The sequence below is a fragment of the Drosophila mojavensis genome, unplaced genomic scaffold (assembly GCF_018153725.1).
Source record: "Drosophila mojavensis isolate 15081-1352.22 unplaced genomic scaffold, ASM1815372v1 contig_16, whole genome shotgun sequence".
Classification (NCBI taxonomy): domain Eukaryota; kingdom Metazoa; phylum Arthropoda; class Insecta; order Diptera; family Drosophilidae; genus Drosophila; species Drosophila mojavensis.
In genome coordinates, this window is record NW_025318693.1 from 4,689,119 (window position 1) to 4,756,890 (window position 67,772).

Here is a 67,772-nt window from a genome sequence, read left to right on the forward strand (position 1 = left end):
TCATTTAAATTGAGAAGCATTCAAATAAATATATTATTTATTTCTTTCTTTTATATTTCATTTATGTGGCATGTGCTAAAAGTAATATATCAACAATTTTCCCTTCAAAATTGTGTCATCAAAATAAATTCTTTAATAATGACAGCCCTTGCAGCAGTTTCCGTGCAATATCAAAGATATTTTAGTCTAGACCGAAATTGCTATTTTGATACACACGACCAGCTGATAGATTATAAAACAAGTAAGAAAGCTATAGTCGAGATTGCTCGACTACGAGATCCCCTGAACCCTTGGAGCAATAGATAATTCAATAATTTTTCGCGTCTTTCAACTTACACAAGAAACACGCACGCACACACACACACGCATACACACACACACACGCATACACACACAAACGTATACACACACACATACACAAACACACACACATACACAAACACATACACACACAAGCACCCACGCATAAACACGCATGGGCTACAGTTTGAGAACTTAATTGTTTAATAACTTTTTTTGTGGACATACGATCCTCATGAAACTTTCAGATTATGATAACAACATGGATATACATGTATTTGCCAAAGCAGAAGTCTCTAGTATTTGAAATACGCTTTTTACAAATGTGAGGGTAAGGGGGTGGATATAGGGGTGGGGGTAAATCTTAACAAAAACCGAAATTGCATAAGTTGCATATAAGCATACATAACAAATTTGGAGACTCTAGCAATAAAGGTGCAGGAGATATCTTTTAATACCTGGTTTTCGATAAGGTTTTTTCTCGATAAAAAAAATATCGGAATGAGTTATCGTTTTTTAATGATAAACTTGATATTCGCGCTGTAATTACGGACATTTAAAAAAAAATGAAGTCTCTAGCTCTTATATCTTCTGAAATCGACGCGTTCATACATACGGACAGACGGACAGACGGACGGACAGACAGACGGACAGGGCCAAATCAACTTAGCTCGTCGCCCTGATCAAGAATATATATACTTTGTGGGGTCTGCCACGCCTCCTTCTGCCTGTTACATACATTTCAACAAAACCATTATACCCTGATTTCCCATTGAAAATGGGTTCAGGGTATAAAAATAAAAAGCATTTTCATATATTAAATACTTGGTCTACTGAAGCTAAACGAAATAAAGAGCCTAAACGTTATGGCTGAACTCTGACTCGCAGAGCTAAGCTTAAAGATGCAAATTTGCTTGCCTTCCGTGCGCTTTTTGAATATTATGAAATCTATAAATAAATTCACCTTCAAAGGGGGCTCAGCTCAGGTATTTGCTGGAGCAGCTGCGCCAGTTGATTGAAATCGTTTAAAGAGCAGCTGCGAAATGCTCGACATTAAAGTCATAGGCCTCCTGTCTGTCGTCCGTTAGACGTATTGACACCCAGCGGCACAATATAAATTAACTTTTAATTAAAAAACTTTTTCTGATTAATAATTTACATAATGCCATCATTGGCCTGTTATTAATTTAATTATTTCAATGTTGGCGATTAGTCAGAATATAATAAAGCCGCAAAAAAGGCGAATGTTTTCAGAATATGAATGGTAATTATTCTAATAATTTTAATTCTGAATCGTAAAGCGTAATTGTATTTAGTAAGTCTTATTGTTATATATACTCTCAATTAGAGCAGAGTGAATTTTATTCTATTTACCTGTTCAATTCATTTGTTCTAGAGGTACCATATGCACCTAAATCATAACATTAATATGTGATGTGATTTATTAAACTTTGCTTAAAAGTTGATCAGCTGGCATTTCAGATGAAGCGACGATAAGTATAAAGCGACGATAACTAGAGAAAAGCCCAACCCAACGGAAGTAAATCTTCTGTGTAAGACTTCTGTCTAATTCTACATATATGACCACAAGAGTGTATAATCTTCAGAGAATAAAAAAGTATAACTCTCCCAGCTTGATTATGTTGTTTGTCAAATGATGTACACTTATTGATGTCTCAAGTGATGCATTCGGTCGCTTTCATCTGTGCTGCCTGGACGCGCTGATAAGAGAGCGTTTGTTGTAATCGCTTTAAATGCCATTTAGCCCATTCAAATTGCCATCAAAGTGACGCCAACAAGTTGGAATCAGCCCCAGAGAGGTATTATTTGTTAATTTCATTACACCAAAAGCAAAACTCACTTAAATGTACGTACACACACCCAGAGAGAAAGAGAGACACACACACCAATGCACAGGCAAACAACCACAAAGAGCGACGAAATTGCTTATCAAAAACATGGGCAGGCGCTGGGAGTTGTGGTTGGGGTTTGAGGTCGGAGTCGTAACCGAAGCTGGTATAAGTGTCAAACACACACACACACACACACACATAGACGTTGTACATAAATTTGCATGTCTTTATTGCAGATCAAAGCCAGAGACAAGCAAACAAACATCGACACACACACACACACACACACATTGTATGGGATATGGGATGCTGGAGTTATGCAACCACTGAAGCTTTCTGTTTGCACACTTATAAAACACCTATGGAGACGATGGAGCCCAACGCCTCCAGTTATTTGAGGTAATGACTTAATTGCCACGCTACTGCTGCTTAGCCCCTTACTTAAGCCACCCCTCGAAGCAAGCCTCTTCAGTTCAGTTTAGCGCAGCCAACGACACATCATCAGCTCTACCGCCTGCCTGGCTGCCTGGCTGCCTGCCTGCAATTGGGCTCATAATTTGTGCAGGTGTCGAGAGCGCTTTGTCTTTGATTGCGCGACTGGCGCGTCTCTAATCTCTGTCAGCCACAACGCAATCATCAACAGCAACAGCCGGATCTGTATTATCCTTTGTGCCAATACTGGGCCACTTAAAGTACAGCAAACATCTGGCGTGGCAGTTGGCCCAGGACGGTGGCCCCTCGGTTAAATTGAAGCAATTGTGTGGCGTTGATTTGTATAATTTTGTAATTTGTATACCAAAACGTAGCCACACATGTGTATTTCCATTAGCCGTGGAGCAATTCCACTTTCCCTAGACCGCGGCATATACATATGTATGTATAAATAAATTAACGCATACACATATTGCTATAACCTATTGGATATCTAGGGGAGTTACACAAATTTCAATGCATCTAACTCAGTAAGGCAAAAATATAAAAAATATAATTGATTAATGTAATTTTAAGCAATAAAATTCATTGAAGTTAGAAATGTATCAGCTAAATATATATTTAAAAATACATTATATTTTAATTATTTTGTGCATTTACATTTAGAGCGTATATCAACAAATCTTTCTATGAAATGAACATCAATAATAATTTTATTTAAAAATTATATTAAAATTTTTATAAATTTCATACATTATATTTATAAATGTAATTCTAACTTTATTCGCTTGTATAGGCACGTTTCTTGCTTGTCATAAATTAAATATAAGTATAATAAATAAAATAAAATAAAATAAATGTCATTACTTAAATTTTCAAAACATTTTTAATAAATGTAATTTATTTAAATTTTAAATTACATAATTGAAAGCCTTCATTAAGAGATTTCAATATATGTATTTATATTCTTTAAATTTATTTATTATTATTTATTATTTATATACATATTTTTTTATATATTTTATATATATATATATATATATATATATATATAAATATTTTTTTTTTTAAGATATAGTAAATGCTTTTTTAATTTTTCTATATTTCTCTTTGGTTCTTTTGCCTTATTAATATATAATTGAAAATGTAAAATTTAATTTTGCCGTTTCAATATTTCCTTTTAATTCCATTGACTTATTAATTTATAATTGAAATTATAAAATTGGATTTTGTTAGTTTTTACTGCACTCAACAATTTCTTGACTCAACTATGCATACAAATAGAATAGAAATATTTGTGTGTTAAATAAATTTGAGGAATTCTACGAAATATATTTGGCTCAACTGTATAAGTTTAACACTTAGCATTTCAAGTAAGGCAAAAATATTTGATATACATTTGGTATAGAAGTTGTGCAAGTTATTTGATTTATTTGAGTTATTTTCATAACTTCCCTCGCACTTGTTGCCCCACTCCCATGACTCGTGCAGTAAAGGAAACAATTTTTCCAAATGTAATTATCGGCATATTTGGCACAAGTATTCTACATACTCGCACTCGCACTCACACTCACACCCCCACTCACACCCATAGGTGTGTGCGTGTGCGTCTGCTTGTATCCTTGTGCCAGTGAGTGTGCTGCACGTGCCTACTGAAATGCCAACATGCTGACTTTGGGGTCTCACTGTGGCGTTTGTAGTTCAAAGAGAGTGCCCGCCGCCCCAACTGGTTTTTGTGGCTTCGCTTTGTATAGCCAATTCGCCTGCTCCTGACGGAATATGAGCCAGAGATCTTTGGCACATCTGCTTATATGACACGTTGAACTTGCCCAAGTGTTGTGTGTGTGTGTGCGAGAGTGTGAGTGTGCTTTGCGTAAGTCATTATATATTATCTGATTTTAATTTGCAGCAATTTACCTTCTTGCACCTGTTGACCTATGTATGTAAATCTCCAGGACCCCCAGCCGGCTGGCTGGCTGGCATTACAAATATGCAAATGCGTAATGCGAAAATGTAAATATGGTAATTTCGGTGAAAATTGATTTTGCAATTTAATTGAAAACTCAACAGAGGTTTTTGTTGCGGCGCACACAACGACAACGAGTCGCATTCATGTGCGTTTGCCGTTAGCGTTATTGTTGTTGCCCTGATTGTTCAAGCAGCTGCCACAAATTGCATAAATACTTGAACATTCCCACTTCCACATCTTTCGCACATCGTTTGCGACTTTTTCCTAGATTGTTTTTAATGACATTTAAATTGCCAAAATTACAACAGCATCCCACACATGCACACTGATGTGCTGGAAATCAATAATCAGAGAGTTCAATTGGAGTCATTGGCAGATCCAGATCCAGTCAAAAAAGAAAACGAAAAGCGACCAACTGCGGGAGCTGACAACTGCGCCTGATATATGTTCTAGTCTGGCTCGATAAATTTCATGTGACGCCACGTGTGTGTGTGTGTGTGTGTGTGTGTGTGTGTGTGTGTATGTCTGTTGACTTGCAAAAATGCCAGGGGGCGTGGCCAGGATGTGATATATGTATGTGCGGCATGTGGATAGCAATGCAAACATGGCACCTTAATCCACAATAAAAATTAATTGCATTTTTTTCAAACACATAATTATGAAGCGGGGGAAAGCGACGCGACGTGAAAAGCGACTCCAAAGTCACGTTAGTTCACACTGGGACAGACAATTGCAAAAAGTCAGGTGGCAGCACTGACAGCACACACACACACACACACACACACACACACACAGATACATAGATATATGTATATGTATAAGATCTCAGCATTTTGTTACAAACTTCGATAACATCATTTATCTTCACTGGCCACAGGCAGCCAACGGCAGGACGAGGCGGGGCGAGATGAGGCGTTGCCCAAGTCAAAGACTCGGCGCGCCGTTGCTAGATTGTTGTGGGGCATTCCGAGGAGGGGGCATGGCACAAAAATATTCCTTCTTTAGCTATTTATTGGCAATTTCGTTGTGCGCTGCGATATATTTCACATGGAAGCATCCTTAGCTCTATATTTCAAACTAATTGGCAAGGTTAAGCGAAGGGCTAACTGCGCAAGTTTCGCATGTGAAAAGTTGTCACTCGTTCGAAATCAACTTTAATTCACTTGATATTCGAGAAGGCGCTTTATTATCTCTGCTGCCAGTTGCCAGCAAGGTCACTGGCATAATAAAAGTAAGACCATTTTTATATCACTCCATATAGACAGCAGCAGCAACAACAACAACAGACTTGAGTCAACGCAGTTCGCCTTGGTGTTGTTTTTCTTTCTTTTGGGTGGCTGACGCCGCAATTAGGCCGCTCTAATGTGGCGCAAATTTCATGCAGCCAGACCAGATAAAGCGTATATTTTTTTAAGCCCAGGGAGTTCACAAAAAAAAAAAAAAAAAAAAAAAAAAAGAAAAACAACTCTCAAATATGCGCATACAATGTATACTATACTCTCAGTCAAACGAACAATAAACTCGGAATATCAAGAAGGCGTGCATAACTATGCCATACTTTTGCCACAAATCTCAATAGAAGCTTTGACAGCGCAGACAAAGGAAAGACATTCTGTACGAGCACATTATTATATTTTATTTGTTTATTAACCCGTAGGTGATAATCTGTGCCCAGCAGTGGGTTGCCTCACATACATATACAGCAGACATATAAATACATTTATATCCAACAAAATTCCATAAAAAGCAAGTTTATTCTTTGGCCATATATTATGCCAATGAAAATGAAGTGAAACCATTTTGAGAATGAACAGGAGAAAGATAAATTTCAAGTGAAAATTTATTCAATTCTCAAAACAAACTGTTAATGTAATAATTTGAAAGCATGAAAACCTATAAGACTTACACGAATTCAAGGAATTCGCAAAACAAATAAAAATTAAAGAAAGTCAATTGAACAAATTATATATACACACACACACACACATTCATGATTGTTTAAGAAAAAAATTTTTAATTAACAGAGAGCTTATAAAAGAATAAATCTCAAGAGCAGCTGCTAGTGAGCCTTGGCCCTAAACTCTGCCGTATACGTGGCGCACTTCTTCTTCACTTATTATGCAGAATAAGTAGAGCAATTTGCGCTGACAGCATTTGCCGTGCTGCCAGTTATCTGCTCTTCGTTGTCAGCTCTGTCTGAGGCTGACATCTTCATGGGAGTCTGGTAGAGAGATAAATACCACAATTGACCGCAAGAGCTCGTATTCATACCTTGTCCACTTGCAATTGAAAATAAAGAAGAGCTCGGTTACATATTTATGAACTTCTTCAGGAAGTGTTTGGTTACGCAAGAAGCCAAGTGTGGAGTTAACTAACCATCTGCTGGCCTTTCCATCTTCCGTCTTCCATTCTCCCTCTTCCATCCGTTTCGTCTTCATTTGGTGGTATTTCCATTGGAGGTTCTACTTATTGCTATTTACCATATTTCTGCTTATTTGTTTGCCTTCTATGATAAATATTTGAATTTAAATTCAAACGTGCTTGACACATAATACAGTGCCTGCAGCCAGTACTCGACGTAGCCCATTTCGCTGTGCAAATATTTTATGAATTTCAATGAGCCCCCGGCGTCGTTCGCCGCCTCCAGTGCTCGGCAAAAAGGGAAGCGAGACGTTGCCTGCGCAAATGCGGCAAAGTGTAAAAGGTAACAAAATGCGAAATTAGTTTGACACGTGTAGAAAAGTAAGAGACAGAAAGCTGCTCAGCTCAGGCCAGGCCAGGCCAACCAGGACCAGGACCAGAACCAGGCGTGGCTGCCAGGCCAGACCGCAAATGTCGCAGATTTGGCTGGAAATGATTTCTAGGGGATTTGCATCCTGTCGCCACGCCCAACAACGAACGTATGTATGTTTGCTTTCCATATTTGTGCTGGATTTATAGATTTATGTTGCCCAACGCTTCGTCTTCAAGGCCTCTAATTTATTCACACTTTTGATCCTTAAAGTAAAAAGTCATGTTGCTTTTAATTGAATTAAATTTATAATTAAATATAATCCATGGCCATGCAATTTACATAAAAGTGTTTTGACTTTTCAAGGCTTGCCGAACGACATGCTAAGTAAAACCACTAATTAAATTTGAAGTTTGCTTCCTTTGTTCGCCAACTACAACATAGGCTGGAGTCAGCTGACATTTTTACACAATCCCAAGCCAATGGGCCATGCCGATTGCTGGCGTAGTTGGCTGTACGAATAGAAGCTTTCAGGGACAACCAGGCCAGCAATAGTCGTGAACAATATACATATGCAAACAAATGGGCGAATGTGTACCCACATATGTGTGGGTGGGTGTGTGCGTGTGTTGTATGTGTGTGTGGACATGTCACCGCAAATCTACTTAAAACGCAATTAAGTTGAATGCAAATACAGTCGACGACAGCGCCTGACAGTGCAGCGCACACAATGGCAGACAGCGCGAAGGTGGATGCAGCTCTAATTGTCCCCCCTCCCCCCCCTTGGCCCACACACCTGTCAGCTCACCTATCGCTGGCTGTTTGTGATAATAATTCTGGATGGAATAAGAGATATATGGATATAAGAAACTGTAGCGGTGTATGGAAATATGCCACGAAGACCTCAACGAACAAAAGATACCCTGTAAAAGTGAACTATGCGAGACTGCCAGACTAACTCCATACAAAGTCGATGGAATCTAATTTATTTAATAATATAAGAGCATAATTTTCTTAAAATCTAATTAGATTTTCAGCCTTTGCTAAGATTTCATTTCATTCAAATATATAAACGCTTTATTTGATTAATTTCCATGGAAGACGACTTCACTAGAGTCGCATAAGTCGCCCAGCATATGGAGCAGGCAAGTCGACATCTATAGAGAGTTGAGTCGTGGGTGTTTAGCTCTAGCTCGAGCACTAAGGCAGTGTAGGATTTGCACATATGGTGGCGATGTCCTGAATTAGGCATCCTTTCAACCTGATGCTGCTGCTGCTGATGCTGCTGCTGATGCAGTGCATCATGCCGCACTCAGCTGGGTTTGTTCCTGATGCCTTAAAAGTTAAATTTGTTTTTGAATAAACTTTAATCAACTTTATTTGAAGGGGGAAAAATAAGACACGAAACAGAAGTCGTCGCATTGTATAACAGCGAAACGTTGACGGCTGCAACTTTTCCATTCAGCTTGACGGCATTCTTGAAGGTTCTTTGAAACTTTGCTGAAGAAATAACCATGTAATTGATGCTGCCGGCACAAGGGAAGCCCCGCCAGCACATTGTCTATTGTCTACCCATATGCGGCAGCTGCGGCCCGTGTGCGAGGAATTCGTTTGTGAATAATTCACAAATTAATAGCGCGCTCGTTATGAAACCTTTCAACAGTTTGGCATTCAATTAGGCAGCCCTGTATCGGTGTGGTGTGGGAGCTCGTATGCAATTGGCTGAGCACGAGTGCATTAGGTTCCGCACCTTCCGCACTTCCGAGACTAAGACATAAACAAACGGCCAGTGCCAGGCAGGCCATTCCAGCTGCAGTTGCAGTTCGAGCTGGGGAAATTTCTTGCCATAAATTTACTAAAAGCTTTCGCAACGAAAATTTGTTGCTGCCTTCCGCTGACAACATGGCTCACCTGGCAGAAGCCACACACTATATATATATATCTCTCTCTCTTGGCCTCTCTCTCTCTATTTCTCTTTCTAGCGCTTTCTCGCTTGGCAGGCTGCAGCCAAAGCAAAATTTACGCCTCTCCCTTCATTATTATTGCACTCTGCCCCAGCAACGTTGTTGTTCTACACGTGCTTGTTGTTGTTGTTGCTGTTGCTGGTGCAGCGGTTGCTGGCGGCTGCTGTGGCTGGCTTTGCGCTACCGCAGACAATTTGGCAGACGTGCAAACCAAGTTTCTAAATAAAAGTGCAAACTAAATGAGCATTTAGTGTGCGCGCATCGTAAATTCCTGTTGAAATATTTCTGTCGTCTTACAATTTAGCTGGCATTCCAGCGACTTGACTTCCACTTCGAGATGCGCACGAATTTAAAGCGTTAAATGTGGGCTCCGCCAAACGATGTAGGCGGCATGTGTTCAGTTTACACTTGTGTCGATTTGTATAGGTGTGGTGTGTGTGTGTGTGAGTGGGAATCTTTGACAAAGTTAAGTCCGCCCCATGGCGTTGGCCATAATAAAATGGTTTAATGAGGCGTCGCTGCTGCCAGCGCCCGTCATGCACCTTTTATATGTCTGGCAATGGTCGTTTGCCTGGACCTGGACAAGACAGACACACACACACACACACCTACATCACACTCGCACACATAGACACACGAGCTGCCACAGTTGCTGTCAACACACAGTCGTACATGACTTCATTAGTGTAATGAAAAAAGGCAAAACAGAACAAGAAGAAGAAGCAGAAGCAGAAAATGTCAAGGTTGCTCTCGGGCCGCTGCGTGCGAATTGTCGCCGTCAATGTTGGCCCATTTGCGAGAGCTTAGCGCCGACTGCCAAAAGGTTAACACTTGCAAAATGGCTGACGTGGACGTGCCGCATTTTCGTTTTGAATAACAAATTTAATTAGAATTAATATATGAGAACTAGAGCCGGGCAAATCTAAACATTACCCCAGCCGCCTCTTGGCAAAACTTGTACCAATATAAATGCATATATACATACGTATATGGTCATGTATGAGAAAGCCATTCACATATACGAGTGTATTATACACATCAGGCAATTACTATTTCTATGGCTCCACTTCCTTGGCTCGTGCAGTGTTCCAAGCAAGTCGACCTTTTATAAGACTAAAGGTCCTTCGCAAGTAGATCTAATAACAAATTTAATCTACAATTTACTAATTGAAAAAATTGAGGGTAATTGTTTTTCTTACAGCTCTGAAATACTTGAGAAGCCAATTAGAAGGAATGCTATACATTGTGAACTTTTTCCAGGATATGCTAATCATTCCTGTTGGCCTAAACTTGAATGCAAATTGTAGGTAAAATTAAAGGAAATTAGGCAATGACTTTATGATTAACATCAGCCATAGAGTTCATCTTTTCATCTGTTTGATGTTGAGTTGAGCTCATTCACCTCAAGAATAGAAAACCTGAAACATTTAAGTTGATCAACATCAAGCAACTTTGTTTAGTATAATTAAAAATTGAGTCTCATAAAACTACTCGAAATATAGATTATGGTATTAAATATCAAAGTCGGAGAATCAAGGAAGAAAAATTTTAAATTTGTTTACAAACATATCAGTAATATATAGAAATGTAGAAACGACATCGTATATGTAACAGGGCAGAACAGAGAGAGAGAGAGAGAGAGAGAGAGAGAGAGAGAGGGAGAGAGAGAAGGTAAGAGTGAACGAGGGAGAGAGATAAATTGATTGCAATTCTTGAGTGTAATTCGAAAGATTAGACAAACAAGCTTTAATAAGAGACTTACTAAAATTAATAATAAGAATAATATACTTGTAATAAATGCATATGAAATATAACTGAAATATTGTAAAATAGTTCAATGGTGAATCACATAATCTTTTTAAGTTTTTCAAATTATAAATTTAAATTTCGCCATAAAAAAGTTTTTTCGTTTAAGCTCACCATTATTAATTAGTCGAATAGGCCGGGTCTTAAAGAGCCTTTCCAGGTAAATGGCATGTTGGAAATTAATTAAATTAAATTAAACGCTGCATAATTTTTGTTAATTTATGCGTTAATTCAATTGGACGTGAGAGCTGCATTTCGAATATAAGCCCAGAAAGGCATATTAAAGTTAACTATGTACATATATGTTTGTATTTCATATAGTCAATATAGTTGTATGTATAGGTTTATTTACAGAAACATAATACACATGCACAGGGCGCACGGCACGTGGCGGATCCTCTCTGGGGAGGCGAGGGTGTGGGGTCCATTGCAATTTAACGCGCAATGGCCACGGATATCCGTTTAATGGCCATGAATACATAAATAATAAAAATGTATTTGTTTATTATACACAGACATCACAGAGACACGCGCTCACACCCACACACACACACACACACACCACACACACACACACTTGTGCAGAAACGCATGCAGAAGTCAGCTTACATGCTTTTATGCCAATTTATTTACCTTCGCAAATAAAATATATGGACAGTCTTTTTTAACGGAAAGCAATTTAAACAATACCCAAGAGTATTTATAATAAGCGCAATAAAAGGCAATGCAAAAACTATCTGCGCAAACTGTGAAGAGATTGCCTTTCGTGACAGTGTGTGTGTGTGTGCCTTTGTTACTGTGCGTGTGTGTATTGGTGAGCACTTCCGTTTCCTGTGGCTTTGTTGAAAATAATTTAATTTTATTGCATTTCAATTATTGTTTGCTGCTTGAATGGGCGAAACAACAACTAAAGCTATATATATATATTTTTTTTTTTTTTTGGCATTTTAGAAAAGAATTCGCATTCAAATAAAAAAAGAAAATAAGAAAGAAAAAAAGTGACAATGGTAAAATCAGACGCTTTAGCACAAAGACTCTTCACTTTTACACTTAGATATTCCGAGCGGAGTAAATTAAAAATGCCATTGGCCAGTTGGGATATGTGCAAGGGGGAATATCTGCATGTGCTCCACTTACACAAAGTGCTTAATCAAGCTGAAAAATAGACGACTTGAAAAAGAAATAACACACACACGTACACCAACACCCACACACACACACAACACACACTGGTACTGGCACTGGAATGGCTCACTCATTGAGTGGACAAAGTAAAGTGAAGTAGTTTAAAATTAACAAGTAACACGACTCAAAAAAAGAAAAAGAGCTGACTGGCAGATACCCTAAGTTGCTGGCCTAAAGATCTGTGAAATATACTTAAATATCAATTGCTATTAATTGGCGCTATAGCAATCGTACGGCCAGAGAAAAGTCCCTTACGGCTTGTAGCACAAAAAAATTGCACTAAGCTAATAAGCTCGTTTTACCCATTGTAAATGGACTCAGGGTATAAAAAGGACACGTGATCCTGCAGCGCGGACGGTCGCCTAAGTGAAATTCAAGCGAGCAGACAAGCGAACATTGGGATTAGGAGCTGCTCCGGAGGGTGCTTTCATTTGATTTGGCTGCCTCCAGTTCGCCTGCATGCCGCATACATTCGAATCAACGATTCTCTGCTTGTGTCTATTCTGCTAAATGTTTGCACATTGCAACGCACAAGAAGTGCAATTACGTTCACCAAATGGAAAATGAAGCAAGAAACTGGAACAGTTGCAGGCAACGTATACATCTATATGTATATGTGTATGGAAAAAGAAAAAAGTAACCATAGAGCACGGCTAGAGAGAAGGAACGAGTGCGGCTCAGAGAGAAACAGGACCTTACTAATTACTTTACATGGTTAGTTAATAAGTGTTGGCTAGATAAGCTTGTTATACAAAAACTAAAGAACCTTTTACAAATCGTGTAGACTATAAAATCAAAGGATTAAAAATATACTTACATATATATAAGTTAAGACTTTCGACAATCTAAGGAGGCTGGAGAGTCCAGTCAGACATTCAAGGGGAGAACCTAACGAGTAGAACAGATTTAGTTCAGTTCATATTCGGACTAGAGAGAGTTTAGACCTATTGTTTAAAATTATATAAAATATATTATTTCATTGAACACAAAGTTGTTATATATTCACAAGAACCCAACACAGCGTCCCCAATCACTAGTACTCTAGTGTGGGAGCGCTTAACTTATATTTGAGGCCTGCGAAGAGTTCACACATATCTGTTCATATAAAGTGTAATCTTGAAAACGATTTTTAAATAAATATTAAAGCAAAGTATATGTAAAATGTTTTTATATATATAAAGTAAGCTTAGAATAATATCGTTATATAAAATGGGTTTAAAATAAAAGAATAAATGTATAAAAAAATATTTTTTTAAATATGAATATATGAAAAAATGTATTAAAAAATAATAATAATAGAAATAAAAATATATAAACTAATCATAATAATATACATAAATATGTATAAAATAATAAATAAAAAAAAAAATACAAAACAAAACCATTATACCCTAATTTCCCATTTCCCATTTTCATTAAAAAACAAGTAAGAAAGCTCTAGTCGAGACTGCTCGACTACGAGATCCCCTGAACCCTTGGAGTAATAGCTATTTCAATCATTTTTCGCGTCTTTCAGCTTAAACACGCACACACACACACACACATGCACGCAACTTGCAATTTGTTATAATTTTGTCAATAAATGAATAAAAAAAAAAAAAAAAAAAAAACACACATGCACGCACACACAGGCATACACACACACACACACACACACACACACACACACACGCATAAACACGCATGAGCGGCAGTGATCGCTTACTATGAGAAATTAATTGTTTAATAACTTTTTTTGTGGACGTACGATCTTCATGAAACTTTCAGATTATGATTATAACATGAATATGCATGTAATTGCCAAAGCACAAGTCTCTAGTATTTGAAATACGTTTTTTACAAAAGTGAGGGTGAGGGGGTGAATCTAAGGGTGGGGGTAAATTTTAACAAAAACCGAAATTGTATAAATTGCATATAAAAATACATTTAAAATTTGGAGACTCTAGCTATAAAGGTGTAGAAGATATAATTTTATAACTGGTATTCGATAAGGTTTTTTATCGATAAAAAAAGATCGGGATGAGTTATCGATTTTTAATGATAAACTTGATATGCGCGCTGTAATTACGGACATTTTAAAAAAAATTGAAGTCTCTAGCTCTTATATCTTCGGAAATCGACGCGTTCAAACATACGGACAGACGGACAGACGGACAGGGCCAAATCGACTCAGCTCGTCGCCCTGATCAAGAATATATATACTTTGTGGGGTCTGCCACGCCTCCTTCTGCCTGTTACATACATTTCAACAAAACCATTATACCCTGATTTCCCATTGAAAATGGGTTCAGGGTATAAAAAATGAAATATCGAGTTCATATAAGTACTCTTTTCCGTAAGCTACGTTTTAATTAATGACTAATACTCTAACTAATGACTATAATACTATTACTAAAAATAAAAAATTATAAAGAAAAGTATTTACATATGTATATAGCACCTATGTAAAACTACATGTACATACATATTACCTTGACCTTTTCTTAACTGATTCGATGTGCTCATATTTGTTTTACCTTATGCAAATATTCAACTGTTTTATCAATGTAATTAATCGCATTGTTCAAATGGCCTGGAGCTCAACTAATTAGTCGAACTCAACTAGTCAGTCACTCGAATAGCTCGCTCAGTCATGGAGGGCAATATGCTGACTGCAGCACGGCCCTATCTGCAGTTGCTCGCGCTGCTGACGCTGACGCCGCCGCCCAGCTTCTATGAGGGAGCTCTGCGTGGCTGCGATTGGCGGCTCTGGATGCTCGGCTTCGGCTGCTACTGTTTCTGCATACTGCTGCTGGGCATTGATGTGACCTATGTAAACATCAGAATACTCAACTTTCAAATTCTAATGTTGGAGGTCGAAGACTTCACAAGTGCCCAGGGCAAGGTACAAAAGCTCTGCTACCCGCTGCTCTTGATCGTCATTCATGGCAATATGCTGATATATTTTCGCAAACTGGGAAGTATTTACACGGAGATTGCAGCCCTGGAGAGGGATATCGATGCCGCCTCGCAATCTTTGGGTGGGCTGGGGAGACGTCTCAAGTTTCGCCAACGTTTGGCTAAGCTGATTGGATTGTGGCTTCTTATTCTATCGGTTGCATTTCCATTGGTTTCAGTACCCTCAATGACGGAATATATGGACTGGTACTACAAGATTTTCACCGAATTATTATTAGTCATGTTTCAAATGAAAATCGTGGAATACGGCTTGTTCGTGCTCTTCGTGGAGGAACTGCTGCTGCGTCTGCGCCACACGCTCATCCAACTGCAGCAGGAGTTTACCAACTGCGAGCACCACGCCCTGCTCCAAGCCTTGTGTGTGGCACTCCAGCGCAATAAGCAGCTGGTGGCCCGTGTCTGGAAGCTCGTCGGGGAGCTAGAGATATACTACACTCTGCCGATGATGTCCTTGTTCGTGAATAACGGCTTTGCCATGCTGCACATCGTCAATTGGGCCTATATACAAACTCTGAATCCAAACGATTGTACCAACTGCCGCTTTAGTAAGTGCTTCAGATTGGAGTAATATATCAACTTGGAAATCTTTTTATTTTAATTGCAGCGCGTTTTGGCAATGTTTTGATTCTGCTACTAAATCTCTTGATACCCTGCTGGCTCAGTCAAAGGTGCATCAATACGGTAAGTTGTACACCTGTTGAACTTAATACGAGTATAATGATATACAGATATTCATTTGTACTTCTACAGTACGCCAGTATTAATCGTATTATTCACAACGTTCGCTGCGGCGCTGGAAATAGCAATCCGGAATGGCTCAGCAATATTCTGCGAGAATATGTACTGCAAATGGAGCATTTAAAGCTGCGCTTTAGTTGTAGGAATTTCTTCGATATAAATCTGAAGAGCTTTGGTGGAGTAAGTTGAATCGGTGAGAAGAAATTCAGATTATATATTCATATAAGATAATATTTTCCTGCCAGATGGTGCTCACAATAGTTAGTTACAGCATTATTCTGATACAGTTCAAGCTAAACGACTTGGTCGAGGCAAAGCCAAAAAGCTTGACGAAAGCTCAATGAAAGCTCTGCCCTGCTCTATGTTAACTTAACAGACCTTCAGCTTAACATTGCAGACATGGCAGCAAATGCGATTTTTTAAAATACATATTAAATTGTTTTATTGAAACATTTATGCTATTATTGTTTCTGCAAGTGCATCGGAGCAACTTTAACATTCAATTCTCATTAGGCTATATCTTAGTAGCTAACATTTAATGTTTTTCCAATAAATTGTACTCATAATTAGTGTAATATAATTGCGACAGTCAGCTTATGATTACTTACGAACTAAATATTGCTTATCACCTACTGCTAAACATCTGCCTACCTGTGACCCATCAGTGTTGAATTATTTCTATAATTAGCTTACATTTAATAAATATATATGCCTTGATTGTTTTTCTCTTTAACAAACTTGTGAAATGTTCAGTTACGTACTTTTGTTTGGATTTAGATTTGACATATAACTTTCATTAGATAATCACAGATTGAATAACTGGAATAACTTTTGGAAGTTCCCCGTACAAACAAGACATTGAAGAATATTTAACTAGAGCAAAAATTATCTATTTTAAAATACGCCCAGCGACATTATCCGGCGCAAGCTAACCAACAAATCTCAAACATGCACGTATTTAAATACAACACACACAATAATGCCTTCAGTAGCAACATTTACAATTACGGTTTAAGGTAAAGCTCCATACAGTGATTGTTAATGACTATGTAGCTATGTATGTATATAATTGCAGTTACATCTATAAAAGTAATAACAAAGTGGAAGGACACTGGTGGTCAATTATACATACATAGAACATACAAGGTGTTATCGTAGATACACAATTAAATTTACATCCAATACTCGGTCTAGCTAACTAAAACAGGCCCAAGTTTTCGTTCATATAGCTAAGCAGATAGTACAAATAAATAAATAGACACACTGTAGGCAGGAGATAATTCAGCAGTAGGCTAACTATTATCCCGTCCCGTGCTTTCCGTTCTCGAACAGGCCCTTCTTGAAAAAAGACGACAGCTGAACGAGGGAGGCACGCGTGAGGCCCGGTCCCCCGGGTCCGTCATAAATTGGACATTGCGGTATTTTCGAGCAAACGACGAAAAGACGACGCAAGTACAGTTCCAGCAAGCGACGACGATGCTTCGCTACCGGTTCACTGTTCGACGCAAAAAACTCCCGGCGAGGAAAAGGCAGTGCAGAGATCTGTATAAATCCGAATCAATAAAATTATTAAAATACAAAATATGTAAACTTAACGCATTTGTTTTACCTTGGCACCATAGCAGTGCTTCATGCACAAGTGCAGCTCTCGGAAGCGACTATAACGACGCAAGATGTTTAATTTGCCATCGGGAAGAGCAATTCGTACCTCGTATTCGTAGTGGGTCTGCTTGCCAGCTCCGCGCATCACGAAACTTGGTATGGTAATGAAGTGTTCGCCTTCAGCTGAGCACGTAAAAAAAAAATTCAAATTAATTTCGGTGAATTTTGGGTATTTCAGCAAACACATACGAAATTCTCTCATGGAGGGGCAAGATCTCGTCATGCTGGGCGAATATATCTGTGAGGTAGACTCCTCCATACTGGTTGGACTCATCACACTGGAACGCATTATGGAACTTTCCAAATCGTATTGTCTCTCCATGCCAGTACGCTCCTCTCTGCAGCAATCTGCGTGGGACTCCAGGTCCTGCACTGTTTGCAGCAATTCCTGTTCCATCTGCATGTAGCTTCGTTGAAGTTCCTGCAGAACCGCAATCTGCTCGTCCAGCTGCGCTTTGTTCACATCCGTTTCAAGACTTTTCATAATTTGAGCCTTCTGAGCAGCGATCTTGCGGCGTTGCACATGAAGCGGGCAATAGGCGCGCGTCACGTTTGAGTTTCGACCCAGCTCACAAGAAGAACAGGAGCCCGTTTCATCGTCGCTGGTGCGTGTGGTCTGTCTGTAATTGCCACCCGATCCGTTTTGGACGACCGCCTGATTGCGGCTCTCAAGGCACACTCCACTGTCGCTCATAATGGCCTGCAAGCTGGGCGCATTTGAAGTGCTGCCACTGCCACTGCTTGGGCCGGCAGTGCATGTGCGTGAAGCATCCTCGCTGCTGCCGGAGAAGTCATCCTTGCGCGTGTCCTCTGCGTCGTCGTCTCTATCGCACGAGCAATTGCTCAGCGGCGACTGCTGGCCCTCTGTGATGGTAGGTGACGACAACAGCGAGAAATCCGATTGAGCCGTATGGAAGGTATCACAGGTTTCATATGTGTCCGATTTCGAAACTTCGTCCGTATCATTTGCAGCTGGCACCGGCAGTTGCATGCTCTGCTTCTTAGCCCTCATTGCCTGGGTCTCCTTCTCGCTTTCGGCACGCTCCTGCCGCAGTCGCTCCAATTGCGTCTGTATTTCCAGCATGGTCTCATCCACCTTGGCGATTTTGCTTGTGCTAGCGTTCAGTATGCGTTCCTTCTCAGCAATTTGCTCGTCCAGCCTGCGTATCTCCTCATTCTGATCGAATAGATTGATTTTAATAAAATAAAATGTAAATATAAAAGACTTGGACTTACATTTCTTCGTACCGTATCCTTGATAAATTGTGCTGCAAACAAATCTAGCGAATCGGAGACATGCAGCAGCAGCTCGTCATTTAGGGGGGTGCCGTTCTCAATCTTTACTCCCATCTGCAAAGGACAATTATAGGTTGGAGCTTAGTTAAGCATACAATCTAATTAATAGTCTAAGTGCAAAGCAAAGTAAAATGTTAAAAATAATAAACAAACCTCGTCAAGTTTGCCACAATCATGCAGCTCCTGCAATTCTTTCGCTACATACTCAGAGAAATCGCGTTTCTTAGAGTCGAGCTGCGTTTGAAATGCTGAAATTTGTCTACACACAATGTCGATCTAAAATGAAAATGTATCGAACAGAAAAAAAAAACCATAAACAAATGAAACGAAAATAATAAATCAAATTGGACAAGCACATGCGAAACAAAAGAATCGTAGCATTACATGCAGTTCGTTTCATCGGAAGCACATACCTGAACTTTTTCATTGTTCTTTTCCCACAGCAGCATATCCTTGCGTGCAAGCAGCTCTTGTTCACGGCAATTCAATATCTGCATGTTATCCATTTTTTCCAGCTCCAGACGCTTCAGTTCCTCCGTTAGCTTTCGCACCTTCGTCTTGTATTGATCATGCATCTGAACTCGCTCCTGTTGATAACACAATAAAATATTAATAAATGGCGAAGGAAATTTACTTGTATACCACATACCACATTCAGTTGCTTCAGTGCATTCTCAATGGTATCCAGAATTTTTCGATTTTCATCCTGCAACTCGGGATCGTCGCGAGACGTGGGCCGTTGCGGATAATATTGGCGGTCAGATCGTTTATAAGGCGATGATGTGCTGCCTGTCATGGCATCTTCTTCCACATAGGTGCTGCATGTGAGCAGGTTTTCCCGTGACGATGTTATTAGCGATAGGCGCGACATATCCAGCTGAGAGCGGTTCAAGTCCTTGCGTAATTTTTCTGCCTCGGTGGGATTGTTAAAGCGAAAAATGTTGGTGCGACCGAGCAGTATGATATCGCCCTGAGAAATCTGTTTGGGTTCATCGATGAGATGCGCATTTACCCAGCACTGAGCTTGCGGACAGGGATGCAGCGTAGCCACACCCCCTTTGAGAATAATGCTGCAGTGCTGCGGCCGTATGCCATCGCCCATAAGCTCAATGTGCTGCGGCACCTCTGCATCCTCAGTGCCGATGCGAGTTTCGCCCTCCTTCAGACTGTACAGAGTGACGCCTGTGGTGACATCATTGTGTATGCCGATTAAATGCGGAATCTCCGAATCGAGGACAACGCCCACGCCGGACTTGCGCAGCCCGAGACTCTTTTGCTCCTGCAATATGGACTGAGCCACCTTCCATTTCTCGGTCCACTCTTCGGTAAGGACTTTCTCCTGCGCCTCCTTCTTCTGTAGATCGGCCAGCATCTTGAGCGAGGGCTGCAGCGATTGCTAATTGGGCGTAACAATTTATTAATTACATTACTCAAAAGATTGAATTAAGCAACTACTTACAACATCGCCAGTCAGCATGGACTTGAGCTTGTTGATTTCCTCACGCAGCTCGCGTATTAGCTTCACATTCGCATCCTCATTAACCGTGGGCTTGTTGATGATGTTCTTGGCGCGATTCGCGTAGCGCAGTGTGCTCAGCGTTTCGCTGTAGTTGCAGTCCGCCGGAGACAGAGCTGCAATCATGATGGTCTTGCTGTTCCCGCCCAGACTGTCCTTGAGCAACCAGGTGAGTATGGAGTCACGATAGGGAATGTAGAGCACGCGCTTCGTGCCCCCGTTCGGTGTGGTGGCCAACGTGGAAGTATTATGGGCGCTCGTCTGTTCCGCTAATGCTGAAATGACGCTGCCCAACGTGACCAGGGATTTATTGATGTGGGCACCCTCCTTTAGCCGCTGTCCCGTTGCACCCGTTGCATTGGCCCGTTCGCTGCAACAACAATTGGTTAATGACATAACTCTATGCTCTATGCACTAACTAACTCACCTGCCCGCCAAGTCGACCAAATGGATTTTGGAGACGGTCTCGCTTGGCATGTCATTCATGAAGACAGCCTGCACAAACGTAATCGTAAAGATGGCATGACTGCGACTGCTCGTGTCATTCATGTTGGTGCTGGCCGTGGTGCGATGGGCATTGCCCCGCGCAATGCACTCCTGAGAAGAGACAGAGACAGAGAGAGAGAGAGAGAGAGAGAGATAGCATTAGTCTCGTATGCTACGCAAATCAAGTACCAGCACTCACCTGTATCTCTTCAAAGTCGGAGACCGCATGCTGCGACAAGTTCTCCACGTAGGGGCCCAGGCTGCGATGCTCACGCACGCGCAGCGCATGGCCTGTGCTCTGCGCGGCGAGCAGATCCTTCACCCGCTCGTTATATATCTCCAGGTAGCTGGCGTGTGTGCGATATCCCGTGCCCGACTCCTGGCCTACGCGCATGCGCGCGAACAGCTCCTCGCAAATGCGCGGTATCAAACCCGGATTGCTCGGTGTGCCCATCATGGTAAACGTCTTGCCCGATCCCGTCTGGCCATAGGCAAAGACGCAGGCATTGTAACCTGTCAAGTTAAACAAAGACCATGTGAATGCCAACTCCTATTGCCAATTTGAAAAAGGTGAGAGGCTGTTGCATCGCGAATTGTTGCATGCAATTGCGCCACTTGACAAGCGTTGGCCAACACACGAGTGGCACTGCGAGCCGTGACTAATGTCTGGCATTTCGATTACGTCAAGTCTATTTCAAGTATACTCTTTAAACAACACATCATAAATATTATCTTCAATAGAGGTGAAAGTGGCGGAAGGATGCAAAAGAAAGACATCTGTGCTTATAGATCCTAAATGTGAGATATATTTGTAGCTGCTTCTAATGATTGATTGTCATTGTATATCATATTATATCATCTCAATAAATCATAATATTTCCTGGATTACTAAATATTATTGGTAGGAATATATTTTTTTAAATGACTGAACTATAAAATTTTATAATAATATAATAAAATAACATAATATTTTATTAATTAATTATTGCCACTCAATTAACACAAGAAACTTGTGTTAACAAACTGAAATGCTTATAATCCACATAGTTTATATTAAAATTCCATAGACCATTATACAAATACTCATACTATATAATATAATGCATAAATATACATACATATAATATAATACTACACAATATAGTGCAGACTCATGTGGCTCAGATTAAGGTAAATTGCTCTTTGTGCATATTTATACGAGGTGCAATCCGCTTGGCCATTGCACATCCGTAGACGGAAGAGTAGACAGTGAAAAAAAGGAAAAAAGTAAAACACTTTTACTGCAATTGCAGCTCAAGTGTCTGTCGGTCACCCGGCGGTCGGTGGCGACAGTTGGCCCCACCCACTGGGCGGGCTGTGACGCGTTTAAAGCATTTCAACGGCTTGTTTGGCCGCTGGCTAGCACTGAGACTGCTTGAATGGGACTCGCCGACGACATCTTCGTCTTCATGGACCGCACAAGTGTCGCAACAACAACGCAAACAATTACACTGCCAAGTCACTGGCTCATTTGGCCAGTCAGCCCCACGACAGACACTAGGCAAAGGCAAGCCCCAGCACCTCGCTAGGCAAATGGACTTCACTTGCAGTTTTTATTTACTCTTTTGTAGCCTACCCTAACAGGGAGCATGACGCCTTTGTCTTTAGCTGTGTTCAGTTAGTAATCTAAATAGTATATCGCTGATTACATAAGATATGAAAGCTATTGAATGCTTGTTCTGTATATACTGAGTAAATCCATTTGTTTAGAATAGATGTTGAATTGAAATGAGAATTTGAATTGAATACTAGGTACAAAAATATATTTGAGAAGAGAATAGAATATTTGAATAATTGAAATAAGAATTTGAATTGTATATAAATTTTGCTGGAAAGAAGCACATGCATACAGAGGTATATCTATTATTCTATTTCATCACATATGACCTGACTTTAATTGATTTGTATAATATATATAAATACAGGTTTAAGCAAGTATTGTATGTATGTGTGTAGAATAAAATTGTTTATGTGAAAATATATTTGCAAAAAAGCAGCATTAGCTTCTTATTATTTTTTATTTTTATAAAATAATTTTATTTTATATAAATTTATAAGCGCAGGCAGACGCCCATTGATTCAGTTATTCATATATATTTTGACTAAAATTTCAATTCCCATATATGTATGTCAGTTTATGAGAAATTAATTTTATGCTAAACAGATCCAAATAGTCTGATTTGTTGTCTGTACTAGAACTCTATTAATCGTTACTAAATATGATAAATATTTTAGCCGAATTAACTTCTCGAACAGCCAAAGTGTCTCAATTGGTTCGCAAGGGTATCTGAACTTCGGACAACGCAACTTTGTATCCGCGTTTAGGTTTATCCAAGTTTTTTATTTGCTTTTGCAGCACATGGTTGACTCGTGTTCATGCAGCTTTTGCCATTCCCACTTGGCCAATCTTGGACGGGTAATTTGATATTGAGAGCGTGCCAAGCAGCAGAAACGGCAGCAGCCGCAGCAGCAGCAAAAGTCAACAACAAACAATAACAATAACAAAATCAACTAGATGCAGCAAACAGCTGTTCCATTTCGATTGGCATTTTCTGCAGTTGTGGGCGAAAGTTTTTTGTTTGTTGTATTTTTTGGCTTTTGTTTTTTATATATTTCGCCAGCAATAAAAGAAATTAGCCTTGTACTATAGTTAATGTCGAGTGAAAGCGCATAAAATATTACGCACTGATGGAAACGATATCCCAGCACGTGCGACTCGTGTCAACAATCTATCAGCGCACTAAGGCGGTGCCAGTGCCAGGGCCGGTCCCAGTGGGGCACCCACTTAGGGTATGATGGGCTGGAGCCGAACGTCAGCCGGAAATTTGCATGTCTGTGGGGGCGAACCGCAAAGCGAGTCGACTATTTTTAGACACACGCATTGGGTTAACCACAGCGAAACCCAGCAAAATCGAAAATAAACTACAAAGCAAACTAGAAATTGTAAACAAAGCAGAGCGAGTGCCAGCAAATGAACTGCCAAATATGTGCGTCTGACTGGCTGCCAATATGCGAAGCCAAATCAGTTAAAGTCGTGGCAGGCCGGCAGCCGAGTCGACAGCAATTAGCTGTCGACTAATGTGCACCACCCCTTGCCCCTGAGGACCAGCGGACTGGCGACCCACAGCAGTTCTGATGTCATCGCAGCGTTTGTTTGCCTCTCGGCTCGCGGTTATGCAAATGAGAACTCACCTTCGTAGGCACAGTCGACCACATCGTTGCCCAGATCGCTGTACACCTGCTCCTGGGTGGCGAAATGCGAGTCCTCCGGGTCGAATGACCAGTACGAATAGTCAAAGGTGAAGTCGTGGAAGGCCTCCCGACCGGCGTCGCGTATCGACTGCAAGCGTGGCTTCAGCAGGCGCGTCTTCTTGCCCTCCATCTCCACAATTAGCTGCGCGTCCATATCATTCTCGCTGTAATGAAGAGCAGAAGAGTGACATTTCAATACGCCGTAAATGACCTTGGCCCCATCACAATAAAATCAACTGACGTCACGCAAATGATTCGATTTGCCATTGTCATTAGATTGTCCCATTAGTGAGCACGCCCCCCGTTCGTTGGCAACCCGAGCTGACCCATCCATAACTATTGCTATTCATAAGCGCAGTGCATGATCCCCAAGTGGGGTATGACGCGATAGCAGCTGAGCTTAGAGCCCTGCCACATGCAGCGTTGAAGCGAATGTCACATGATTTCTTAGTCGACCAATTACGAAAACCGATTCCGGTTTTTGTTAACTGCAATTTAAAAAAAAACTTGAATCACTAAAAAGAAAAGACGTTGACCAGCGGCCACATAGTAGAACGTTTGCTGCAGGAACCGGTTCACAACGACATCGTCATTGTCATCATGATCATCATCATCGCCATGCCGATGGAGGCTACACCCACCGCAGTTGCATGTGCCAACGGCATCAGCAAACAAATGCCACCAATTTCAAAGACTTGCCACTATGACTCAGTCAATGGCCCCGCATAAAGACAGACGCTGATGCCGCTGCCGCTGCTGCTGCTACGAGCATTTTATTATTCTATACGCTTCTATAGGGCATTTCAATCATGTCATTGGATGTGTGAAATCAATAAAAGGGAATTACTGAGCACAATTCAGTAGTGACTGCTATATTATATTTAGAGTCTTTATAAGAGGCTAAACAAAAAATTAATAATAATAAAAAATAAATACAATTTGAAAATATGATATTCAAGAAAAAACCTAATTATAACAAATTAAAAAAAAATAATAATAATAATAATAACAAAAAAATAAAAAATAACAAAAAATAAAATAAAAAAAATACTGTTTAAGTTAAAAATATATATAAAATAAATATAATAACACAAATATTTAAAGTAATAATAATATAAAAAAGGAAAACAGTTTTTAAATACAGTTTCAGTGTTATAGTAAAGGCTTTAGATATTGAAATATTTATAAATTTAAGCTACATATATGAATAAGAATTATTGGATTTTTCTTAATGTAAAAAAAAAAAAATTAAGTTAAAAGAAAAATTAAAATTAGAGATAGTTGTTTCAATAAAGATAAATTTACAAACAAAATTATAATATTTAAAAGTTCATTTTAAAATAAAAATTTCTTGAATTAATAAAAATTGCATCTGCATAGATAGTATATTATCTTGGTGCGTATGCAATGCAATAGTCGGCCTTACGAACCTAACTGTTCCATGCCGCTTCATATACATATATTCTATCTATTTTATTTATTTATTTCATTTTTTTATCTACATGCGTCTTGTCCCCATTTAAAGCTCAATTTTAGGTCGTTCCTCTTTTTCTTATGGGCGCATTGCTCATTGCTCATTGCTCGTGCCGCTTTGTCTGTGGCATGTTTACGCTCCACATTCACATTCAGCTGCAGCCTGCCTGAATGTGAGTGGTTCTCTGCTCAATGCAGTCGAGTGGTTTTAATTCTTTAATCTGTTCGTTGTTTTGTTGTCGAGTGCTTTGAGTCGGTTTATTGCGCATTCCCCTGCGCTTTATCTCAATCTGTGGCGCTGATTTTATTCCATAAACTAGAGACTTCAGTTCTGCAGTTCTCTTGATTATGACCAAATTTCTGACTCATGACACACAAAAAAAATATATGTATTTATATACAAAAATATATATACATATGCACGAGCAAATCGCTAATAAGCTTTATAATGAATGTGGAAGTTGTTTGATTTGCACTTGCGTGTAAAGTGCATTCAAAATTTATGCATAATGCATAATGCATAATAAAGCCTGTCTGTGTGGGTTTGTCTGTGTGTGTCAGTTGTAATACTCTGTCAGTATTACTCACGAAATTTGGATACAATTTAAGTGCTGCATACCAACACATAGACAAACACAAACACACACCCATACACCCATCTATATGTATTCACATACAAACATATTTACTTAATAAACAATTACATTTGGCTTGTTTCATTTTTCGCCCAAGCGAAGCGCTCTTCCATGACTGCTGCAGTGAGCGAAAAAACCGGGTCAAAACCACTTAGCACTTAGATAAAAAAAAAAAAAATATTTTACAATTTCACGCAAATAGGCAACCATATAAGATTGCCCAACTTTATATTCTTTATTGGTAAATAAACTTTGCCTGTAAATAGACTACAGTGGTCTCTCTTAAATTAACTATTTACATTTAATGGATCATATAATTAAACTAGTATACTTACAATGTTTATTACATTTTTATTCATTAAAAATTGTATATAATCAATGAATGATTCCATTAAAACATCGACCCCACATATACATCGTTCTATATATCGAAAAAATATACAACAAATGTTATCAACACTACTCATTATCTGTGTGGTTTGAAAGATACTTGAAAAAGCACTTTTATTTACTTATACCCTCAGTCAATGGAAAAGGGAAATGCCATGCTAAAATGCTATATCACTTTTGTAGTACATATTTTCCTAATCAGTCTTAAGAACGGAGTTCATCGATCATGCAGCTGTTTCTATAGTATTTTTAAAATTGATCTGTATCGAATTTTCTAGTTTCCAAGTAATCTATTAAAGATCTCATGAGAACTTTAGCTTTTCAGATCAATTATTTATTTGTTAGTACATAGATAGATTCCTCCAAATTGGACACAAATTAAGCTAAGAATGTTAAAACTCTGATAGTTCAGGGTACTACGCAGTCGACTTAAGCATTATTGCTTATTTGCTTTTATATTTCTATTTCATTTCAGTTTTTTTTTTTGCGTTTTCTTACCCACAAATAAGTACTAAAAATTATAGATTTATAAATAAATCAATGTCTGATAAGATAGTTAAAAGTTATCAGAAATGTTTGATTGTTATTTGTTTTGGCTGACATAAAGTATTGAGATTTTTTCGTTATCTTTCGTGGCGGAAGTGATGAAGTTAATTTAATCGATGCAAAAAATAAATAATTAGTTATTATTAATTATTTGTTAAGTTTTCACACAAGTGAGCAAACATTTCTCTCTGTGTACAATCAGGTAAAATTTGCAAAACAATTTTGTTTTCACGCTAAACAAATCATCAAATATGCATATTTCTTCAAGCTGTGCGAGTGTGTGTGCAGGTGTATGTGTGTGTGTGCAGTTATGTGTGTAGCCGGCAGCAATTGTTTTACATATGCCGGATGACGTCACTTGATATACAAATTAGGAACTCCAAAGAGCAAAAGTGAACTCTAAAGCGCACCAAATCTAAGTTGAATCTCAACATTTTGCGTACAATGAAAGTCATGAAAAAGAAATTAACTCATTTATTTTGCTTCTTTTTTCGGGTTTTCTTAATCGAAGCGAAGCCTATGAGATGAATGACATCATTAGGGTTTTCGGCTTTGTTGCTTTGTTCGCTGCCTCGTAGCCAAAAGAGTTTTGCGCTTTATGAACGTCTAAGCCAACTAAATGTGCCACAAGTAATGAACGCGTCAAGATAGACAAGATAATCACACACACACACACGCATAGTAAATATGTTTAATGTGGTTTTAAGTAGCCGCTGGCCAAGTTTGGGCCAATGTACTTTGAGAGCGCTGGCTTAACTTGGTCAAAAACACAAACAGTAGCAAAAAATAATAATAAAAAAATTTTTCTAGAAAATCACAATCTGGCAACGTCAGCAACGCAAATGTTTTTTTCGTCGCAGCTTTTAAATATTTAACGGGATGCGCAACAGGCCAATCGAGGGGCGTTCACAAATGGTCGCTTTATCAGTTCTAGTTGGAACTAGTATGCGAATTCCAATTCGAATGCAAATCACACTGGCTGCATACACTTACCGCGAGTTGAAGGGGCGAACCCTTACGGCAACCTTGAGCGACGACATTTCGGTGGTTGCTTTGGCAGCAGCTCTTTTTATTTCCTGTTGCTGTTGTTGCTGTTGTTATTCCTTGGCTATGCGCGGCGGCAGCACAGTTATGTTAAATATGTGGGTGCGAGGGGGATGTACAGTTTGGTTCGGCTGGCGTGTTTGGGCATTCAACGGAATAGCAACAGCGACGTAACTTTGATTGTATTAGTTTTGCCGCACGATTGTTCACAGTGTATTTTGTTACGATATTTCTTGTTTTCTTCTTTTCGCTTCTTGTCCATGCACATGTATATATGTTTGTATATATTTGCGTGTTACTATTGCTCTGGTTGCTGTTGTGCTTGTTGTTGCTGACCTTGTTATTTTGTTTTTGTTTTCGTTGTCGTGTGCAGCGTTTCATCTTGCGCGCGACATTCGGAAACAAGCACTGCACATAATAGTAATTGAAACAATAATTGTGCACAATTTGATTCACTTGCACCTTTCATTGTTTATCTCCTGTCCAGAGCAGCAGCAGCAAGAGCAGCAGCAATAACCAGCAGCAAAGCCTCTGGCAATGCGCTTCATTTGTGTGCGTGTGTGTTGGTGTCAATTTGAGTGGTTTGCTTTGTTTCAAATGCAAATGTTTTTGTCACGATTTAAGCACTGATGAGTAAATTGCATATATTGCACATCCGAGCGTGAAAACGCACGACACAAAAATATTGGTTATTTTATTCGACTTGTTTTTCGTGTGTATTGTGCGCGTTCCGATGTTGTTGCTTATGACGTCTTCTTCTTACTGTAGAAATGTTACAGTGTTGCACAATGTTAATGTTAGCACAAGTCGCTGTTGTACTCAAAATGGGCACTGTTAAAAAGCAGTATTTTTCAAACTTGCTGCACAGTAAAAAATTTCATAAAAATACTAAAATCAATACAAATTATATTGCCCAAACTGTAACTTACTGGAGCAAACAGTTGCAAAATAATAATTCAATTCACTAAATACTCAACGTAGTTGAGAGCCAAACTTACGCTGAGCTTGTGTTTTATTTTATTGATTTATAAAAACATACTGTTTGCAAAATATATTGTAGTATTAAAGCGACTCTTGACGTTAACGCAAAATGGAGCAACGTGAGCGCAAGTGCACTGCTTGAAATCAGTTGCACTGCTTAGTGGAGTGCAACGGCGCAGTGATATTTCCAATTGGAGCGATTGGCAAAAGGTTCCTATAAAATAAGTTATAAGATATATTGATTATATTCAAGTAAAATTATAAAAAATTTATCTCAATAAATTTACATAAAACAGTACTAAGAAAATGTACAGCAACTTAGATTCCCTTCGAAATTAATTTCTTGTTAAGTTTTACAAAATGCTTAAATTCTAAATCAGTTATATTTAGACATTAAGTCGCTTATACTAAATAAGTTTTTTTGTCTGTGCAATGACCGCACGCACACTCACACAATAGACTGTTGCTTTTGCAATTGTGAGTGAAGTGCTTAATATGTGACAAAAGACCGGATATATTCAATTCTGTGACCTGCGTAGCCTGCGCAGAAAACGTAATGATCAGCTATGATATACCCTGTGTAAAAATATTACAACTGAACTACAATCTTTTGACTAGAATAATTTGACTAGCATAAATGAGTAAATTTCAGTTAGCAAATGTTAACAATATTCTCTATGTGTGCATACACCTTTTACAAACTAAATGTTTACAGGGTATAGCGATAACAAGGAAAATATTGTGTAAAGTGTGTAAAACGGCGACAAAAACAACTTCGGTTAAACCGGCTCAGTCGCTTTTCATCAACTACAACAGCAGCAAAACAAGTAGGAGAGCGCTAGCAGGGAGTACACGACTAGACTATACCCTCCATTCTTGCACTTTGGTAGGCAAACAATAATCAACATCAGACAAAGTTCATTCAGTGAATTTTGCATATATATATGCTATATAAAAATATATATTTTTAATAAATTTTTACTGTATATATTTTAAAATGTATTTTCTTACCAAATGTGTGCTATAACAAATTTATATAAATGATATAAATTCATATAAATATTTAAAATTTACTTAATTGATTTATTAATTTATTGATTGATCTGACAGATGGGCATTGTCTTCTTCTGCCTGTTGCGTAGATTGGCCTGTAAACGATATACCCTCTTTATCCACTTTCAATGGTAGCTGATTGCACAGAGCCCATAGACATCGTTCAGTCTGTCTGTCTGTCTGTCTGTCTGTGTCTGTGAAACTCTCAATGATTTCGCTTTCAGCTTTGGCTTTTCAGTTGCATCTCAAACTGTGATCGCAGCAGTCGCCCGAAGCCGAAGCACGCTGCCAGAGTGAGTATTGAAAATTTTATTCGCTTTTCCTCTGTGACTCGAACAGAACCGAACCAAACCGAGCCGAGCTGATCAGAGCAGAGCAAAGTTGAGCTGAGCTGAGTTGAGCTCACTTTCTAAATGCAAATGCTCGATCAGCTGCTTCTGTCTGCTCGCATTCACAAGTTGTGCACGACGTCAACGTCGTCATAGTCACGCCCCGAAGCCCCTGCCTGAAGCTTCCTGACTTCAAGTTAAGCTTAAAGTAATTCAATTCAATCTAAATGACATGCGCTGCATAATAATCATCCTCAGTTTTGAGTCATACAACAGTTTTACTATCTTAATACATTTGTTATCGCCCTTTAAGGCACACTGGAGAGCAATTAGGAAATGGAAAATGGTATTTTAGAAATATGTATTAAATTATTTGGATTGTAAAATTCTGAAAACGAGTTAAGAGAGAGAAAGTTGTTTTTTAGAGAACTGAAAGCTGAGTGGAAAATATCTAGAGCAAAACTGATTTAAAATTCTTACCTCAATTCATTAAACTATTATTGTTTAACCTAAACGTAAACAGAGAGTATTAATTAAATTAACATAAAGAAACAATATAAAAAAAAAAAACTGAAGAGCAACATATTTTAAAAATAATTGGGGGAAGCATTTTTGTTTTTAAATAAAAGTTTTACAGACATGCTTCAACATTTCAATTGATATGTGATTTAATTTAGAATTAAGAAATCAAAACCTAATTTTATTTTTCAAAAGCAAGTGTAGCTGAAAATGTAGTTTTTTAATTATTAATTTTTTAAAATTTTATTTATTTACTTTATTTTATTTATTTATTTTTTATTTATTTATTTTATGTTATTTTATTTTACTCTATTTTTTATTTGTGCAAATTGAGATGATTTAAAGTGGAAGACAAACAGTTTTTTAAAACAATTTTGTTGCAGGAGTAGAAAGTTAAAGAACTTTATTAGTGAGCAGCTTAACTGATATTTACTAATTTAATTTATAATTTAAATAATAAAAATAATCAAATAAAATTAGTTCGAACAAAATAAAAAATATTATGAAAAATATTATTCAAATAAATTTTGGCATATTTTATAAATAGCTTGTGACATTAACTTAATAATTCGTTATTGTTTAAGCTTTATATGCATGCACATAAAATCTAAATTATTATTATTCAATTCGAATTTTGCAAGGCTGAACTTGATGCCGAATTAAAAATGCCCTCAGCGAGTGTATAATAAAAAAAAAAATATCTCTTGAAAACATCAAAAAAGCTTGTCTAAAACCAGGAGAGTAAAGGGCCAGAGTAATTTTTGATGGGGCACTCAACGAACTGAAAGGTGTTTGCAGTAACAATAAATAAAGGCTTGGCGATCGGGCGTAACTGATTGCATTATACTTGTTCACGTGCCAATATATATATATAGATGCATATTCTTCAGCTTGACACGTAAGCCCTTCAATCCCTGAAACTTTCTTTTACAATTATAATATTACTACCAGAACTAATGAAAATGATTTGAAAGAGGTTAACTAATTGTAATAAATATATCTTAGCTCTGTATACAGCGCTCGTGTGTAACGCAAGAGACAAAACCAATATACTCTGCTCCCACTGCGAGCTGGTATAAAAAGCTTGTTTAGGTTTTTAGTATTTGAATTTACATTTAAAGTGCTTTTAGCCAACTATAAAAATTTGATTGATTTCCTTAATTGGGACGCATGTGAAATCTAAGAGATGCTATGAGGAGACTTTGCTTAGTATATGATATTTATGAGGACTTTCTAATAGACTAACTACAGATTACAACACTCAAACTTTAGCTATTTTATTTAGTTAGTTTATTTATTTATTTATTTATTTTTTTTGATCAGTCGAGAGTTCAGCTGAACAACTTGGGCATTGACCATGGTCAGCCATTAGCACTTCCCAGTTGTGTGCGAACCTTAATAGGCTTTAGGGAAGTACTTACTTGAGTTGCACTGTAATAGTGAGTGTGATATGAGCTCTGCTGTTCGCCGTTTCTGTTTGTCGAGTGCAAATTAACGCATCTAACAGATACACACAAATGGCTACAGTGGACAGTCGCCAAACAAGACCCAAGCCATGCCAAGTCAAGTGTAGCTCCAGTCAGTGCTCACAATGAGCTAATCAAGCCGACACTAGAACGTCACGGATGCCCCCACTTAGTGACCAATCCAGGCACGCATGCTAGCCACAATAAGCACTAAGCGATCAATTGCTCAAATTGCGTCTCCAGAGTCTCCGGCTCTGCTTGGCATGCCAGGCAGGCCCACCAGATAGACGGCAGATCGGCCGATTAGTCAGACGGCAGACAACGAACAATCGATACGATCTGCCCCAACTGGCCTCAGCTATATGTATCTCTGTATATAGTATCTGTCCGCCGCGACACTCGCTCAGTTGTCGCTCAGCAGTTGCGCGGACAGCTTGAAATAAACTGTCCAAAACTAATTAGCTGACAAGCCAAGGCAAAAAGCAAAAACAAAATACAGAAAAATCTAATTTGATTGTAAGTGTAATTTAAAGTTTACTTAACGAGCTGAAATTACTTAATTTAAAAAGATTAACTAAATGCTAAATGTGAGCCGAGTGTGTAACTGTAACAGTATCGAAACTGTATATTAAGCCAGTGTAATTTGTTGTTGCTCGTCAGTTATATAAATATATATGGATATTCGGTCGACCTTGGATATATATCTATATATATTTGCATAGTTTGAGTGTTGAAATATAGCAGTGCTCAAAATTAATTTGTAATTTCTTAACTTGCTAAAAATTTGAAATGTGAATATTACTTATTCAAGTGCTTAAATTAAAAAAATTGAAAATTATATCTCAGATAATATCATTTCAATTTCAAGTTGTTATCGAATTCGTAGGATATTAATATTAATATTAATAATTATTTTGTACTATGCAAATTGTTGTTTACTTATAATGACAATGTTTTTATTTAGCTTTGTCATTATAGACATTAAACAAATTTCAACTAAGTACCTATTTGACGATAGTGTCATTAGAATATCTTCAAGATACTTTCAACATTTACAGCTGAGTTTTAAGGTCTGTTAATTTCATTCGCAAAGTCTGCCATTTATAAATTTGTATATTTAATATTTATGCAAATATTTATTTTAGAGTATCTTTAAGATACTTTTTGTTGAGCACATATCTCATCAAGTATTATTTATAGAATTGCAATTTTTGGTTTGGTTTTTTTTTTTTTTTTTTTTTTTTTTTTTGTCTTACTGCTATCGAAATATCTTTGACCTAAACTTAAACTTAAATTTCGGCTACTTTACTGCAGTGGCATTGCTGTAACTCACAGATACTTGCACATTTCACCGCAGCTTCCACTCGGCGTCAGCTCAATTGCACAGTTTTTAAAGCTCAAGTCAAGGTCGATCTTTCGTGAGTAGCGCAAACATCGAACCGGTTTGAGTTGGACTTTTGTTTATTTAGTTTTTGCTGAGCCAAGCTTTTGGCCAGACTCGAAGCAGTAGTTGCACATCAATCACTCAGCCGAGCACGTCGCACACTCGCACTCGTTTACTAAAGGAAGAACAATCTCTCTTATTTTAATCAAATAGTTTCTTCACACTTTGGCAAAATGAGGTTCAACTCTGCATTGATTTTATTGGGCGCCGCAGTGATTGGCTTTGCCGCTGCCACCGATGTGAGGCCATGCCCGAAATGTGAGTAGAATCACAACGACCACGCCCACACACACACAGACACACACACCTAAACAAGCTAAATTGCTTCACCTCTTCAACTAGCCAAAGCACGTGCTCTGGGCCCCGATGAGGTCACCATATCGAACTGTCCCAAGAACAAGTGCATTCTGAAGCGCAACTCCGAGGCCAGCATCACGATGAAGATCAAGCCGGAGCGTGACTTTGCCGAGCTCACCTCCGATATACAGGGCATCATCCTGGATGTGCCGCTGCCCTTCCCCGGCTACTATGGCACCAGCGCCTGCCCGCACATCTACGACGCTTCGGGCGAGAACAAGGTGGGCTGCCCGCTGAAGGCCGGCGAGACGTATACGTACAAGAACAGCTTCAAGATACTGCCCGTCTATCCGACGGTCAGTCTGGAGATCCATTGGGGCCTCGGCGACAAGGAGGGCGATGCCGCCTGCTTCCAGATACCCGCCAAAATCAAGGCTTAGACGGAGATCAGATTGCTTTGCACTTTAGTTCATAAGCTTTATTTGTTACTATTAAAACGTGTTGTATGTATAGAATAATAGTTACTTTACTTTCGGTTAAGTACAATTTAAATTGATTATGAATTTGAATTCTGAATTTGGAATTCGTATATTTGATATATATTCAAAAATATTTGATTAATTGATCTAGGCAATATTGCGGCATCCAGCCAATGGCGCAATATTGTGCTCGCAAAGCGCAGAGAGGGAAGAAAACAAGAAATATGCATATAATGTGGTTATAATAATAATATTGATATTGTTATTGAAAGTATAAGTAATTGAAAACAAAAGCTTAAAATGTTTCTATCATTTACATTTAATGTTGCTTAATAATACAATAGATCATTCGCATTTAACGCTTAGCTCTTGCTAGCTGGCCGACGTGTCGTATACGCGATTCGCGTGCAGAAATCCCAAAGTTGTGATCGAAAACTTTTTATTTGCCATTTTGTTGTTGCTGTTTTTTTAATTTTTTTTTTTTTATTTTTAAATTTTTTAATTGGGGCGCAGCATGCAAAGATCACTTATCTGATGGAATAAATATCGTTTAATTGTTTTTGCTTAACTTCAGCTCAATTTGTTTATGCGTGTGGCTGTCTGTCTCTGTGTGTGAGTGTGTGTGTGTGTCTGTGTGTGTGTGTGTATCTGTGCCTCGTATACATGTTTTTCTCATTATTCGGTCAACGTTCACTTTGCAAGTTCAAAAAAGTCGGCAACCGGCAACATTTGCTGCTGCTGTTGTTGCTGCTGCTGCTCTGCCTCGGCCAATGCTTGCTGCAACTTGCGCCAGCTCTCGGCTGCATCGCTGGCATCGAACTGGCGCTGCATCTGGCGCAGCTGCAAGCGATGCTGCCGCAGCAGCTGCCTCCATTTTGCCTCGTTCACATCTCGATTGCGTTCGGCCGCGCTCGATTCGCTCGCTGAGGGCGTCAAAGCGGACGCAGCTTGGGGCAAGTTGTAGTTCTTCATGTTATTGTTGTCATTGTTGTTGTTGTTATTATTATTGTTGTTACTGTCATCGTCAATAGCATTCATATTGTTGTTGAAGAGCTGCTCAGCCAGGCTGTCGACCAGAGGTGTTGGCTACGGACGAATGGAGGAAAAGAAGAAGAAATTAGATATAGTTTTGCAACGAGTGACAGACAAGATAAAAGATATGGGGTTCTATTGTTATTTGGATGCCATCAGTTGCTTGGATTGGTTATTATTATATACTGAATAATATTGCAAGCTAATTATGACAAAGGTATATAAGAGGTAAGGCAAATGATCTCCATATATCTATATGTTACGATATTATTATAAAAACCAGATATCCTAAGCTCTCTTGTGTTCTTTTACCCTAAACCAACCAAAGTTAAAGGCTAGTCAAACAAGACTTTCGAATTTAGCAAACGAGGAGTAAATATTGGAATAGTTTGAGTATGTCAATAGTCAATAGCAAAAGTGAGAGATAGGCTCAAATAACTGAGTTCGATTCAAATTGCTGAGCTGAAACTGAAAGTTCAATTGATTGTTTAAAAAAGAAGAGACAAAGTCTAAGATTTCACGTCCCTAGCTCTTATGGATGCTGAGTTAGAGGTAAACAAGCGGCTCTGTCGAATGGGTTACTTAGGCAGATCCAAAAATATTTACATATAAGCAAATAAATAATAATGGGATCGTTGACTTGTTCTTCTGTCAGCAAAATGCATTTAAGCCAAATCCCATTTAATTTGAATTGGGGTTAGAAACAAGTTTTAAATGTGCTAAGCAAATATTTCAGAGTAATATTCAAGTGAATAAGTTAATGCAAAAATTCCATTAAATATATTAAATAAAGCAATAAAACTTTGAAACACAGCTCAGAACAAAGACTTAAGAGTCGAATATGAATTCTAGCATATAATTAATAGCTAAATATATATAAAGCTAAATATGTTAAAAAGTTTTTATAGTTGTATAGTTCATAATTTATTAACAGAAATGTCTATATTTAATAATTGTAATTAATTTTGGTTGTCGCTAATTATTTTAGCTAAGAGCCGCGACACCATAAAAAAAAAAAAAAAAAAAAAAAAAAAACATTTCCTGTCCCAATTAATATATCAATTGACACGCAGTCAAATTGCGGCATTTCAACTGGGTTATTTAGCTATAAATCCAGCTGAAGCTAAATGCTGCCGGATAAGATTAGCTCGATAATGGTGCTTTATGATGTGGCTCAACCTTTGTCAAATCATCGCAATGGGGAACTCACCTGCTTAGCTGCAATTGCTGCCCTGTTGCCCGAACGCTTGCCGTGAGCTATGCCAATCAGAGAGAGCGAGAGGGAGAGAGATATAGGATGATGCCACATAATGTCAGTTTACAACTTACCGCCCCAGCACGAGTGTCCAAATTCCAAACAGGAGCCTGCAAGCAACAGGGAAAGCAAAATAATGTGGACTTAATAAATCATCATCATTCCGGCAAGCCACTGAAGAGTTAAGCTATGCAAAGGAGTAAATTATGACAGAGCGCCACGAACTGGCCTCCACGAACTGCCCCGCTGCGCTGCACTGATCACAGCGGTACATGGAGTCTAGGCGTGGCTGTGTGGGCGTGGCAGCTGACTTAAAAAGTTAAGAATTGCCAAGAAGTTATGGCGGCTGCTGCGGTTTCCTGGTTTACATACATTTTTAATGTATTTGCCCTTTAGGCAGAGTATTTTAATGTAAAACATGAATCTGGCAATATATGGTGTGCACAGTGCTCAACAAACAATTATTTTGAAATTTTTTTAAATATTTACTTTCTTGTTCAATTATTCAATTAGAATTGGTTTTACTTATAAATATATTTTAGGGCATAAATTATAAATAATATAATTAATTTTGGGTATAAGCATTGTCATTCAAAAGTCCAAAAAGGCAAATGCTTGAGAGGTATAGATATATTTGTCGATAGCTGTACGTATATGCTTGAAGGCTATTTACTACCCCACTTGGCTGGGTTCTATATAGATTAATAGCTCTAGGACTGACATTGTAAAATTCAAGCATTACAAATGCCTTTTATCAGATATGATATATATAAATATTCATATTATAAATTTGATTGATTGATATATCTATGCAAATTTCATAATACTCATATCAATCTCAGCACATGATACGTGAATAGTCGTATATCAAATCAGACAAAGCTAACTAGAGAACTCTTTAAGAGTATTGTGTGTGCGCCTCGCCGCAGTACAGTAGTACTCCATTATGGTTGCCATGGAAGTGTTATATAATGCCGCGACCTGTGATAAATTTAGTCCATTACAAAGTCGTATGATATGGCACCTGTGTAATGTGTTGTTGAAAGCAGCTCTCAGCTGGCTGGAGAAGTGCTAAAACTAGATGCAGAGTGAGACAGAGACAGAGAGAGATAGAGGGAGGAAGAGAGAGGGCTGGAGTGTGAGGAGCTGTTATGCAGCTCAACGTAGATAGGGGAAGGACTATTATGCACTGTCCTTGATGCTGCAGTTCATTGTGTGGCCAAAAACTAATCGCACAAATGGATAGCCACGTCGACATGTCCACACAAAGGACTTTGGCTTGGCTCACATGTCACACAATGAGGCGTCAAAGAGTCAACATAAGAGCAGCTGCGACACTTGGATAAGTTTACGCAATCCATTCAAGAAGCAACAGCAGCAGCACCGGCAGCAGCAGCACCAGGAGCCGCCGGAGCAGCATTTCCTGGCAACAAAACGACGCAGCTGGGCCGCCCCTTCGTAAGTGTCCTTTGCGTAATCTCCTCCTGGCCAGTGCCAGGCACATTGATAACGGAAAAATCAACTTTGACTGTCCAAACAGAGCCGTCTATCATGCCATGAGCCATGTGCCATGAGCCGTTGGATGACTCTATCTATGAAGCCCTATTTAGCTGTTGCCAACGCCCGTTGTCGCCGCCATATGTCCGATGTGTAATCATTTGTCAATTACTTAAGCCATGGATTAATTGTGGCCAACCGCGCTATAGAGATAGCCCCCACTCAGGGATTTGGATGACGCGTCGGCGCTCAATCGAAAGGCTGTCATTAAATGGCCAAAGAGGACCCTTCTAAGCGCCTAATTAACGTGCCCAGCCACTTGACTGATGCACTGTGTCCAGTTGCTGTTGACGTTGGCGTTGCCATCGACCCTCTTCATTCCGACTAAAGCCAATTCCTTCCTTTTAATAGCCACACAAAAGTCGCACGTCTAAATTAAAAGTGTTACGCCATTGGGTAATAAAGCTATTTTTAAGTGTCCCGAAGTAAATGCGGACATAAAATTGTCATTTTTGACAGGGGAATCACCTCTTACGAGGCAGTTAAAAGAATATAAATATTCTAAGCTGTCTCATAAGCCAACCTGTTGAATGAATTGCTTCAGGTGTGATTTGGCTTTAGGTAAAATTTGAATTTTACAAATTATAAGTACTATGTATTTTATTCCCGTAACTATAAATGTAATTAGTGGTTTTTTTTTTTTTTTTTTTTTTTTTTTTTGTGGAAATGAGTAGGCGAATATTAATATGAAAAGTAATGGTTAAATTGCTTAGACGATTAATCAGTTAAGCAAATGAAAAGTTCTTGAATTTATCGCATTCTCCACTCTATTTAGAGCCACTTCTAATTGCCCAATATAGATCTATGAGCTGATAAGAGTAAGCTTACATCTAAAGAACTCAAAAATAGAATATTGCATAGTCTCTAGTCCCTCCAGACACATGGGCAATAGTAAATGCCTTTCCCATATGATGGAAATGCCTGCGCTAATCGCTCGCCTAATCTGTCATCCTGAACCTAGGCCAACCCAGCTAGTTTTCCATTATCTGAGACTCAGTTCAAAGGCCAGTGCCGACACAAGGGCTGCAATCTAAATTGTGGACACCATAGAGCTGAGGATAAGCATGGTCCGTATTAAGCCGCAAGCAACCACAACTGCAGTGGGCTGCAGGCGGTGGCACAGCTTGAGTGGTTCACACGACTCTTTTTTTTTTTTTTGTGCTTCGTCACCTGAAAGTGGAGCTGAAGCTATTGCTATTGCTGCTCCTATTGCTGTTGTTGTTGTTGTTGTTGTTGCTGTTATTTGGCACGCAATTTGGATTAATTTACGACTGCAATTAAAATCGCTGGGGCATTTGCAGGCATTTTGTATACCGTTGCCGTGTGACAATCGACGCAGTTGACGCCGCGACGCGTCGCGACGTAACGAAAAATTATAGCAAATATGCCTGATGGGCGTGCCAACTAATGGGCGTGGCACAACTTGATCAAAGAGCAACGGGAAAATGTGCATAAAATAGATAATGCGCATTACAATTTGCAAAAAAAAAGCAACAAAAACAAAAAAAAAAAGGGGAATGGAAGAACAAGAACAACATAATATTAACAGCAATATGTGTTAATCAGGTAGTTGGTGGTTCTTGCTTTTATGGCCGACACCACATATTATTGTGGGAAATTCTAAGAAGGCTTTTCCAATGACGCATGGTCAGCGCTAGTTTTGTCATGTTGCTGTTATTAAATATGTACTACGTACAGGTTTTACTAAAATGCAATGGTGTAATGATAATCCGCCTCTTGAGTCGAACAATGCTAAATTCTGATATAATTGAAATTATGATCCATTATGCATTATGATCAATATAATTCTATTGCACAAAACTTGCTGATATTTAAAGATAATTTCTAGTTTCCCCCTCCTTCTCTTTGCTGACCTACATAGAGTGGAGGTAGCCGATAACAATTAGGGCAAGCGTCATTAAAACTCACGCTAGCTATGCAGCCAGCACTAACCTCTATAACTCAACTGTATAGTGGATTTTTTTTTAAATAATTGATTTAATTAAAGCTTGCAATTTCATCAGACAGTTCTATAATTAATTAATAAGCGGGTTTATTAAGAGCAACGGTAAAACTCAGAGGACAAGCCACAAAAGATGCAAGTGCATTTTTATAGCATACTTTTAGGCTGATCCGTTTTTGGCTAGCTATAAAATTGCATTGATTAAGAATTTTTAACTATTCGATAGGCATATATTTTTGACTTCAAATAAATCATTTGATCCAACCCCAATGACTTTAGCTTAGTTTAGATTTATGAATTTATTAGCTTTACTAGTTTTACTATCAGCAAAAAGATAATGCAGAAATGCTTCAAAATGAATAGAAAATATAATGTATATTAATATATTAATTATTAATAAGTTTATTATATTTATATTATTTTCCATGAAATATAATATATATTAATAATTAACGTATGTTCTATATATACATATATTATTTAAATATTAATATATATTATATTTCATGAAAAAATATTTCAAACTTTATATGAATTATAATATATGACTACATATATTAAATTAAAAAAAAAAAAAAAGCTGAAAATTTCTGAAAAGTTCGAACAATTCAAAATATCTGAATATGTTTCTATAACGTTATATATATAAAATTACCCAGGAAGAAAAATATGTTTTTTGATTAAACTAGTTATGTAAATTCAAAATGAAACAAAAAATTGTTTGTGAATATTAATGAATAAAATACATTTGTTAATTGATTTTTCTTTGATTTATATAACAAATATAAATTTCGAATATATTCTTTTATATATACATGTTCATAATTTGGGCTACATTTTCTTTCCTACTTTCAAAAATGTATTTGTGGTAAATTCAAAAAGGCTTTGATTTGAAATAGAAAAACAAATTACGATATAAATACTATACAAAGTGTGTGTCAATACTTATTTGGGATTTCCTATGGAACTTTTTTTTTTGTACTTTACCTGTCACAAGCGTAAAGAGGACCAGAAATACAAAGATAGTCCAACTAAATTTCTGGCAGCACATTTTCAGATCGAAGTGAGCACGTTTTAAACTGGCAAAGGGAATTTGTAAGATATCAACTGTGGCCCGCTTTCAACTTCACTTTTAATGCACTGGCGATAAAAAACTTTGTGCAACAGTTGCGCTGTGTAGGTGTTCTGTGATGCAGATGTAAACTGGAATGCGTGTGCTCGAAACACTTTTCGAATTGGCAGCAAAATGCGTTAGACGTGCGCCTTTTATAGCTCGACCCGTGCACAATATATACAACAGAGAGCCGTTACGGCAATGAGATAACGACAGCCAATGCGAGCGTCCACACACGAAGCAGCTGGGCCAGACGAAGGACGACGATGGCAACGCCGCCAACGCACGACCGACGCAACGCCGCCAATGAGCGTTGCGTTCCGTTCCGTTACGTTGCGAGGACCAGCAACAGGCTGATATGGGGGACATAGGGGTTAGACCGCGTGCTCGAGCCCGACCAAAAGGAAAAGCTTTCATTTTAATGCTCTTTAAAGAAAAAACGCAATCTGAACAATTGTTTATTGTCACATCCTAAAATAGCTGTGTAAGTCGCCTGTGATGTACCTGTGCTCCTGTATTATTAAGTGTAGTATTATTATTCAAGTGTTTAGCTACCAAATACAACATTTCATCAATCATTTAGTTTCGAACGCAGTGTGGGCTGTGTGAATTATATCTAAACTGTGTTATAAGTCCCCGATCTGTCTAAGTGTGCGTTGTTTCATGTAAAATAGGCCGATAGTCGATGCAGTGTATGTTTTTTGGCTTATTCCAGCTTGGCCAAGATGTCGCTTTCGCGGAATAGCACGTATTCGCGCTTATCATCCATGTCCACCTTGGTGCCGCCATATTTCGGCAAGAGCACACGGTCGCCCTCCTTGACGCCCACCGGCAAGTGTCCAGCACCAACGGGGTTACGTGCTCCGGGTCCCACAGCTACGACGACACCCTGCATCTCCTTGGGCACAGAGTCCTCTGGCAGCAAGATGCCTCCTGCTGTAGTGGTCTTTACCTCGGCGCGCAGTATTAAAATGCGGTCCAGCATTGGCACAACCTTCTTGATAACGTTAGCCATACTTTTGCAGGGCCAGAAAAAAAAAAGAAAAAGCAAAAAATTGAAAACCAAAAACGAATTTTTCCTCAAAAAGAAAAAAAAAAAAAGAAAAAAATTATAATAAAATATTTGTCACTATTTTTGCTAAAACTTTTACCTCAGGTTTTTTTTAAATAATTTTTTTTATTTTTTTATAATTTTTTTTTCAGCCGTTCACGTCGAGTGCTATAAACAGACTGAGCTATACGAGTTATACGGGAGGTAAGGAGCATTTCAATTACATGGCCTGTTCAGTTTCAAAATTTGTTTAGCCTACTATGATTTTGGTTCACCCTAAAAAATGCTCGTGTCCCTTTTAGCGTTCAGTGTAATTGTGTTGCAACAAACTTCAGTTACGCGCAATTGAATTATGTGTGAAACTAGTATAAGAACTTTCCTGTTATGTGTGTGTGTGTGTGTGTGTGTGTGTATGTATGTGTGAGCTTGTATGTGCTTACACATAATTCGTAGTTGTCTGAAATATTTTCATGGTATTTGCGCGTTGTTTTCATGAAATTCCCACGCTGCATGCGTCAGCGCCACCTGTTGGCGCTACTGCGCACTAACAACCATGTTTGTGTGAATGCGCGCGAAAATGCCCTTACGTACACGTATGTGTGTGTGTGTGTGTGTGTTTCTTCTTTGACTTCCCGACTAAATGATTGGGATGAAATCGGTGCTTTTTGTACTTCTAACTGTTATTGCTGACAACTTTTTGCCAGAATTTCGCTTTTTTGTTTCCCGAATTGCTCGTAAATCACAAAATTTCACACTCTCTACGTCATTTTGCGGGCGGCCCGTGTATCAGTGGGTGTGTCTATCTACATAGATATAAGTGTGTGTGAGTGTGTGGATCATTTGCTCTTTTTTTCTATTGGCTCGAAAGTATTTGTTAGTTCAATGTGACGTACACGAATGATATGTCAACGAAAGTGTTTAATGGGTATATTAACTATCGCTTGAAGTTTGTGGCGTTTACATGGATAACTTTCCTGATTTTTTTTTATTTGTAAATATGCAAGACTCTCAGCTTATTTACATACACGAATTCAATCTGTATTTAGTTCTATCTTTAAAAACAACATATATATATATATATATTTTTTTTTTTTTAAGGAGAGTTAAAGTTATTGCAAATAAGAAATTATCATTTGAATCATAATTATTGATAAATCTGTAATTGTTTTACTTAGCACATTTTTGATATACACTAAATAGCTTAATTATGAATGAAGAAGTTTTATTTTTTTGCAGATATACATATAAAGCTGTAAAGTACAAATAAACTTCTTCAGATTGAAGATTTACAATTTTTGCACAATACCATAAATAAAGATAAATACTTTATTAATTACTCTAAGTCAGTCTCGGTAAATAATGGATCTCAAAATATTTGGAATAAAAATGCTATAATATATAAAACTTCTTGTAGTAACTTACCAGATATTTACAAAAAATTAAAGCCAAATCAATATGTGTCATATAATTATGTTTATTATTTTATCAACAAACAAAAATATATTTTTTCAATACTCCACAAAGTATTTAGTATTTATTATATTGTGAGCGTGCTTTTGGTATATATAATAAATAAATAATGAAGCTTAGCTCAATTAGCTTAATTATGAAGGAGAGTTTTGTTGATTTCAGTAACGGAATATATAGAAGATACGAATTTTGCAAATATAAGAAAATACATAAGAGTATTCATATATCATCCATGCTATCGTAAGCAATACAATTTGCTCTGGCTTATAGATTTATGTTTATGCACCTGGGATAACTCTAATTGCAGCCAAATCATGACGTAATTGGCTGTGAATACGTCAGTGAATAGAATGCAGAAGTCGATGACGGGATGGGAGACAATCACAATGATATGTGGCTAGTCCATTTGCTTGATTGCATTTTCATAAGAAATGCACCTTTGAGTGGGTGAGCGATATTACGCATTCGCCACGTTGACAGTCGCCTGCGTTTGCAGCCCGTGACCCTGAGCTGATTATAATCGCAGTGCACGGTGTGTGGGACCTGATTAACATATTACTTATTTATGCAAACACCGAGCGCATTTTCATTTCATTTTCATTTTCATTTGTCTGCAAACCAAATCGATAATAACAAATTTTGTTTACGCGCATTGCGATATAACGAATAGAAAATAAATATTTTTTCTCCAACTCTAGCCCAACAAAAATCGGCAAATTAACGAAACCCTACAAAAAATAATTAACTTTGCTACTTATTTATTTTTTTATTGTGTGTTTTTTCCATTCACACCAAATATAAATACACTTCAATGCGTGCACTTCTTAAAGCTTTGTCATCATCATCATCAATTAAACTCTCCTTCAGCATTGACATTGTTTACTTTCCGGTAGAAGAAAAGTGCGATATTTTCATTTTGCCCTCAGCTCATTTGTCAATAAAAAATGACAGCTTGAGCTATTGACACAGCTCAGCTAAAGTTTGGCAAAACTTTTATTAAGCTATAAGACTTAAAAATGTAAAAAGATTTGCAATTTCAATTTGATTTAAAGATATATTTTTGTATAATAATATTTTAATAATTTCTCATTTATATGTATATATGTCAATTTTTTTCTGAATAATAGAGCTATGCATACATATATGTAACATGCGTATAAATTGCTATATATATATATGTATATTGTGGAAACTGATTAGCATAGTACTTCGTTTACAGTATTGTTTATATAACTTTAAACTAATGTTTAATATAATATAGTTTTACAATAATACAGTACATAATACAGTGCATTCTTGTATGCTTAGAAATACGCCAAAATACATCGGATTCACTTGTGAAATGAATTACATTTATATAGTCTCTTTTATTTATTTATTTATTTATTTTTTTTTAATTTATTTTCTTCTTACTACAGATAATATATATAAGAATAACGACTAGTTAGTCCAGCATGTTGCAATTACTTAGCTTTTATTTTTTATTTAAATAAATAAAAATACTTGCAGCGTTGTCTGAACCTTCAAATTATATTAAATGCGAATTATATTAATACATTTTTCAACTGACATATTTTTAAAGTAAGAAATAAACTCTAAATGAGAAACAAACTAGAACTTGTACTAAACGCTTTGGTAGCTGTTGGTAAACAAATTAGCTTAGAATTTATATAAAAACTAAAGTGACTTACATAGGGGGAGCAAAAAATTATAAATTACAATAAGTTAACACTAGAAGTAAACAGAAAAACGATATATGAATATCGATAAATGAATTCACTATAATTAGCAGTGCATTGTGCATTGCAAATTACGAAGCTAGTTGCGACCTTGCCGGCAGCGGGCGTTCATTTAGAGCTATCTAAAGCGACAGAGTGAGCGAGAGAGGGGGTAAGAGAGAGAGAGAGGGAGAAAGGGAGAGAGAGAAAAGAAATAAACAGAAAGAGAGAGAGAGATAGAGAGAGAAGAGTGAGATGAGGAGAGAGGAAATCATATAAACAATTGATGTTGTATTGCGTAATTTTAAGTAATATTACTCATACGATCAGTGTTACAGACCTGCATTAGCGTGTGCTTCGACTCAGTGGAATCTCGTTGCGTCTGCGACGACGAGTTGAGGGTTGTTGTGCGCCGCAATCGACGCGACTCCGGCTGATGGCGTGAATTCAACGAGCCCTTCGAGTACTTCTTGCCCAGCAGCACAGCCTGCAGCAGATCAAGCCAAGAATAAACAAATTTATATATACAAGATATAACATATAAAGAGCACAAGAGTGGACACTCACTTTGAAGGCCTCGCGGAACTTGTTGCTCATCAGATTGTAGAGCAGCGGATTGATGCAAGTGGACAGATAGTAGAGCACACCCGAAATATATGTCATCACCGTGTAGAGGAGCTCATGCTGATCATGGAGCTGGGCGCCCCGCGCTGGCGCGTAAATGGCAATCAGACGCTGCGCGTGAAATGGTGCCCAGCACAGAAAGAAACAGATGACGACGGCAACTGCGAAACGAATAGATAAACCGAACAATTGTATGTGTATTTATATTCATAAACGCTATGACAACTGTCATCAGCTAATATCATCTATACTCTGTTTGTTTTTTTTTTTTTTTCGGGGCCCAATAAACGCGCGCGACTCATAAATGTCGAGCATGTCAAATGACAGACGCTATAAATTGGCCAGTGAATGGCTGATTAAACGTGCTCATCGTGTGCCCTCTGCCCTCTGCCCTCTGCCCCCGCTCGGTGCAGGCAAATATAGCCAGAAATTGGTTATTGGGCTCACAGCCTGCGGCCATTCTACATAATTGGCTGTCATCAATGCCGAACCACACTCACCCAGCATCCGCAGCACTCGGCGCGTGCCATAATGATTCAGTCGCCCTCGCACAGAACTCAGCTGCGGCCCCGCACTGTTCGCCAAAGTCGAGCTGGAGCCGGCATAGCGGTAGAGTACCGTATCACTTTGCACCGCCTTCATTTGCTGCTTCTGGACCCGCACGCCGCTGTAGCCAAAGCCGGCTGAAGAACCCCCGCCGCCGCCGCTGCCTCCGCCCCCGCCGCCAATGACACTCGATCGGTAGAGATGCAGGCCAATGCCCAGGTACAGCACCAAGATGATGGACATGGGTGCGAAAAAGAAGATGATTGTGGACAGCTGGAACGAGTGCTGCACTATCACGCGCACCACCACGCACTTGTCGATGCCGCCGTAGTTGTTGATGCCGAACTGGGCCGCCTGCGGTATGGCCGTCAGCACGGCCAGCAGCCAGATGAGAATTATGATGCGGATGGCGCGGCTCAGCTTGCTCATGGCCTGGCCGAGGAACGGATGGCAAATGGCCATGTAGCGCTCCACGGTGAAAGCTGTGATGGTCAATACAGTGGCATTGGCGGATGTTTCGGCCAGCAGGCCACGGCCGATGCAGAAGAATTCGCCGAATACATACGGATATTTGGACCAAATGAAGTACATCTCCTGCGGCACACCCGAGAGCAGCAGCATGAAGTCCGATATGGCCAGCGAGAAGAGATAGTAGTTGGTGGCCGTGTGCATGGAGCGATTCTTCTTGATCACAATGCAGGTGCTGATGTTGCCCACGACGCCGGTCAGGAAGATGAGGCAGTAGACCACCGTCACGGGTATGACAATGGCCAGTGGATCGCGCTGGGCCCCAAACAGTTGGCTAATTGCTGACACGTTCTGATTGATGGCAGGTGGCTCGGTTGCCGGCGACATGTTTGCTCGAAATTTTCCTTCAACTGTGCGCTTTTTTGTTTATATTCATTCAAAATTTCCACTTGCGCTGGAATGTGGAGAGCCGCTTAACTGCCAATATATCCCCATATGCTAATTATTATAATTCGATGTCACGACTAAGGTAACAGCGCCACAGAACTTGAGCTAGCCAATCTCCGCTCAACTCGACTCAACTTAACTCGTTTCTTGACTGACACGCAACACACACACAACAGACGACACTAAAGTATATAGCCGGCCCAGCGAGGTCGCGATCGAATCCAGCTACGTTGCCAAATGCCCCCGCCCAGCGATTGCTCCGAGCACTGGACGCTGGACACTGCGTTCATTTGATTACAACTGGCCAAGCAGCTCGCAGTTAGCCGCTCTCAGCTTACAGCTCGCAGCTCTATATGACAATGCTTGAATGCATTGAGCCCAGCTGCATTAAGCCCGTTGCCCGTATCCGAGTTGCGAACCAAAACCCGAACCCGAACCGCACGCTAGCGCGCTCTGAACTTATCTGATAAGCACTGGCGACAATTTCATTCAGATTTCTATCCACGACGACGCGTCGCTGTCGCTGCTGCTGCTTCTGCTGCTGTCGTTGCCTCTGCCGCTGCCACTGCCAGTTGACATGTGCATATTTGTAAGTGCTTCGGTCTGTGCCTGGCTTTGTTTGTGTTTTGGCCACAATTTCTCATGGTCGCAAAAAAAAAAAAAAAAACATCGCCAGCTACCCACCCACACTCCGATGCCAACATAAACAAGAGCATCAATAAGAAACCCCACGATGACGGCTGGCAAAAAGTTTCATTCCATGCGTTTTGTCAGTGCCAGATCTGTTCTCCGTTCCACGTAGCTGACGAGTGACATTTTCGTTGGCCGCATCATATATATTAGATACACACACATATATAGACATATATCCCATTCATTTATATTATTTCGTTTAGCGCCACCTTAACTAACTGAACACCCACTTCCCCAGCCACCTCCCTCCCCCACCCGGCGGTGTCAAAGTGCGTGCGTTGTTTTCGAAATAGTTGCGCACATACATAGAAAAGCAACAGCCACACACACAGCTACATGAAAATGGTGGCTGTCATGAGCTACATGTGTGTGAGCGCGTGTGTGGGGGTGAGTCTGTGTGAGCTTTAGCAATTGCTGGCTTTAAAATCTCTAACTGCAATCTGGCTTCTCTGTTTACTTATATACGGCAACTTAACTACAATAATTTCATGTACATATACAAAGTGTTCAACAGATTTTAGAGAGCGAAAGTTACACTAACCAGCAGTATTTACGAATCGGGAACCAGAGTACAAAGAGATGTGGTAGGAGCAAGAGTTACTTTTCAGTTTCGGTATTTAATTTTTGGCCAATTAATCTATAAACAATCCTAGTTTCAAATTTATAAAACAAAAATCCTCGCTACTGAGCTTTGTTGGCCTGTGTTGTTTAGAGCTCGTGTGTATTTGATTTATCATATTAAGATTGCTTGCATACATTTAATTTATACTCTTATTAACGGTGTATAATGATCTGAATAATATTGAATGCTTAAACCACAGCCTTTGTTCTAAGTCGAAGTCTAGAGTCCAATTCATTTTATCTCAGGCACTTTCCAGTCTCGTGTTTCGTTAACTTGCAGAGATTTAAGTATTCCAGTTGACTTATAGTATAACTACAATTTCCCAATTGTCAGCTCCGTTTTCACCTAACACAAAAAACGTAACAGGAAAAAGAAATCAAACAATTTGATATAGTTAGACAAATAGATTGAGATGCAACATCAATTTTATTATGTTATGTGATAAATCGTTCGGTAAGACTTAAGACAAATTATTATAATTATAGAGAAATGTGAATACACTTATATATTCCCTATGTCAAACGACAAAGACTTGATCAAATGAAGTCAGTAAATATATCATTAAATCACTGGACACGTATTCAACCAGCCTTCACCGGGATCGGAGCCCGGAACTTCGTTCTTCGTTACCTATTCAATAGACATTTACCAATGCATGGGTTATGACACAAAAGTTTATATGCGGTTAGTATTAAATACTTGGCAAGAACCAATCGTATAATATATGCAATTAACAACACATATGAAATATCTACTCAGTTGCGCATGGCAATAATTATATAGTTGTAGTATATATATTTATGTATATAATATTTTTGTAAATACTATCAAACTACTAAATATGTATTCTTAAAATGTTTTCATTCTACTTCCACATGTTTTATCATACACTTAAGTATGATATGGAACTGTTAAAAAAGAAAAAAAATAATCTTAAAACAATACAATCTTAAATCAATTTCATTCTTTTCTTTTCAAACCACAGATTTTTTAGCTGTCAGTAAACAACCTTTTCATGATTTTTCAATATCATTATAAATTAATTGTAATCACTAAACTAGGATAGTTGAGAAAATTAGTTTTCCTTCATCTATGAATACCCTTAAGTATTTAAGTTTTTATTTCTATTCGTAAATATTCCCGAAACTTGTGTAAAATTCAACGGATTTAAATAATCAGAGCGCTATTTCCGGGAAATCTTTTGCTTTGTTTGGCTTTAACCGAGCTCGATTGATGTACTTTTATGCAACAGGTGCTCATCTGATACACTTGCTCAGTATATTTAATGGGAAAGGGAAATGTTGTTAATAAATGCTATCGACCCATATAAGAAATCTAATCAATATTAGTTATGAGCTACAAAATGCTTAGCTCTGGCTTTTATATATCTCGTTGATCTTTTAAGTCGATCTAATTTTACACAAGTTCAAGTTCAAGTAATTAGTATTGAAAGCCTCATTCTGTATTTGGCATTGTATAATGTAAATTCGGATAAATATCTGTATATCTATATAGATATATATGTATATAAGTATTTTCGATTATGGTGCAAGTTCGCAATGGGCGGCATTTTTGTACATATAGAGTAAATACATCGATATATCGTATTGATCTTATGATCGTTATGTTGCTCAATAATTTTGACACTTTGAATATATTTTAGACATATATATTTATATATAGTATATATGTATATCTGTTCATAATATATGACTCACAATAAAAGTGTCTTGTAGTGAAGCTCGATAAGTTGGTAAGTCTAGACTTGACTAGTTTTCCCAATTCTGCTTGGGATCATCATTATACTTTGCTATATCACATAACAAAAGTTTTAGATAGCTTCAGTGTATTTGATAGTTCTTGAAGAATTTTGACTTTTTGAAATGTTTAGATTCATTTATTTAGAGGTATGTTAGTAGCATGACTTTTTGGCTTGAACTATTGTTGAGTTGAGAACCATAGATAGCAGTTACAAGAGTTATTGTATATGTATATATAATATTATCTCAACTAACTGTTGAGCGAATTACAACATTTCCTCTAAGTGTATGAATTTGTATATACGTATATGATTTCACCTAAAGTTTACGACATTGTGAAGCACATTTTAATGTTTTGTGTAAAACTTAAATATATATTACTATGTAATAGACAAAAACATGAAACATGAGAAAAGGAAACATGCATAGAACAATTTGAATAAATTAGATTAGAATATAGGAAGTAATTATTATAATATAGAAAATAATCACTAAAGTCAGATTAGACAATGAATAGAAGTAGATTCGATCGTATTGCCTAGGTCTGGCTCAGATAACAATCTCGATGATTTCCGGCTCGTCCTCGTCATCGGTTCCCCAGCCGGCGTGGGGATTATTTTCGTCTAGTCAGTGAACCAGCCTCTCCTGCTATAGCGTCACATGCTTCAGTTCTGGCAGCTGTCGCGACAGAATCTTCTGTGCTGCATCTTGGTCGAGTCCATCAATGCTGCAAGCAATCAATTCCCTCAGGTTCCGGCCATGTTTGGCAATATATTTGAAGGCCTGCAGTGTGAGAATCGAGCAGTTGCTGATGGTGAGACTGCGCAGGCGTTTCAAATTGACAACGATGTAGCCCACCGCATCGTCATTGATCAGCGAGCAGCTAGCCACGGACAGCTTTTCCAGGGATGGACAGTTGACACTGAGCGCCGCTATGCCATTGGCCTCCAAGCGATTGCAGTAGTCCAGCGTGAGGTCCAGCAGCTCCGGCAGATGTAGCGCTCGCTTAAGCAGACGATCTGTCAGATTGCGACAGCCTCGAACATTGAGCTCGTGCAAGCCGCGCAAGCGACTGATGGGCGCCGGCTGATTGCCAAATCCTATGAAGCCCATGTCGGTTACCTTGATGCAGTGGTCGATCCTTAGCAGGCGCAGCAGTGTCTGGTGGCGGAAGATGGTGGATAGGGTGCGATCGGTGGTTGCCTGGCGGCAGTTGTCCAGGCTGAGCTTGCGCAGGTTGGGCAGACGCTCCAGCATTGTGCACATTGACGCCTCATCGATAAAGCACACATCCTCCAGGAAGAGCTCCTGCAGCGTATAGTTTATCTGCGTGGTCAGACCCTCGACGAGGCCCCTGCCGGTCAGTGCGCGGCAGTAGGCCATGGTCAAGGACTCTAGGCAGCCGTTCATCTTACGCAGGGCCGACACACAGCGTACGTCCAGCTGCACGCAGAACATGAGATCGAGTGAGCGCAGAGTCTTGTGCCACTTGTCCGCTATGCAGAGCAGCATTTCATTTGTTAGCGACAGCATGCCAGTGAGATCGAGGTGCTCTAGCTTGCTCGTTTCGGGAATCGCGTCCAGAATATCATCGAGGAGCACGAGATGACAATTGCCAGAGAGCTTGAGAGTGCGCAGATTGTGCATCCGCTTGAAGGCCGCACACCAGCGCAGAGTTTCGATGCCCGGCGAGCAGCTGAAGAAGAGGTCGACGCACTCCAAGGTCGGCGCATGATCGTAGAGCACCTGCAGCAGTGCAGTCTCATTGTTACGACGATACTCGAATTGCAGATGACGCAATCGCACCTTATTCTCCACGCGGCGCAGCTGCAACAGCATCAATAGCTTCAGAGGTGCGTCCAAACTGACGCCATCGCACTCGAAGCCGGTCAGATGCATGAATTGCTTCATATTGATGCCATCGATGGTCATGTTGACATCATCCAGGAAGCTGGTGGTAACTATTTTCAAGATCTTCAAATTGGGCAGCTTGCCATCCATGTTACGAAAGACTGGCGCATGCCGGACCTCCATGTGCTTCACCTCCGGCCCCACCATCTTCAAGAACTGCGACAGCTCGGGACTCTGCGTCAGATCACGCAACTCAACATCGTCAAAGCGCAAATACGAAACTCCACGCTCGATGTGCGCCTTCATTGCATTCAGATTCTCTTTGGTAACAATCACCTTGCCCTTGGATGTGAAATACCGTCGATTGACCAATTCGCGACAGCGCCAAGATACCAAACGCAGCTGCTGCAAGTCTCTGAATGACAAATAAGTCATAATCTCGATCCATAGATCATTGGGCAGTTGCTCTATGTGCAGCGGCAGACGTTTCCCATCCTCGTTAAAGGGCATCAGCGAGCTGCTAGTCCCGGTGGCCTCCATATCTGGGTCAACCTTGTTCTCCTATAAAGATTTTAGGTGAGAAATATTAAAAGTTCAATTAAACAGGATAGATTAGATTGGTGTTTGATAATCAACGCGGTTCGATTTCGAAAAGCTGATATTTCTAGACTATAATTATATTATTATATTTTATAAAATAACAGTCAGTCAAATAAAGCTGCGAATATCACAATAGTTAAGTTAATTCAAGCGCGACGAATGGCTTTGAGTCAAACTACTTTTGTGGAGTTGAGGGTGTAGTAGGTTTTTTATTATTTATATATTTTTATTTATCTATTTAGTTATTTATTTATTTTTTTATTATTTTTTTTTTTTTTACTAGGTAGTGCAATTTACTTTATCTATGATATGGATGTTAATAATAATTTTTTATTTATTATTTTAATTGACTTTGCCTTTTCTCTTTTATTATTTTTATTTATATATATATATATATATATATATATATATATATATATATATATAAAATTAAGTTTCATAAATCATTAGTTTTTAATATTATGAACTCTTTAATATTATTTGCTTTCTGCTTTCTTTTTTTTTTTTTGCGACAATTTTGCTTTGATGTTGACATTTGCTTCTTATTGATTATCATGAAAATATTGAGTATATATCGGTTGCCTACTCAAACTTCTCAGCATTTATATATACTTGAAGTTTTCAGTAACAGGGGTGTTTGACAACTAATACCAAGGGTTAAAGCGCCTACTAGCCTCTGTGCAGGTGGGCTGCACGGACTTGTCGGACTGTCCAGACTGTCCGGGTTGTCCGAAGTGCAGCCGTTAGCTGTTGCTATGCATTGCAGCGCTAGCCCGGGCAGAGCTGCGTTTTCTTCCCAGTCGAACCTCCATATATATGGTTTATGTATAGATACATGAATGCATGTACGCTTCGATTGCAGTTAGACCCACACGACACCCACACAACACCCACGAAGATGCAATTGGGATACTTTTTCAGCGGTGTCAGTGGTGGGTTGACAGCGCGGCGCCTACACAATTTTCACTCACCTGCGCCTCGACGGGCCTTTCGAAGAACACAATTCTGCCCCGGTTTATCCGTACCAATCCACTCGTAGTTAAGTTGTTTCCCATCCAGACAATTTAGGCTTTCGTGTAGAGCAAGCGAGAAATAATTGTTATCAGCGTCAAATTGCGCCTTTATAAATGCCTATTCGAATAGGTCTGTCGTCTGTCGTTTGTCAGCCACTCTACTCGGGTTTTCCAGCGCTCTTTTCCAGTTGAAGTTTTAGAATATTTCTCTTGAATTATTATTATTATTATCTTTCAATTAATTTATGTACTTCATTTGCAGTGGCAGTTCCTTGTGCGACAGCAACCTGCTCACTGTTCGAATCACAAAACACGAATACCAAGGGGGAACAAGAGCCACGCACTGTCCATACAGCTGTGTATCTAATAATGAAAATCAAACTGCCAGATACTTTTGTGCATGCTGATAGATAATTTACCGTGGCAACGCATGCTCGCATGCTCAACTCGCTCTCACAGTGCGCTCTCTCAGCGACGCACCGTCTCGCTTGCACGCAGTCTGTTGCGCCCCCTGCCTCCTCTCAGTCTTGCGGTCCCACTCTGACTTATGCTCAGCGTTTGTTTATGTTTGTTGCTGGTGACCCAGTTCCGAAAAACAAGAAACTTATATTTTGGGCCGGCAGTGACCTTAGTGGTTGCTTGGAGACGAAAATTCTATTCAGTTTGTCAAGTGTGCGGAAGGGCTGCTCTTTTCATTTACAAATACAACAAATGTGTGGCTTATAATGAGCGCTATCAGCCGAGCGGACATTGAATTGCCAAACAAATATGTCATTCAAACCACGATAATAATCATCAATATAAAAGTCATAGTAAATTTCTACAAGTGCGATAATTGAATAAATCTAGACACTTTATTTAACATGAGAATCAATCAGCTGTTTAAATTCTAGTATATAATTGATATGTAGTTTACTAAAAAAAAATATACATATATTTTGAAATTAACTTTTGGTAAAGCTTAAAAATTATTTTTTAAAAATATTTTTTTTAAAATCAATAATAAATATTACTACTACTGTGAAGTTGATCAACATTTCTATATTGAATTTACTATGAATGTAGAATAAATAGTTAACTCACCTATAAACTTATAAGCACTTCTGTATATTGTATTTAATTTTATGTAGTTGCCCAAGTGACAGTGAAGTTAGGGCCCATGAACCGCAGCCCACTTCGCGTCTAAAGTCTGTGCTGCCAGACTGTTTCGAAAATATGTTTCTCAATGTAACGGAAAACTTCACTATCAAACTTGCTCGATACGGCAGCCTAGATGTCAGCTAAATGTATTTACATTGAATTCTCTTAAAAATTTATTTGGATTGACTCCACATTAGAGCCTGTACTGTGGTTTTAGATATCGTTTTTTTACGGAAATAAGTTATACAAACATTGAAAATTATGCAGTTCTATCAGATAAGGCATTTATTTAAGATATTTACTGCGACCTTAAGCAAACATAATTAAGAATAATTGCTAAAGTTAATTCGTATATTAAGCATATTGCTAAGTTTTCTAGTTTCTCTAAATAGTAGTAATGCTCGTTCCATCAATAGCTAAACCTTTACAGCTAGACCTGAGCAGTTCGGACAGAGCCGGCGCAGTTGCCTCTAAGGCTGCGTCTGTTTGCCCAGACGCAGCGAGGGGCGACGCATGCCGACCCCGGGCGCAGCAGTGGTCAGACGGGGCAGACGGGAATTCACTGGCGGACCCATCAGACGATCGGGACCATCCGCCACGATAATGTGCTCGGCCTGACCTTCAATGGCCGGCAAAGGCGAGGCGGGTGACCATTCGGAGCTAGAACTAGAGCCCGGGGAATCGGAGCTGCAAGCAAATAAGATATACATGAATATTGCACATAAAGAAACTGAGAGAGAGAGAGAGAGAGAGACAGAGACAGAGATAGAAATGAGTGCTAACCTACCCAGCTGTGTATATGGGCGGCAGCTTCTTGTCGTAGCTGCTCGTGCTGGGCGTGACAACTCCCGCGTGTATCTCCTGCTGGTAGAGACCGTAGAGTTCGCGCAGCTCATCCGGCAGCTCCACGTTGCCCTCCTCGATGAGTCGGCGCTGCGAGCTAATGATGTCCTCGCACAGTCGCCTCTGCCGTTCGGCGCGCAGCAGCTGCAGATCCCGACGCCGCAGCTCCGCCTGGCGCGCCAGCCGCTCCGCTTGCAAGGAGACCTTGTCCGCCTCCAGTTCATGCACACGGCAGAGCAGGGCGAGCAGCTCGCGCTCCTCATCGCTTGAAATGCGCTCCGGAAGCTCCTGAGAATCAATGATTAAAGTATGAAATTGCTTATAGTTTCTCGATTAAAGAAGTTCTTAGAAGTAGTTTTAGTTATAGTATCAGTCCTCGCACTTACATCCTCTAGTTTGACGCCCTTCTGGCGACATTGCTCCAACTCGTGTTCTGTGTGCTCACGAATTTCCTTATACCGTCGCGTCTCCTTCTCAATAGCCGCCAATTCACCCCACGCATTCTTCAAAGCCACGGAACCCTCTGACTCAATGTCTGTGTAAGAGAATAATGAAATTGAGGTAAGAGAACAATGAATCCATAATTCAAAATCAGCTATATAATATAGAGTATAATTGAGATATACTATCAAATTTTCAGTTATTATATTCCCATTATATCAAGAGATAAGATCTAGAGATATCCTATCAAACTTTTAGTTATTATATTCCCATTATATCTAGAGTATAATATTCCCTTAACTCAATGCTCACCATCTTCTCCAGGCGCGTCGTACAGTTTGCCGATGCGTCCCTGCCAATGTGATATGATCATGTGCTGTCGCTCGGCATCCAGCTCCAGGCCCAGCAGATGGCTCTCGGCCTCGAGCAGTTTGCGACGCAGCTTCATCTGCTGCTTGAAGGTCAGCACAATCTGTTCGCGCAGATACCGCAGCTCCGCCTTGCGCTGCTCGTTGTGCTCCTCGCTGGGCGGCTGCTGCGCTGCGATTGAAGCGGCAGCGGCGGCAGCACCGCTGCGCGGGCGATCCGTTAGCATTTTGGTGCGCAGGCGGGTGACCTCGTCTCGCAGCTCCGAGACGAGGCTCTGATAGTGTTTGGTGGGGAAATTCTTGAACTCATCGATGTAGACGGAGCTCTGCAGCTTGGTGGTGATGCTATTTGCGCGGTCCGCGTACACCAGCGTGTTCTTGGTCTCATCCCGATGCTTGCTCTCAGGCGCCACATGGGCTATCATAACCGTCTTGCAGCGACCACTGAGCGCCTCTTTGAGCAGACGGGTGAGCTTTGAGTCGCGGTAGTTCACGTAGCGAGCACCGCCAGACAGTGCATTGATGCAGTTGCCCAGGGCCAGTAGACTGCGATTGATGTGGGCGCCCTCCTGCAAGCGCTTGCCTCGATTCTTAGTCTTCTTGGCCCGCTCCGAGCCGGCCAGATCAGTGAGGAAGAGCCTGCCCTGCTTGGTGCCCAGGGACGTGCGCGTCTGCACCGTAATACTTAGGAGGGCGTGGCTGCGCGACGAGGTCTGATTGGCCGCAGTTGGCTCCATTGTTCTCGACTTGTTGCCCTTGATGAGCAGGCTGACGACCTCCTTGCGGCTAGACGTAGTTATTTCGGAAAGGCCAGCCACTGTGATGCGCTGACCCCTGTGATCTTCCCTTAGTTCCAGCGGCCCGCCAGGATTGAGCAAGTCCCGTATGAGCTCGTTGTAGATTTCCAGATACGATATGGATACCTTGGTGGAACTCTCCGGCCCAGCCGTCTCGATGTGACCAAAAATATCCTCAATGGCGCGCACCATTAGGCCAATGTCCTGACTGCTAACGTCCGCCTCGTAGCCAACGACTGCGGTTGGCCCCCGATCCGCCGTGGAGGGCTTCTTCCGGGGCACAGGACCGAGCATTGTGTGTGTTTTGCCGGAGCCCGTGGCGCCATAGGCAAACACGGCCGCATTATAGCCATTCAGGACGTCCTTGACCAGTGGTGCTGTGGTGGTTTTGTAGACCTGCTCCTGTGTGTCGTTCTCCTTGAAAACGTGGTCGTATGAGTATTTGCGTGGCCGGCTCTTGCCGCCGTCGTCATAGAGCAGAGAGCCGCTGGAGATGACCTCGATGCAGCGCTCCGTGGCCTCCAGGCTGGGACGTACGCGCACCGCCACCTGGACAATGCGAGTGCGTGAAGGTTCATTTACCTCGGGTGCCTGATGTTTGATTAACTTACCACTAAACGCTCTTCCTGGGCGGGCTGGGCGGTCGCCAGCTGGCGTCCTTGGGAGGATGTGCTGCCCCCGCTGCTGCCCGACCAGCTGCTGGCACCAGCGCTAGCCGCCATCTTTGATCAGTTGACTGTCCTTCACAAGTGGGCCACGTGCCTTTGGAATGCTGATAACCTGAAACAAGGCAACAACAACTGCTCACAAATGGTGTCAATTTGTTGTCAACAATCGTAAAACTGTCATTAACTGGGTGTTTCCCCATGTCCCCACCTCCCGCCTCACATCTACCATCTCCCACCACCCGCCAACACCTTGAAGTAGTCGTAATGGATTGAAAACTTCAGCGCCAAGGTCTTTCCTGCCATGAACATGACTTGGCTTAATCGATGTTGCTGGCCAAGTTTGGCAGGTGAAAGTCCCGCGGGCTTTGTTTACGGCGTGGCGTGCACCATAAATTAAGCCGTGAACTTGAACACCTTCCTTGCATTTGCGTGTCCTCGCATGTAAATCAACGAGCATTAACTCTTCAAGAGTTCGATGGCAGCTCAAAAGCCCAATAGCTTTCCGGATGACCAAGCTGACCCGCAAGGAAAGCGGCATCAGCAGGTCATGACTCAAAGCCACTCTTCTAGAATATCATTAGCTAAATATTTGTATATTTATTTCGAATAAATAATGTCGGACTTTTAAATAATATAAACTAGAAAATGATGCAAATTTCTATAAATCATGCATACGTATATATATTCCAGGTAAAAACAGAAATTTCTTGCTGAATCCCATTTCAAATTATTATTCAATTATAAAAAAAAGTCTCACTTGAAGTGAATATTCCTTGTTGACCGCTCGGTCAATTAGTTAATGAATGAATTATGTTAATTAAGTTAATTAAGTATGTGAATTTTGAAGAGCCAAATCATTGTAATAAATTGTATTTTGCGTTAAGTACAAGCTGCAATAAGTTGACCTCGTCAAATTAAATAGTTATCTAGAATAAGTATCACCTGATACCAGACACACATACTAAGTTACAATGCCACCCATTTTCATTTCCATAACGATTTCCTTTTTATGGAATAAAACACCTTTCCTTGGCAGTGAATTAAATATAAAGTGTGCGCAGTTGTGGTCAATATTTGGGCGTTAGAGTGCATGAAATATTCAATGAATTTCAGCCTATAAGTGCTTAAATTATAAAGTGGAAGTTCGTATAAACAAACGCGCTGCAATTGGTGAGTGCGTGGCATGTAGACAAATTACCGGCCGTCAGTGTCAATAAAACAAATCGAGTAATTCTCGGGCACGCCCACTGGCAAACCAGGTCTTTGTACATTAAGTAAATATAAGCAATTCCCAATAGATCATCATAGACCCATCCTATCATGAATTTGATATTCAAATCGATTCACATTGAACGCTTCGTATGCCCCAATGAAAATCAACCTGAATTTTTGACGACTATTCGCTGCTGCTGCTTCTCTTTGAATACCCGGTCCATTTGATTATCAAAATGTTATCTTCTATAGAGAATATACGTACATATATGAATGAATAGCATACCAATAATATCCGAATGAAATTGGGCATTATAGATATCTTTGACTACAGAATTTATAATAAAACAAAATGTTGATATTAAATAAAAATTAGAGAACTTTTTTAAGTCAAGCGTTATTCGTTTATGATCAAGATCTAACTTCAAAGATGTCTCAATCTGTGCGTATATTTCAGCTGCAGAGTATATTTTAGTCAGTCATTCGCAGCAAGTTGTCTCTTTTTATTATGAGTCCATCGAAAATAGAAAATTAGGGTATATTGGATTTCAGAAAAAGTATATACATATTTTCAATCAAGGCGGCTGTCCGTCCGTATGAATGCTGCGATATTAAAAAGTAGTGTATACATAGTATAACTTTATAATTTGTTCCGTTAGCCCATCATTTTTCGTACCTCTCCTCTTCTTAAATATAGAAGAACTTAAGAACTTTATTTACCACCTAGTTTGCTTATTGTATCAGCTCATCGTATTATACAGAGTATCTCTGAACGAAGCAGTCTCGACTGAAGCACTCAAACCTGTTTGATATTGTTGCTTATTGAAATTGTGTAAATTGCCCGTAGACACGACAAGTGTAGACCAAAGGGACTAAATTCATTTGGTGTCCAGGTGAATAGCTATACAGAAACGTACTTCCCTTTATGTGTGCGTGTGTGTGCGGCAGTGGTTGTCCATGTTTTTGGTTTTGTTATTTGACGTTGTCGCACTCTCATTGTTAATGTTTTAATATTTTGAAAGAACGCATTTGATTTGATTTCGGTCAAGAGAGTCCGCGACAAAACTTAGCCCAGATTATGCCCAGCGATAGGCCCCACTGCGCTTGCTTAAAGCATGAGGCAACCCAGGAATATGTATATACATATACATATATGTATATGTAAGTGTGTATATGGGGTATGCATTCATATTGAGGCTCATTAGCGGCCGGCGGGCCTCTCACACCTACCTAGGTCGTTTGTATGAGTAAATAAATATATCAGTGGTAGCGCGTGCTCCAAATGAGCTCCACCATTTTTCATTTGCATTCCTATGTATGTGCTCAGGCCCAGCTCCCAACTCGACTGTCGCATATTGACAAATTGCCGAGCGCTAAACAAATTTCATTTATATTTACTGCGAAAAATCAGCGACAATACACATTTGTTTTTCGACCGCACACTCATAAAATGAAGCCACACACATTTGAGTGTGTGCCTAAAAAATCTGCAGTAAATTTGTTGGATTAAATATTTTATGCGATTGCTTAACGGAACTGACTTTAATTTATGTGAAATTTTTGGATATCTGATGCTGAATTCTGAATCTATCAGTAATCAGAAGATATTATAATAATAATATTCTGTCTCTCCTTTATCCCAGTCTCTTTTTTATTTTCATCAGATATCAATGTCTTTCACCTCATGATCTAGGCTCTACAAAAGAAGACTGTGATTCGTCCGTAATTCATAAATTCATAAAGATCTCAACCAGGACCAGATCTCCTGCTACACTTAAGTTGATAAACGCCTCAATATGGTATTTTAATTTTTCTGTTAACTCTAACGTTTAACTATAATTTTACCTTTGACTCTCTGATCTTAAAATAGTCTATTTTCACACACCCATATATGATGAAGTACAACTTTTAATTGCAACAAAACGAAAAGTTATTTCTGCTCTCATTTTTGTTCCGAACTTGTTTCGAATCAACAGTTAATTCATGCTGCTAAAACTACTAAAATAAAGTTTACGCTAATTAGAACACAATTCAAAAATAAAAAAAAAATAAAACGCAGTCTACTCATTTATAATAATTTTGAGCTTGTGCAGTCCAGGGCTCTAGGGATTGTGATTGATGGCCAGCATTTGTGGCGAATAGTTAATTACGTGTGCTCAGTTGTAGGTGTGTTTTATGGCTATTTATGGAGTCCATCAAATAAAATGTGCCTGGCTAATCGTTGTAATATGAAGTTTTTCCTGGCCACACTTCACCATAAGCCAGCAGAGTGAGCCACGAATTTTGTTGCTGGTTTCGTGGGGCTTCAAGGGAAACTGTTAACCTTCAGGCTGGGCAATTAGTCGACGCAATTAAAAAACTCGAGACGTTAACGCCAAAACGTCTTTGCAAAGCAGGTGTGCGTGCCACAATCTCAAGTGCTTGTCCTGGCTTAGAATGGAGGGCAACTGCTTCGCATTGTTTACAGTGCCGACGAAAGTTTTCGCACATTTCAAAACAAAATGACGCCCGGTTGGCCCCAATCTGAGCATGAAATAATGTAATATTTTACAATTCAGCTAAAAGTAAATGCAATGCGAGCAGAGATGGCCGCGATAAGCGGCTCAGGCAAGCGCCTCCAACTAGGTCAATTATATGCGCAAACAGCTGAAGGACCGCCAGGACCACCAACAGTCGCTCATAACTGTATGCCCAAACTTAGCATCGATTAACTTCACTAAGAGAACAAAACCTTTGCGCCACTCGATGGCAAAGTTTTTCAGCACCTCTGCAGAATGCCGCACTTACGATATGTTGTTTGTTCACCAACTATTTGAATATTACGGCAGGGCCTAGATAAATAAATGTTTATATATATGTGTGTGTGTATTTATTTATATATATATGTATATTTATTTAGACACTTTCGAGCAGAGCTTGACTCGCGCCAACAGCGAACCGTTCGCGTGAACTGGCAAAACTGAACTGAAAGTCCACCGGCTCTATCGGACTCTCTGGCCTGGTCGACTCTGGTCAAATTATAGGCATAGAGTACGGCATAGTACCTGACCGGGGGCTATTGGATTCACCCCTAACTGGCGACTGGCTTTGTGCTGCGCTGCGCTTTGTTTTGTTATGTCCTGCCCGCATAGCTCAATCAATTTCTCAGTTGTTGTTTCTTGGCTCTATTTCTTCTTTTTTTCTTTTTTTTTTTTTTTTTTTTTTTTTGTAACTCCACTCGTTTTTCGAATTGTTGAAATGCTAATGCGCCATTTTGCATACATTTCTTTGACGTTGGCCAGTTGAGCGTTCGCCCAGGGATTCTTGAATGTGAGCGGATTTGTAATTGTTGGCCTGCATGGGTATGACGATGGCCGATGGCAGTCATCCAATATGCTGTGAATCCCAATTCAATAAACTGTAAATACCAATTCAAGCTCTTGTTTGCACTTCATAATGGTAATTGCCTGGGCATAAATAAGTAGCTAAATACATTTATTTCTTAGGCAATATAATTTTCCAGAAATGTCCCGAGTTTCGGTAGCACCAAGTAACCAGCTAAAAGAGTCTAAATACCTTTCTGACTTATGCATATATTGACATATGTATCTGATAAATAAAAATAGAAATTGCAATAAAAGTCCATATATTTATATTCATAATATTTATAATACCTATATTAAGAATGAATTATAAAGTCTTAAGTTAAGCCTTTATTAAATTTTGATTTTCCAATCTGCAAAAAATTGCGCATTTTGTTTATCAAAGTTAATATTAAGAAATAATAATAATGAAATTTATTTTCTTCACACTTAAAGGAAAGAAATCAATATGAAATTACTTTTATTTTAATTTTGCGTTTTTTCCCAGGAGCTAAACCTTTTTTACTTTTTATGCAAATCACTTTAGGTTTTAGTTTTTGCTGCGACATAGTGAAGTCTAGTCGGGCAGCCGGCGCCTGTCCGGAAAACTAGAAACGTTTCCGCCCCATCGATCTCACACCATGCCACAATGGGTCGACTCAAGTCGAGTGAATAGGGCCTGATAATAAATGTTGCAAGTAAAAAAGTGTTACACATCAACATGAAGGCATTAATTTCCGTGTTGTCCTGGCTGGCTGTGGGAGAGCTGTTTGGCCCGATGCCGTTTTGCGAGCGCGACATTGAAATGTGAATTGTTTATATGCATGCAGCAATGGGAAATTGATTGATTGATAGAATTGGGCGGGAGCTTGATAAGCGTTGGCATTTGTAAATATTTTATTGAGAGCAGTCGAACAGCCGGGCACCCACGTCAGGCATCACTCACTAGTCCAGGCGCCAGGGACGGACTCGCATTTCCATTTCAAACTGAGCACTTTCACTGCGCGTCCCAATTTTCATAAAAGATTTCTCCAGGCACACGTGCATCCGGCACGAAAAGGTCGAGAGGTCCTTGGTATGCAAACGAGCAATGCCAAATTGCATGGTCAAACAACAAACAGAGCTTTTGAAATTTGAAATTTTTATTAGCTATTAGACCATATAATGCATGTGCAGCTGTATATATTATAAATGTAATTTGATTTTTTGTTTTTGCAATTTCACTTTAACTAAATCTTTAGTATGCATTGACGCAAAATAATATTTATATATGCATATTGCAGTGTTCTTGTAAATAATCATATGTGTGCATAAGAAAATGCATAACCAATTGGCCAATACTTAAATGCTAAAGGCTAACTGAAATTCGTATAACCTACGATACTGCGGGAATTAGGGGGTCTGGTGGAGGGTCTTGGTGCAAGCGCAATGTAAACAATAAAAACCATTTTAACACAAATTGTGGTAAGCGCCGGCAGTTGTTTAACCACTTTATACTTTGGGCCGAATTCGTCTATGTCAGTATAATATAGTTGATATATATATTTTTTTGAATACATATATATGTATGTTCTCAATTTCATGAATTTTTCATTCCTTTGGGCTATTTTCGTCTATTAGATTATTGAATTAGTTTATAGTTAGTTTACTTTATGTAGAAAATAGCGAGCGCGCTCATATAAATGCTCTGACAATTGTTGCTGGAGTGTGCGTGCGTCTGCGTGTGTGTGTGTCTGTGAGTGTGAGAGTTTGTTGACCACTTGTACATATTCAACTATATGTAACTCGTTGCCATTCCGTTTAAGCTAGTGGAATACTTTTAGAGCGTGCGCTGCGGCTGTAGTTGTATAATTATCATTATCAATATGCGCAAATTCTTATCGTTTGCGTTATAATGCATATTATTGTTATTGTTAATTCCGTTGGCAGTGCTTAGACACAGGGTTCGACATAATTTCCCGGGAACAGACCGGTTACACCATCCATTACACCCTCCCACCAGCCATCGTCGTTCTTCTTCAGCACATACAGAACGGAACTCTCTTGGAAGCTGAGCTCGTCATCCTTGTCAGCATAATAATCATAGATAGCCACCACTAAAAGGAAAAAAAAAGACAATACATATGAGAATACACATCGAAAAATATATATGCTCTGGTATTTACCCTTTTCAATGTAGTTTTTGGGCACCCAGCCAGGTAAGTTCTGATCCTCCGGCACAATTGGGGCCAATTGTGGGCCCGTTGAAGTGCGTGGCCGCCCAAAGTCTTGGTGCTCATCCTCTGGCGGCGGCGGTGGTGGCAACGGCGGTGACTGCGATCCAGGGCGAGCGAAGTTCAAGCTGAAATGATTTCTAGGCACACGAAAGAATTAACATAAAACTTGACTAAATAGTAAAAAGCATGCAATTTACCTATTCGGATTCCTGTGGCAGGCAAATGGCATTAAAAAGGTACGATATGAGTAATATACAAACGAACAATGAAAGCATGCTATGTGTGGTTGCTTACCTATTGATGTTGCGACCCAGGGTGTGCATGCCAATGTGACTCTGTTCGGTCATCTCGTGCTGCGAGACGGTCAACGGCGAGGGAGGCGCTGCTAAGGGTAATCACGAGAGTTTTCAGTATTTGCTTTTCGCAATTCAATTCAAATCGCTCAACTTACGCGGCATGCTGCTCCTGTCGTCGTAGGTGGTAGGCGGCGGCGGTGGCAGCGACTGCATCATGCCCGCCGAGGGCAGATTTACGTGCGTGGCAATCTGCTGGCTAGGCGGCATGGGCAGCGCACTGTAGCCGGCGGCCCGCTCATTGCCCGCTGCACCGCCACCAGTGGTGGTGGTTGTGGTGGACGAGGCCGTTGACATGCGCTTGGGATGTCCAATTGGATAGTTGGGAGCATAGTGTGAGGGCACTTGCGGTGGATTTACCACTGGAGGCGTGCGGTACTCCCGCGAACTCTTGCCCAGTGTTCCAGTATTGCTGACCGATTTGCCCAGAGTGCCTGTATTGCCGGCACGCGACATTTGTGGCGGTGTCGGTGGCTTCGTGGTGGGCGGCGGACCCACCGATGACGGCACCAGAGATTGAACAGAACCATGACTCGAACCGCGGTGCTTCTGCCGTACAACATGCTGGTTGGAGGAATTGATCCCATGTCCAATCTCATCCAGTATGGAATAATCGATGGGCTTGCGTACATACTTGATGGGCTTCTCGGGATTAATGGGTGCCACAATCTTGAACTGGCGTGAGCTCACCTTATTGGCCGTGAGCACACCAATCTCCCTGTAAGAATATATGATTAAAGAAATTCAAATGGTTATTTGTATTAATTTGGTCTTACCGTCTGGCTACCTTCTCCTTATGTATGTGCACGGTTTGAGCGATGTGGTTCATCTGCGACTCCATTTCGCTGAGCTGCTGCGCCTGCAAATCCAACAGCTGCATGTAGCTGTAGGCAAGAGTGTTGATCTGATACGCGACACTGGCCAGCGACTGAGTGGTGTAGTTCTTGGTGGCCTCGAGTGCAGCCTTTTTATTGTCAGCACGATAGTAGGTGTCCTCGCAGTAGTCGGCCACACGTTCGAGATTCGTGTAGCTGTCGCGTAGACTCTGGCGGCCATCGGGAATTTCAGTACGGATCAAAGATGCTAGTTCGTCCATTATGTTGTCGCTGGCCATGAGCGTTTCGGTTAACATGGGTATGGATGCTGCAATGAACACAAGCAAAAGTTTATGTTTAACTGCAATGATTGCATTTCATATTCGATTTTCACGATATAAACAAGCGGAAGTAAACATTCGTAGCAGTTGGGCGGTGACGAGCGCTGACGCTGACGTTGGCAGCGACTGAGATAATGACAGAGGCAGCGAGAGCGTGTATGTAGCTTATTATTAATTGGAGCATGGAATGCTTGGCACTCTAACTGCGACCTGTTTGTTCACTCACTTGATTCACTACACGATTGCACTAGAAATTGGATTTTGATTGGACTGCGTCGCGATAAATGCAATTAAATGCAGCTTCTGTTTTACATTTTACGGACGTGAAAAGAACGCAGAGCAAGTGATAGTGCTGTAAAACGCACTGTTAATTGCTCAAACTCTGGTCGCACTACCATAAAATGGTGCTGCCAGATGGTGCACTGTTTCTGTGCAAAATGTAAACAAAGATAAAAAGATGCCACCTATGCCACACAAAATTAAAAGAGGTGGCATCGCCGCTTTTCTTGTGAGTAATACACTTTTTTTCTCCTATTAGAATTTAGAATTGCACTCAGTTCACAATGTCGCACCAAACAGGCATCAAAGGTAAGCTAGCGGAACTACAAGA

The 67,772-nt window shown here is 39.6% G+C and overlaps 10 protein-coding genes and 1 long non-coding RNA gene across 19 annotated transcripts in view; 3 read left to right on the forward strand and 8 right to left on the reverse strand.

Moving 5' to 3' along the window:
• Window positions 1-6,547: 6,547 nt before the first annotated feature.
• Window positions 6,548-7,377, reverse strand: LOC122756815. The gene is made up of 2 exons (XR_006356659.1): window positions 6,931-7,377; window positions 6,548-6,833 (listed from the first exon to the last, which is right to left on the reverse strand). It is a non-coding gene; the product is annotated as an uncharacterized LOC122756815 (long non-coding RNA).
• A 7,449-nt stretch (window positions 7,378-14,826) lies between these two features.
• On the forward strand, window positions 14,827-16,445 carry LOC6573431 (putative gustatory receptor 98b). 2 transcript variants are annotated; one of them, XM_044007254.1, is made up of 3 exons: window positions 14,827-15,743; window positions 15,803-15,879; window positions 15,949-16,445. In XM_044007254.1, the coding sequence occupies exons 1-3, from the start codon at window positions 14,873-14,875 to the stop codon at window positions 16,123-16,125; spliced, it is 1,125 nt and encodes a 374-aa protein (XP_043863189.1). In that variant the 5' UTR covers window positions 14,827-14,872; the 3' UTR covers window positions 16,126-16,445. The 2 variants fall into 2 exon arrangements, with proteins under 2 accessions (XP_043863189.1, XP_043863188.1); XM_044007253.1 differs by having other exon boundaries at window positions 15,803-16,445.
• A 667-nt stretch (window positions 16,446-17,112) lies between these two features.
• On the reverse strand, window positions 17,113-29,046 carry LOC6573430 (kinesin-like protein Klp98A). Of its 2 annotated transcripts, XM_001999475.4 has the most exons (12): window positions 28,225-29,046; window positions 24,128-24,351; window positions 21,096-21,409; window positions 20,838-21,007; window positions 20,354-20,780; window positions 19,544-20,290; window positions 19,308-19,481; window positions 19,048-19,170; window positions 18,835-18,948; window positions 17,788-18,775; window positions 17,546-17,721; window positions 17,113-17,478 (listed from the first exon to the last, which is right to left on the reverse strand). In XM_001999475.4, the coding sequence occupies exons 1-12, from the start codon at window positions 28,269-28,271 to the stop codon at window positions 17,236-17,238; spliced, it is 3,747 nt and encodes a 1,248-aa protein (XP_001999511.1). In that variant the 5' UTR covers window positions 28,272-29,046; the 3' UTR covers window positions 17,113-17,235. The 2 variants fall into 2 exon arrangements, with proteins under 2 accessions (XP_001999511.1, XP_015022410.1); XM_015166924.3 differs by lacking the exon at window positions 19,048-19,170.
• Window positions 29,047-30,518: 1,472 nt separating this feature from the next.
• Window positions 30,519-34,933, forward strand: LOC6573429 (ecdysteroid-regulated 16 kDa protein). Of its 3 annotated transcripts, none has more exons than XM_015166922.3 (3): window positions 30,519-30,602; window positions 34,221-34,325; window positions 34,410-34,933. In XM_015166922.3, exons 2-3 carry the CDS (start codon window positions 34,241-34,243, stop codon window positions 34,802-34,804), a joined length of 480 nt encoding a protein of 159 aa, XP_015022408.1. In that variant the 5' UTR covers window positions 30,519-30,602; window positions 34,221-34,240; the 3' UTR covers window positions 34,805-34,933. The 3 variants fall into 3 exon arrangements, with proteins under 3 accessions (XP_015022408.1, XP_001999510.1, XP_043863312.1); XM_001999474.4 differs by lacking the exon at window positions 30,519-30,602 and adding an exon at window positions 33,041-33,139; XM_044007377.1 differs by lacking the exon at window positions 30,519-30,602 and having other exon boundaries at window positions 34,208-34,325.
• LOC6573428 (neuropeptide CCHamide-1) lies at window positions 34,817-41,922 on the reverse strand. The gene is made up of 4 exons (XM_001999473.4): window positions 41,638-41,922; window positions 37,205-37,240; window positions 37,086-37,132; window positions 34,817-35,929 (listed from the first exon to the last, which is right to left on the reverse strand). Exons 1-4 carry the CDS (start codon window positions 41,699-41,701, stop codon window positions 35,534-35,536), a joined length of 543 nt encoding a protein of 180 aa, XP_001999509.2. The 5' UTR covers window positions 41,702-41,922; the 3' UTR covers window positions 34,817-35,533.
• A 258-nt stretch (window positions 41,923-42,180) lies between these two features.
• Window positions 42,181-43,012, reverse strand: LOC6573427 (10 kDa heat shock protein, mitochondrial). Its single transcript, XM_001999472.4, has 2 exons — window positions 42,916-43,012; window positions 42,181-42,780 (listed from the first exon to the last, which is right to left on the reverse strand). Exon 2 carries the CDS (start codon window positions 42,777-42,779, stop codon window positions 42,471-42,473), a length of 309 nt encoding a protein of 102 aa, XP_001999508.1. The 5' UTR covers window position 42,780; window positions 42,916-43,012; the 3' UTR covers window positions 42,181-42,470.
• Window positions 43,013-45,903: 2,891 nt separating this feature from the next.
• On the reverse strand, window positions 45,904-48,964 carry LOC6573426 (pyrokinin-1 receptor). 2 transcript variants are annotated; one of them, XM_001999471.4, is made up of 4 exons: window positions 47,128-48,964; window positions 46,571-46,788; window positions 46,344-46,490; window positions 45,904-46,146 (listed from the first exon to the last, which is right to left on the reverse strand). In XM_001999471.4, exons 1-4 carry the CDS (start codon window positions 48,026-48,028, stop codon window positions 46,096-46,098), a joined length of 1,317 nt encoding a protein of 438 aa, XP_001999507.2. In that variant the 5' UTR covers window positions 48,029-48,964; the 3' UTR covers window positions 45,904-46,095. The 2 variants fall into 2 exon arrangements, with proteins under 2 accessions (XP_001999507.2, XP_043863240.1); XM_044007305.1 differs by having other exon boundaries at window positions 45,904-46,016; window positions 47,128-48,963.
• An 830-nt stretch (window positions 48,965-49,794) lies between these two features.
• On the reverse strand, window positions 49,795-54,961 carry LOC6573425 (dynein regulatory complex subunit 6). Its single transcript, XM_032733578.2, has 2 exons — window positions 54,586-54,961; window positions 49,795-53,575 (listed from the first exon to the last, which is right to left on the reverse strand). The coding sequence occupies exons 1-2, from the start codon at window positions 54,667-54,669 to the stop codon at window positions 51,812-51,814; spliced, it is 1,848 nt and encodes a 615-aa protein (XP_032589469.1). The 5' UTR covers window positions 54,670-54,961; the 3' UTR covers window positions 49,795-51,811.
• Window positions 54,962-56,034: 1,073 nt separating this feature from the next.
• Window positions 56,035-59,021, reverse strand: LOC6573424 (kinesin-like protein KIF19). The gene is made up of 5 exons (XM_001999469.4): window positions 58,828-59,021; window positions 57,364-58,765; window positions 56,997-57,145; window positions 56,555-56,898; window positions 56,035-56,454 (listed from the first exon to the last, which is right to left on the reverse strand). The coding sequence occupies exons 1-5, from the start codon at window positions 58,936-58,938 to the stop codon at window positions 56,238-56,240; spliced, it is 2,223 nt and encodes a 740-aa protein (XP_001999505.2). The 5' UTR covers window positions 58,939-59,021; the 3' UTR covers window positions 56,035-56,237.
• Window positions 59,022-64,561: 5,540 nt separating this feature from the next.
• On the reverse strand, window positions 64,562-67,531 carry LOC6573423 (abl interactor 2). Of its 4 annotated transcripts, none has more exons than XM_032728170.2 (7): window positions 67,389-67,531; window positions 66,783-67,149; window positions 66,105-66,724; window positions 65,948-66,035; window positions 65,851-65,862; window positions 65,603-65,790; window positions 64,562-65,533 (listed from the first exon to the last, which is right to left on the reverse strand). In XM_032728170.2, the coding sequence occupies exons 2-7, from the start codon at window positions 67,136-67,138 to the stop codon at window positions 65,370-65,372; spliced, it is 1,428 nt and encodes a 475-aa protein (XP_032584061.1). In that variant the 5' UTR covers window positions 67,139-67,149; window positions 67,389-67,531; the 3' UTR covers window positions 64,562-65,369. The 4 variants fall into 4 exon arrangements, with proteins under 4 accessions (XP_032584061.1, XP_015022405.1, XP_032584062.1 ...); XM_015166919.3 differs by having other exon boundaries at window positions 65,948-66,038; XM_032728171.2 differs by lacking the exon at window positions 65,851-65,862.
• Window positions 67,532-67,639: 108 nt separating this feature from the next.
• Window positions 67,640-67,772, forward strand: part of LOC6573422 (twinfilin) — a 1,633-nt gene continuing 1,500 nt past the window's right edge. The window contains exon 1 of the mRNA XM_001999467.4: window positions 67,640-67,750. Coding sequence (XP_001999503.1) covers window positions 67,726-67,750 — 25 coding nt within the window. The 5' untranslated portion in view covers window positions 67,640-67,725. The remainder of the gene's footprint in view (window positions 67,751-67,772) is intronic.

Bases quoted from the DNA above. Each gene is read 5' to 3' on its own strand.
- LOC6573431 (XM_044007253.1), top strand. From the start codon at position 14,873: ATGGAGGGCAATATGCTGACTGCAGCACGGCCCTATCTGCAGTTGCTC. The intron at 15,744-15,802 runs GTAAGTGCTTCA...TTTTAATTGCAG, and splicing joins TTGTACCAACTGCCGCTTTA to CGCGTTTTGGCAATGTTTTG.
- LOC6573430 (XM_001999475.4), bottom strand. From the start codon at position 28,271: ATGTCGTCGCTCAAGGTTGCCGTAAGGGTTCGCCCCTTCAACTCGCG. The intron at 21,410-24,127 runs GTGAGTTCTCAT...TTAACTTGACAG, and splicing joins GGTCGACTGTGCCTACGAAG to GTTACAATGCCTGCGTCTTT. The intron at 20,291-20,353 runs GTAAGTAGTTGC...ACGCCCAATTAG, and splicing joins CCATGCTGACTGGCGATGTT to CAATCGCTGCAGCCCTCGCT.
- LOC6573429 (XM_015166922.3), top strand. From the start codon at position 34,241: ATGAGGTTCAACTCTGCATTGATTTTATTGGGCGCCGCAGTGATTGGC. The intron at 34,326-34,409 runs GTGAGTAGAATC...CTCTTCAACTAG, and splicing joins TGTGAGGCCATGCCCGAAAT to CCAAAGCACGTGCTCTGGGC.
- LOC6573428 (XM_001999473.4), bottom strand. From the start codon at position 41,701: ATGTGCTGCCAGAAATTTAGTTGGACTATCTTTGTATTTCTGGTCCTC. The intron at 37,241-41,637 runs GTAAAGTACAAA...TGTTGCTTGCAG, and splicing joins CCTCTTTACGCTTGTGACAG to GCTCCTGTTTGGAATTTGGA. The intron at 35,930-37,085 runs GTGAGTTCCCCA...ATTCGTCCGTAG, and splicing joins CAGCAATTGCAGCTAAGCAG to CCAACACCTCTGGTCGACAG.
- LOC6573427 (XM_001999472.4), bottom strand. From the start codon at position 42,779: ATGGCTAACGTTATCAAGAAGGTTGTGCCAATGCTGGACCGCATTTTA.
- LOC6573426 (XM_001999471.4), bottom strand. From the start codon at position 48,028: ATGTCGCCGGCAACCGAGCCACCTGCCATCAATCAGAACGTGTCAGCA. The intron at 46,491-46,570 runs GTGAGTGTCCAC...GATCTGCTGCAG, and splicing joins AGTTCCGCGAGGCCTTCAAA to GCTGTGCTGCTGGGCAAGAA. The intron at 46,147-46,343 runs GTCTGTAACACT...CTGTCGCTTTAG, and splicing joins CGAAGCACACGCTAATGCAG to ATAGCTCTAAATGAACGCCC.
- LOC6573425 (XM_032733578.2), bottom strand. From the start codon at position 54,669: ATGGGAAACAACTTAACTACGAGTGGATTGGTACGGATAAACCGGGGC. The intron at 53,576-54,585 runs GTGAGTGAAAAT...AAATCTTTATAG, and splicing joins AAAGGCCCGTCGAGGCGCAG to GAGAACAAGGTTGACCCAGA.
- LOC6573424 (XM_001999469.4), bottom strand. From the start codon at position 58,938: ATGGCGGCTAGCGCTGGTGCCAGCAGCTGGTCGGGCAGCAGCGGGGGC. The intron at 58,766-58,827 runs GTAAGTTAATCA...CGCATTGTCCAG, and splicing joins CCCAGGAAGAGCGTTTAGTG to GTGGCGGTGCGCGTACGTCC. The intron at 57,146-57,363 runs GTGAGCATTGAG...TCTCTTACACAG, and splicing joins CGACGCGCCTGGAGAAGATG to ACATTGAGTCAGAGGGTTCC.
- LOC6573423 (XM_015166919.3), bottom strand. From the start codon at position 67,138: ATGTTAACCGAAACGCTCATGGCCAGCGACAACATAATGGACGAACTA. The intron at 66,725-66,782 runs GTAAGACCAAAT...ATATTCTTACAG, and splicing joins AAGGAGAAGGTAGCCAGACG to GGAGATTGGTGTGCTCACGG. The intron at 66,039-66,104 runs GTAAGTTGAGCG...GATTACCCTTAG, and splicing joins CGACAGGAGCAGCATGCCGC to CAGCGCCTCCCTCGCCGTTG.